The sequence below is a fragment of the Symphalangus syndactylus genome, chromosome 7 (assembly GCF_028878055.3).
Source record: "Symphalangus syndactylus isolate Jambi chromosome 7, NHGRI_mSymSyn1-v2.1_pri, whole genome shotgun sequence".
Taxonomy (NCBI): domain Eukaryota; kingdom Metazoa; phylum Chordata; class Mammalia; order Primates; family Hylobatidae; genus Symphalangus; species Symphalangus syndactylus.
This window is the reverse complement of record NC_072429.2, coordinates 148,263,693-148,335,781: the sequence shown is the minus strand read 5'-3', so window position 1 is coordinate 148,335,781 and position 72,089 is coordinate 148,263,693.

The following is a 72,089-nucleotide window of genomic DNA, read 5'->3' as shown; positions in this document are numbered from 1 at the left end:
AGCATGTCCAATTGCAGTTTCTACAGAAAGAGTGTTTCAGAACGGCTCAATCAAAAGTAAGGTTCAACTCTGTTAGTTGAATGCACAGAACAGAAAGAATTTTCACAGAATGCTACTGTGTAGTTTATTTTTGAATATATTCCTTTTTCCACTATTACCCTCTTAGCGCTCCGAATGTCCACTTGCATTTTCTACAGAAAGAGTGTTCAGAACTGCGCAATCAAAAGTATGGTTTAACTCTGTTAGCATAATGAACATATCAGAAATAAGTTTCACACAATGCTTCTGTGTAGTTTTTATTTGAAGATATTATTTTTCCCAATAGAGGCCTCTTAGCGCTCAGAATGTCCAATTGCAGTTTCTACAGAAAGAGTGTTTCAGAAAGGCTCAATCAAAAGTAAGGTTCAACTCTGTTAGTTGAAAGCACAGAACAGAAAGAAGTTTCATACAATGCTTCTGTGTAGTTTATATTTGAACATATTCTTTTTTCCACTATTACCCACTTAGCGCTACGAATGTCCAGTTGCATTTTCTACAGACAGAGTGTTTCAAAACTGCTCAATCAAAAGTATGGTTTAACTCTGTTAGCTGAATGCTCAGATCAGAAAGAAGTTTCACAGAATGCTTCTGTGTAGTTTATATTTGAATATATTCCTTTTTCCACTACTACTCTCTTAGCGCTCCAAATGTCCAGTTGCATTTTCTACAGAAAGAGTGTTCAGATCTGCTCAATCAAAAGTATGGTTTAACTCTGTTAGCTGAATGCACAGATCAGAAAGAAGTTTCACCGAATGATTCTGTGTAGTTTATATTTGGAGACATTCCTTTTCCCACTATTACCCTCTTAGCGCTCCGAATCTCCACTTGCATTTTCTACAGAAAGAGTGTTTCAGAACGGCCCAATCAAAACTAAGGTTCAACTCTTTTAGTTGAATGCACAGAACAGAAAGAAGTTTCATACAATGCTTCTGTGTAGTTTACATTTGAACATATTCTTTTTTCCACTATTACCCACCTAGCGCTACGAATGTCCAGTTGCATTTTCTACAGACAGAGTGTTTCAAAACTGCTCAATCAAAAGTATGGTTTAACTCTGTTAGTTGAATGCTCAGATCAGAAAGAAGTTTCACAGAATGCTTCTGTGTAGTTTATATTTGAATATATTCCTTTTTCCACTACTACGCTCTTAGCGCTCCAAATGTCCAGTTGCATTTTCTACAGAAAGAGTGTTCAGATCTGCTCAATAAAAAGTATGGTTTAACTCTGTTAGCTGAATGCACAGATCAGGAATAAGTTTCACCGAATGATTCTGTGTAGTTTATATTTGAAGACATTCATTTTTCCACTGTTACCCTCTTAGCGCTCCGAATCTCCACTTGCATTTTCTACAAAAAGAGTGTTTCATAACTGCTCAATCAAAAATATGTTTTATATCTGTTAACTGAATTTACAGATCAGAAATAAGTTTCACAGAATGCATCTGTGTAGTTTTTATTTGAAGATATTCTTTTTCCCAATGTAGGCCTCTTAGCGCTTAGCATGTCCAATTGCAGTTTCTACAGAAAGAGTGTTTCAGAACGGCTCAATCAAAAGTAAGGTTCAACTCTGTTAGTTGAATGCACAGAACAGAAAGAATTTTCACAGAATGCTACTGTGTAGTTTATTTTTGAATATATTCCTTTTTCCACTATTACCCTCTTAGCGCTCCGAATGTCCACTTGCATTTTCTACAGAAAGAGTGTTCAGAACTGCGCAATCAAAAGTATGGTTTAACTCTGTTAGCATAATGAACATATCAGAAATAAGTTTCACAAAATGCTTCTGTGTAGTTTTTATTTGAAGATATTATTTTTCCCAATAGAGGCCTCTTAGCGCTCAGAATGTCCAATTGCAGTTTCTACAGAAAGAGTGTTTCAGAAAGGCTCAATTAAAAGTAAGGTTCAACTCTGTTAGTTGAAAGCACAGAACAGAAAGAAGTTTCATACAATGTTTCTGTGTAGTTTATATTTGAACATATTCTTTTTTCCACTATTACCCACTTAGCGCTACGAATGTCCAGTTGCATTTTCTACAGACAGAGTGTTTCAAAACTGCTCAATCAAAAGTATGGTTTAACTCTGTTAGCTGAATGCTCAGATCAGAAAGAAGTTTCACAGAATGCTTCTGTGTAGTTTATATTTGAATATATTCCTTTTTCCACTACTACTCTCTTAGCGCTCCAAATGTCCAGTTGCATTTTCTACAGAAAGAGTGTTCAGATCTGCTCAATCAAAAGTATGGTTTAACTCTGTTAGCTGAATGCACAGATCAGAAAGAAGTTTCACAGAATGATTCTGTGTAGTTTATATTTGGAGACATTCCTTTTTCCACTATTACCCTCTTAGCGCTCCGAATCTCCACTTGCATTTTCTACAGAAAGAGTGTTTCAGAACGGCTCAATCAAAACTAAGGTTCAACACTTTTAGTTGAACAAACAGAACAGAAAGAAGTTTCACACAATTCTTCTGTGTAGTTTTTATTTGTAGACATTCTTTTTCCCCATATAGGCCTCTTAGCGCTCAGAATGTCCAATTGCAGTTTCTACAGAAAGAGTGTTTCAGAACGGCTCAATCAAAAGTAAGGTTCAACTCTGTTAGTTGAATGCACAGAACACAAAGAAATTTCATTCAATGCTTCTGTGTAGTTTATATTTGAAGACATTCCTTTTTCCACTATTACTCTCTTAGCGCTCCGAATCTCCACTTGCATTTTCTACAAAAAGAGTGTTTCATAACTGCTCAATCAAAAATATGTTTTATCTCTGTTAACTGAATTTACAGATCAGAAATAAGTTTCACAGAATGCTACTGTGTAGTTTATATTTGAATATATTCCTTTTTCCACTATTACCCTCTTAGCGCTCCGAATGTCCACTTGCATTTTCTAGAGAAAGAGTGTTCAGAACTGGGCAATCAAAAGTATGGTTTATCTCTGTTAGCTTAATGAACATATCAGAAATAAGTTTCACACAATGCTTCTGTGTAGTTTTTATTTGAAGATATTATGTTTCCCAATAGAGGCCTCTTAGCGCTCAGAATGTCCAATTGCAGTTTCTACAGAAAGAGTGTTTCAGAAAGGCTCAATCAAAAGTAATTGAATATATTCCTTTTTCCACTACTACTCTCTTAGCGCTCCAAATGTCCAGTTGCATTTTCTACAGAAAGAGTGTTCAGATCTGCTCAATCAAAAGTATGGCTTAACTCTGTTAGCTGAATGCACAGATCAGAAAGAAGTTTCACAGATGATTCTGTGTAGTTTATATTTGGAGACATTCCTTTTTCCACTATTACCCTCTTAGCGCTCCGAATCTCCACTTGCATTTTCTACAGAAAGAGTGTTTCAGAACGGCTCAATCAAAACTAAGGTTCAACTCTTTTAGTTGAACAAACAGAACAGAAAGAAGTTTCACACAATTCATGTGTGTAGTTTTTATTTGTAGACATTCTTTTTCCCAATATAGGCCTCTTAGCGCTCAGAATGTCCAATTGCCGTTTCTACCAAAAGAGTGTTTCAGAACGGCTCAATCAAAAGTAAGGTTCAACTCTGTTAGTTGAATGCACAGAACAGAAAGAAGTTTCATACAATGCTTCTGTGTAGTTTATATTTGAACATATTCTTTTTTCCACTATTACCCACTTAGCACTACGAATGTCCAGTTGCATTTTCTACAGACAGAGTGTTTCAAAACTGCTCAATGAAAAGTATGGTTTAACTCTGTTAGCTGAATGCTCAGATCAGAAAGAAGTTTCACAGAAGGCTTCTGTGTAGTTTATATTTGAAATTATTCCTTTTTTTAATACTACGCTCTTAGCGCTCCAATTGTCCAGTTGCATTTTCTACAGAAAGACTGTTCAGATCTGCTCAATCAAAAGTATGGTTTAACTCTGTTAGCTGAATGCACAGATCAGAAAGAAGTTTCACCGAATGATTCTGTGTAGTTTATATTTGAAGACATTCCTTTTTCCACTATTACCCTCTTAGCGCTCCGAATCTCCACTTGCATTTTCTACAAAAAGAGTGTTTCATAACTGCTCAATCAAAAATATGTTTTATCTCTGTTAACTGAATTTACACATCAGAAATAATTTTCACAGAATGCATCTGTGTAGTTTTTATTTGAAGATATTCTTTTTCCCAATGTAGGCCTCTTAGCGCTTAGCATGTCCAATTGCAGTTTCTACAGAAAGAGTGTTTCAGAACGGCTCAATCAAAAGTAAGGTTCAACTCTGTTAGTTGAATGCACAGAACAGAAAGAATTTTCACAGAATGCTACTGTGTAGTTTATATTTGAATATATTCCTTTTTCCACTATTACCCTCTTAGCGCTCCGAATGTCCACTTGCATTTTCTACAGAAAGAGTGTTCAGAACTGCGCAATCAAAAGTATGGTTTAACTCTGTTAGCTTAATGAACATATCAGAAATAAGTTTCACACAATGCTTCTGTGTAGTTTTTATTTGAAGATATTATTTTTCCCAATAGAGGCCTCTTAGCGCTCAGAATGTCCAATTGCAGTTTCTACAGAAAGAGTGTTTCAGAAAGGCTCAATCAAAAGTAAGGTTCAACTCTGTTAGTTGAATGCACAGAACAGAAAGAAGTTTCATACAATGCTTCTGTGTAGTTTATATTTGAACATATTCTTTTTTCCACTATTAGCCACTTAGCGCTACGAATGTCCAGTTGCATTTTCTACAGACAGAGTGTTTCAAAACTGCTCAATCATAAGTATGGTTTAAATCTGTTAGCTGAATGCTCAGATCAGAAAGAAGTTTTACAGAAAGCTTCTGTGTAGTTTATATTTGAATATATTCCTTTTTCCACTACTACTCTCTTAGCGCTCCAAATGTCCAGTTGCATTTTCTACAGAAAGAGTGTTCAGATCTGCTCAATCAAAAGTATGGTTTAACTCTGTTAGCTGTATGCTCAGATCAGAAAGAAGTTTCACAGAATGCTTCTGTTTAGTTTATATTTGAATATATTCCTTTTTCCACTACTACGCTCTTAGCGCTCCAAATGTCCAGTTGCATTTTCTACAGAAAGAGTGTTTCAGAACGGCTCAATCAAAACTAACGTTCAACTCTTTTAGTTGAACAAACAGAACAGAAAGAAGTTTCACACAATTCTTCTGTGTAGTTTTTATTTGTAGACATTCTTTTTCCCAATATAGGCCTCTTAGCGCTCAGAATGTCCAATTGCAGTTTCTACAGAAAGAGTGTTTCAGAACGGCTCAATCAAAAGTAAGGTTCAACTCTGTTAGTTGAATGCACAGAACAGAAAGAAGTTTCATAAAATGCTTCTGTGTAGTTTATATTTGAACATATTCTTTTTTCCACTATTACCCACTTAGCGCTACGAATGTCCAGTTGCATTTTCTACAGACAGAGTGTTTCAAAACTGCTCAATCAAAAGTATGGTTTAACTCTGTTAGCTGAATGCTCAGATCAGAAAGAAGTTTCACAGAATGCTTCTGTGTAGTTTATATTTGAATATATTCCTTTTTCCACTACTACGCTCTTAGCGCTCCAAATGTCCAGTTGCATTTTCTACGGAAAGAGTGTTCAGATCTGCTCAATCAAAAGTATAGTATAACTCTGTTAGCTGAATGCACAGATCAGGAATAACTTTCACCGAATGATTCTGTGTAGTTTATATTTGAAGACATTCCTTTTTCCACTATTACCCTCTTAGCGCTCCGAATCTCCACTTGCATTTTCTACAAAAAGAGTGTTTCATAACTGCTCAATCAAAAATATGTTTTATCTCTGTTAACTGAATTTACAGATCAGAAATAAGTTTCACAGAATGCATCTGTGTAGTTTTTATTTGAAGATATTCTTTTTCCCAATGTAGGCCTCTTAGCGCTTAGCATGTCCAATTGCAGTTTCTACAGAAAGAGTGTTTCAGAACGGCTCAATCAAAAGTAAGGTTCAACTCTGTTAGTTGAATGCACAGAACAGAAAGTATTTTCACAGAATGCTACTGTGTAGTTTATATTTGAATATGTTCCTTTTTCCACTATTACCCTCTTAGCGCTCCGAATGTCCACTTGCATTTTCTACAGAAAGAGTGTTCAGAACTGCGCAATCAAAAGTATGGTTTAACTCTGTTAGCTTAATGAACATATCAGAAATAAGTTTCACACAATGCTTCTGTGTAGTTTTTATTTGAAGATATTCTTTTTCCCAATATAGGCCTCTTAACGCTCAGAATGTCCAATTGCAGTTTCTACAGAAAGAGTGTTTCAGAACGGCTCAATCAAAAGTAAGGTTCAACTCTGTTAGTTGAATGCACAGAACAGAAAGAATTTTCACAGAATGCTACTGTGTAGTTTATATTTGAATATATTCCTTTTTCCACTATTACCCTCTTAGCGCTCCGAATGTCCACTTGCATTTTCTACAGAAAGAGTGTTAAGAACTGCGCAACCAAAAGTATGGTTTAACTCTGTTAGCTTAATGAACATATCAGAAATAAGTTTCACACAATGCTTCTGTGTAGTTTTTATTTGAAGATATTATTTTTCCCAATAGAGGCCTCTTAGCGCTCAGAATGTCCAATTGCAGTTTCTACAGAAAGAGTGTTTCAGAAAGGCTCAATCAAAAGTAAGGTTCAACTCTGTTAGTTGAATGCACAGAACAGAAAGAAGTTTCATACAATGCTTCTGTGTAGTTTATATCTGAACATACTCTTTTTTCCACTATTACCCACTTAGCGCTACGAATGTCCAATTGCATTTTCTACAGACAGAGTGTTTCAAAACTGCTCAATCAAAAGTATGGTTTAACACTGTTAGCTGAATGCTCAGATCAGAAAGAAGTTTCACAGAATGCTTCTGTGTAGTTTATATATGAATATATTCCTTTTTCCACTACTACTCTCTTAGCGCTCCAAATGTCCAGTTGCATTTTCTACAGAAAGAGTGTTCAGATCTGCTCAATCAAAAGTATGGTTTAACTCTGTTAGCTGAATGCACAGATCAGAAAGAAGTTTCACAGAATGATTCTGTGTAGTTTATATTTGGAGACATTCCTTTTTCCACTATTACCCTATTAGCGCTCCGAATCTCCACTTGCATTTTCTACAGAAAGAGTGTTTCAGAACGGCTCAATCAAAACTAAGGTTCAACTCTTTTACTTGAACAAACAGAACAGAAAGAAGTTTCACACAATTCTTCTGTGTAGTTTTTATTTGTAGACATTCTTTTTCCCAATATAGGCCTCTTAGCGCTCAGAATGTCCAATTGCAGTTTCTACAGAAAGAGTGTTTCAGAACGGCTCAATCAAAAGTAAGGTTCAACTCTGTTAGTTGAATGCACAGAACAGAAAGAAGTTTCATACAATGCTTCTGTGTAGTTTATATTTGAACATATTCTTTTTTGCACTATTACCCACTTAGCGCTACGAATGTCCAGTTGCATTTTCTACAGACAGAGTGTTTCAAAACTGCTCAATCAAAAGTATGGTTTAACTCTGTTAGCTGAATGCTCAGATCAGAAAGAAGTTTCACAGAAGGCTTCTGTGTAGTTTATATTTGAATATATTCCTTTTTCAACTACTACGCTCTTAGCGCTCCAAATGTCCAGTTGCATTTTCTACAGAAAGAGTGTTCAGATCTGCTCAGTCAAAAGTATGGTTTAACACTGTTAGCTGAATGCACAGATCAGAAAGAAGTTTCACCGAATGATTCTGTGTAGTTTATATTTGAAGACATTCCTTTTTCCACTATTACCCTCTTAGCGCTCCGAATCTCCACTTGCATTTTCTACAAAAAGAGTGTTTCATAACTGCTCAATCAAAAATATGTTTTATCTCTGTTAACTGAATTTACAGATCAGAAATAATTTTCACAGAATGCATCTGTGTAGTTTTTATTTGAAGATATTCTTTTTCCCAATGTAGGCCTCTTAGCGCTTAGCATGTCCAATTGCAGTTTCTTCAGAAAGAGTGTTTCAGAACGGCTCAATCAAAAGTAAGGTTCAACTCTGTTAGTTGAATGCACAGAACAGAAAGAATTTTCACAGAATGCTACTGTGTAGTTTATATTTGAATATATTCCTTTTTCCACTATTACCCTCTTAGCGCTCCGAATGTCCACTTGCATTTTCTACAGAAAGAGTGTTCAGAACTGCGCAATCAAAACTATGGTTTAACTCTGTTAGCTTAATGAACATATCAGAAATAAGTTTCACACAATGCTTCTGTGTAGTTTTTATTTGAAGATATTATTTTTCCCAATAGAGGCCTCTTAGCGCTCAGAATGTCCAATTGCAGTTTCTACAGAAAGAGTGTTTCAGAAAGGCTCAATCAAAAGTGAGGTTCAACTCTGTTAGTTGAATGCACAGAACAGAAAGAAGTTTCATACAATGCTTCTGTGTAGTTTATATTTGAACATATTCTTTTTTCCACTATTACCCAATTAGCGCTACGAATGTCCAGTTGCATTTTCTACAGACAGAGTGTTTCAAAACTGCTCAATCAAAAGTATGGTTTAACTCTGTTAGCTGAATGCTCAGATCAGAAAGAAGTTTCACAGAATGCTTCTGTGTAGTTTATATTTGAATATATTCCTTTTTCCACTACTACGCTCTTAGCGCTCCAAATGTCCAGTTGCATTTTCTACAGAAAGAGTGTTCAGATCTGCTCAATCAAAAGTATGGTTTAACTCTGTTAGCTGAATGCACAGATCAGAAAGAAGTTTCACAGATGATTCTGTGTAGTTTATATTTGGAGACATTCCTTTTTCCACTATTACCCTCTTAGCGCTCCGAATCTCCACTTGCATTTTCTACAGAAAGAGTGTTTCAGAACGGCTCAATCAAAACTAAGGTTCAACTCTTTTAGTTGAACAAACAGAACAGAAAGAAGTTTCACACAATTCATGTGTGTAGTTTTTATTTGTAGACATTCTTTTTCCCAATATAGGCCTCTTAGCGCTCAGAATGTCCAATTGCCGTTTCTACCAAAAGAGTGTTTCAGAACGGCTCAATCAAAAGTAAGGTTCAACTCTGTTAGTTGAATGCACAGAACAGAAAGAAGTTTCATACAATGCTTCTGTGTAGTTTATATTTGAACATATTCTTTTTTCCACTATTACCCACTTAGCAATACGAATGTCCAGTTGCATTTTCTACAGACAGAGTGTTTCAAAACTGCTCAATGAAAAGTATGGTTTAACTCTGTTAGCTGAATGCTCAGATCAGAAAGAAGTTTCACAGAAGGCTTCTGTGTAGTTTATATTTGAAATTATTCCTTTTTCCAATACTAAGCTCTTAGCGCTCCAAATGTCCAGTTGCATTTTCTACAGAAAGACTGTTCAGATCTGCTCAATCAAAAGTATGGTTTAACTCTGTTAGCTGAATGCACAGATCAGAAAGAAGTTTCACCGAATGATTCTGTGTAGTTTATATTTGAAGACATTCCTTTTTCCACTATTACCTTCTTAGCGCTCCGAATCTCCACTTGCATTTTCTACAAAAAGAGTGTTTCATAACTGCTCAATCAAAAATATGTTTTATCTCTGTTAACTGAATTTACACATCAGAAATAATTTTCACAGAATGCATCTGTGTAGTTTTTATTTGAAGATATTCTTTTTCCCAATGTAGGCTTCTTAGCGCTTAGCATGTCCAATTGCAGTTTCTACAGAAAGAGTGTTTCAGAACGGCTCAATCAAAAGTAAGGTTCAAATCTGTTAGTTGAATGCACAGCACAGAAAGAATTTTCACAGAATGCTACTGTGTAGTTTATATTTGAATATATTCCTTTTTCCACTATTACCCTCTTAGCGCTCCGAATGTCCACTTGCATTTTCTACAGAAAGAGTGTTCAGAACTGCGCAATCAAAAGTATGGTTTAACTCTGTTAGCTTAATGAACATATCAGAAATAAGTTTCACACAATGCTTCTGTGTAGTTTTTATTTGAAGATATTATTTTTCCCAATAGAGGCCTCTTAGCACTCAGAATGTCCAATTGCAGTTTCTACAGAAAGAGTGTTTCAGAAAGGCTCAATCAAAAGTAAGGTTCAACTCTGTTAGTTGAATGCACAGAACAGAAAGAAGTTTCATACAATGCTTCTGTGTAGTTTATATTTGAACATATTCTTTTTTCCACTATTAGCCACTTAGCGCTACGAATGTCCAGTTGCATTTTCTACAGACAGAGTGTTTCAAAACTGCTCAATCATAAGTATGGTTTAAATCTGTTAGCTGAATGCTCAGATCAGAAAGAAGTTTCACAGAATGCTTCTGTGTAGTTTATATTTGAATATATTCCTTTTTCCACTACTACTCTCTTAGCGCTCCAAATGTCCAGTTGCATTTTCTACAGAAAGAGTGTTCAGATCTGCTCAATCAAAAGTATGGTTTAACTCTGTTAGCTGTATGCTCAGATCAGAAAGAAGTTTCACAGAATGCTTCTGTTTAGTTTATATTTGAATATATTCCTTTTTCCACTACTACGCTCTTAGCGCTCCAAATGTCCAGTTGCATTTTCTACAGAAAGAGTGTTTCAGAACGGCTCAATCAAAACTAACGTTCAACTCTTTTAGTTGAACAAACAGAACAGAAAGAAGTTTCACACAATTCTTCTGTGTAGTTTTTATTTGTAGACATTCTTTTTCCCAATATAGGCCTCTTAGCGCTCAGAATGTCCAATTGCAGTTTCTACAGAAAGAGTGTTTCAGAACGGCTCAATCAAAAGTAAGGTTCAACTCTGTTAGTTGAATGCACAGAACAGAAAGAAGTTTCATAAAATGCTTCTGTGTAGTTTATATTTGAACATATTCTTTTTTCCACTATTACCCACTTAGCGCTACGAATGTCCAGTTGCATTTTCTACAGACAGAGTGTTTCAAAACTGCTCAATCAAAAGTATGGTTTAACTCTGTTAGCTGAATGCTCAGATCAGAAAGAAGTCTCACAGAATGCTTCTGTGTAGTTTATATTTCAATATATTCCTTTTTCCACTACTACGCTCTTAGCGCTCCAAATGTCCAGTTGCATTTTCTACGGAAAGAGTGTTCAGATCTGCTCAATCAAAAGTATAGTATAACTCTGTTAGCTGAATGCACAGATCAGGAATAAGTTTCACCGAATGATTCTGTGTAGTTTATATTTGAAGACATTCCTTTTTCCACTATTACCCTCTTAGCGCTCCGAATCTCCACTTGCATTTTCTACAAAAAGAGTGTTTCATAACTGCTCAATCAAAAATATGTTTTATCTCTGTTAACTGAATTTACAGATCAGAAATAAGTTTCACAGAATGCATCTGTGTAGTTTTTATTTGAAGATATTCTTTTTCCCAATGTAGGCCTCTTAGCGATTAGCATGTCCAATTGCAGTTTCTACAGAAAGAGTGTTTCAGAACGGCTCAATCAAAAGTAAGGTTCAACTCTGTTAGTTGAATGCACAGAACAGAAAGTATTTTCACAGAATGCTACTGTGTAGTTTATATTTGAATATGTTCCTTTTTCCACTATTACCCTCTTAGCGCTCCGAATGTCCACTTGCATTTTCTACAGAAAGAGTGTTCAGAACTGCGCAATCAAAAGTATGGTTTAACTCTGTTAGCTTAATGAACATATCAGAAATAAGTTTCACACAATGCTTCTGTGTAGTTTTTATTTGAAGATATTATTTTTCCCAATATAGGCCTCTTAGCGCTCAGAATGTCCAATTGCAGTTTCTACAGAAAGAGTGTTTCAGAAATGCTCAATCAATAGTAAGGTTCAACTCTGTTAGTTGAATGCACAGAACAGAAAGTAGTTTCATACAATGCTTCTGTGTAGTTTATATTTGAACATATTCTTTTTTCCACTATTACCCACTTAGCGCTACGAATGTCCAGTTGCATTTTCTACAGACAGAGTGTTTCAAAACTGCTCAATCAAAAGTATGGTTTAACTCTGTTAGCTGAATGCTCAGATCAGAAAGAAGTTTCACAGAATGCTTCTGTGTAGTTTATATTTGAATATATTCCTTTTTCCACTACTACTCTCTTAGCGCTCCAAATGTCCAGTTGCATTTTCTACAGAAAGAGTGTTCAGATCTGCTGAATCAAAAGTATGGTTTAACTCTGTTAGCTGAATGCACAGATCAGAAAGAAGTTTCACAGAATTATTCTGTGTAGTTTATATTTGGAGACATTCCTTTTTCCACTATTACCCTCTTAGCGCTCCGAATCTCCACTTGCATTTTCTACAGAAAGAGTGTTTCAGAACGGCTCAATCAAAACTTAGGTTCAACTCTTTTAGTTGAACAAACAGAACAGAAAGAAGTTTCACACAATTCTTCTGTGTAGTTTTTATTTGTAGACATTCTTTTTCCCAATATAGGCCTCTTAGCGCTCAGAATGTCCAATTGCAGTTTCTACAGAAAGAGTGTTTCAGAACGGCTCAATCAAAAGTAAGGTTCAACTCTGTTAGTTGAATGCACAGAACAGAAAGAAGTTTCATACAATGCTTCTGTGTAGTTTATATTGGAACATATTCTTTTTTCCACTATTACCCACTTAGCGCTACGAATGTCCAGTTGCATTTTCTACAGACAGAGTGTTTCAAAACTGCTCAATCAAAAGTATGGTTTAACTCTGTTAGCTGAATGCTCAGATCAGAAAGAAGTTTCACAGAAGGCTTCTGTGTAGTTTATATTTGAATATATTCCTTTTTCAACTACTACGCTCTTACCGCTCCAAATGTCCAGTTGCATTTTCTACAGAAAGAGTGTTCAGATCTGCTCAGTCAAAAGTATGGTTTAACTCTGTTAGCTGAATGCACAGATCAGAAAGAAGTTTCACCGAATGATTCTGTGTAGTTTATATTTGAAGACATTCCTTTTTCCACTATTACCCTCTTAGCGCTCCGAATCTCCACTTGCATTTTCTACAAAAAGAGTGTTTCATAACTGCTCAATCAAAAATATGTTTTATCTCTGTTAACTGAATTTACAGATCAGAAATAATTTTCACAGAATGCATCTGTGTAGTTTTTATTTGAAGATATTCTTTTTCCCAATGTAGGCCTCTTAGCGCTTAGCATGTCCAATTGCAGTTTCTTCAGAAAGAGTGTTTCAGAACGGCTCAATCAAAAGTAAGGTTCAACTTTGTTAGTTGAATGCACAGAACAGAAAGAATTTTCACAGAATGCTACTGTGTAGTTTATATTTGAATATATTCCTTTTTCCTCTATTAACCTCTTACCTCTCCGAATGTCCACTTGCATTTTCTACAGAAAGAGTGTTCAGAACTGCGCAATCAAAACATTGGTTTAACTCTGTTAGCTTAATGAACATATCAGAAATAAGTTTCACACAATGCTTCTGTGTAGTTTTTATTTGAAGATATTATTTTTCCCAATAGAGGCCTCTTAGCGCTCAGAATGTCCAATTGCAGTTTCTACAGAAAGAGTGTTTCAGAAAGGCTCAATCAAAAGTAAGGTTCAACTCTGTTAGTTGAATGCACAGAACAGAAAGAAGTTTCATACAATGCTTCTGTGTAGTTTATATTTGAACATATTCTTTTTTCCACTATTACCCACTTAGCGCTACGAATGTCCAGTTGCATTTTCTACAGACAGAGTGTTTCAAAACTGCTCAATCAAAAGTATGGTTTAACTCTGTTAGCTGAATGCTCAGATCAGAAAGAAGTTTCACAGAATGCTTCTGTGTAGTTTATATTTGAACATATTCTTTTTTCCACTATTACCCACTTAGTGCTACGAATGTCCAGTTGCATTTTCTACAGACAGAGTGTTTCAAAACTGCTCAATCAAAAGTATGGTTTAACTCTGTTAGCTGAATGCTCAGATCAGAAAGAAGTTTCACAGAATGCTTCTGTGTAGTTTATATTTGAATATATTCCTTTTTCCACTGCTACCCTCTTAGCGCTCCGAATCTCCACTTGCATTTTCTACAGAAAGAGTGTTTCAGAACGGCTCAATCAAAACTAACGTTCAACTCTTTTAGTTGAACAAACAGAACAGAAAGAAGTTTCACACAATTCTTCTGTGTAGTTTTTATTTGTAGACATTCTTTTTCCCAATATAGGCCTCTTAGCGCTCAGAATGTCCAATTGCAGTTTCTACAGAAAGAGTGTTTCAGAACGGCTCAATCAAAAGTAAGGTTCAACTCTGTTAGTTGAATGCACAGAACAGAAAGAAGTTTCATAAAATGTTTCTGTGTAGTTTATATTTGAACATATTCTTTTTTCCACTATTACCCACTTAGCGCTACGAATGTCCAGTTGCATTTTCTACAGACAGAGTGTTTCAAAACTGCTCAATCAAAAGTATGGTTTAACTCTGTTAGCTGAATGCTCAGATCAGAAGGAAGTTTCACAGAATGCTTCTGTGTAGTTTATATTTGAATATATTCCTTTTTCCACTACTACGCTCTTAGCGCTCCAAATGTCCAGTTGCATTTTCTACGGAAAGAGTGTTCAGATCTGCTCAATCAAAAGTATAGTATAACTCTGTTAGCTGAATGCACAGATCAGGAATAAGTTTCACCGAATGATTCTGTGTAGTTTATATTTGAAGACATTCCTTTTTCCACTATTACCCTCTTAGCGCTCCGAATCTCCACTTGCATTTTCTACAAAAAGAGTGTTTCATAACTGCTCAATCAAAAATATGTTTTATCTCTGTTAACTGAATTTACAGATCAGAAATAAGTTTCACAGAATGCATCTGTGTAGTTTTTATTTGAAGATATTCTTTTTCCCAATGTAGGCCTCTTAGCGCTTAGCATGTCCAATTGCAGTTTCTACAGAAAGAGTGTTTCAGAACGGCTCAATCAAAAGTAAGGTTCAACTCTGTTAGTTGAATGCACAGAACAGAAAGTATTTTCACAGAATGCTACTGTGTAGTTTATATTTGAATATGTTCCTTTTTCCACTATTACCCTCTTAGCGCTCCGAATGTCCACTTGCATTTTCTACAGAAAGAGTGTTCAGAACTGCGCAATCAAAAGTATGGTTTAACTCTGTTAGCTTAATGAACATATCAGAAATAAGTTTCACACAATGCTTCTGTGTAGTTTTTATTTGAAGATATTATTTTTCCCAATATAGGCCTCTTAGCGCTCAGAATGTCCAATTGCAGTTTCTACAGAAAGAGTGTTTCAGAAATGCTCAATCAATAGTAAGGTTCAACTCTGTTAGTTGAATGCACAGAACAGAAAGTAGTTTCATACAATGCTTCTGTGTAGTTTATATTTGAACATATTCTTTTTTCCACTATTACCCACTTAGCGCTACGAATGTCCAGTTGCATTTTCTACAGACAGAGTGTTTCAAAACTGCTCAATCAAAAGTATGGTTTAACTCTGTTAGCTGAATGCTCAGATCAGAAAGAAGTTTCACAGAATGCTTCTGTGTAGTTTATATTTGAATATATTCCTTTTTCCACTACTACTCTCTTAGCGCTCCAAATGTCCAGTTGCATTTTCTACAGAAAGAGTGTTCAGATCTGCTGAATCAAAAGTATGGTTTAACTCTGTTAGCTGAATGCACAGATCAGAAAGAAGTTTCACAGAATTATTCTGTGTAGTTTATATTTGGAGACATTCCTTTTTCCACTATTACCCTCTTAGCGCTCCGAATCTCCACTTGCATTTTCTACAGAAAGAGTGTTTCAGAACGGCTCAATCAAAACTTAGGTTCAACTCTTTTAGTTGAACAAACAGAACAGAAAGAAGTTTCACACAATTCTTCTGTGTAGTTTTTATTTGTAGACATTCTTTTTCCCAATATAGGCCTCTTAGCGCTCAGAATGTCCAATTGCAGTTTCTACAGAAAGAGTGTTTCAGAACGGCTCAATCAAAAGTAAGGTTCAACTCTGTTAGTTGAATGCACAGAACAGAAAGAAGTTTCATACAATGCTTCTGTGTAGTTTATATTGGAACATATTCTCTTTTCCACTATTACCCACTTAGCGCTACGAATGTCCAGTTGCATTTTCTACAGACAGAGTGTTTCAAAACTGCTCAATCAAAAGTATGGTTTAACTCTGTTAGCTGAATGCTCAGATCAGAAAGAAGTTTCACAGAGTGCTTCTGTGTAGTTTATATTTGAATATATTCCTTTTTCCACTAATACGCTTTTAGCGCTCCAAATGTCCAGTTGCATTTTCAACAGAAAGAGTGTTCAGATCTGCTCAATCAAAAATATGGTTTAACTCTGTTAGCTGAATGCGCAGATCAGAAAGAAGTTTCACCGAATGATTCTGTGTAGTTTATATTTGAAGACATTCCTTTTTCCACTATTACCCTCTTAGCGCTCCGAATCTCCACTTGCATTTTCTACAAAAAGAGTGTTTCATAACTGCTCAATCAAAAATATGTTTTATCTCTGTTAACTGAATTTACAGATCAGAAATAAGTTGCACAGAATGCATCTGTGTAGTTTTTATTTGAAGATAATCTTTTTCCCAATGTAGGCCTCTTAGCGCTTAGCATGTCCAATTGCAGTTTCTACAGAAAGAGTGTTTCAGAACGGCTCAATCAAAACTAAGGTTCAAATCTTTTAGTTGAACAAACAGAACAGAAAGAAGTTTCACACAATTCTTCTGTGTAGTTTTTATTTGTAGACATTCTTTTTCCCAATATAGGCCTCTTAGCTCTCAGAATGTCCAATTGCAGTTTCTACAGAAAGAGTGTTTCAGAACGGCTCAATCAAAAGTAAGGTTCAACTCTGTTAGTTGAATGCACAGAACAGAAAGAAGTTTCATGCAATGCTTCTGTGTAGTTTATATTTGAACATATTCTTTTTTCCACTATTACCCACTTAGCGCTACGAATGTCCAGTTGCATTTTCTACAGACAGAGTGTTTCAAAACTGCTCAATCAAAAGTATGGTTTAACTCTGTTAGCTGAATGCTCAGATCAGAAAGAAGTTTCACAGAATGCTTCTGTGTAGTTTATATTTGAATATATTCCTTTTTCCACTACTACGCTCTTAGCGCTCCAAATGTCCAGTTGAATTTTCTACAGAAAGAGTGTTCAGATCTGCTCAATCAAAAGTATGGTTTAACTCTGTTAGCTGAATGCACAGATCAGAAAGAAGTTTCACCGAATGATTCTGTGTAGTTTATATTTGAAGACATTCCTTTTTCCACTATTACCCTCTTAGCGCTCCGAATCTCCACTTGCATTTTCTACAGAAAGAGTGTTTCAGAACGGCTCAATCAAAACTAAGGTTCAACTCTTTTAGTTGAACAAACAGAACAGAAAGAAGTTTCACACAATTCTTCTGTGTAGTTTTTATTTGTAGACATTCTTTTTCCCAATATAGGCCTCTTAACGCTCAGAATGTCCAATTGCAGTTTCTACAGAAAGAGTGTTTCAGAACGGCTCAATCAAAAGTAAGGTTCAACTCTGTTAGTTGAATGCACAGAACAGAAAGAATTTTCACAGAATGCTACTGTGTAGTTTATATTTGAATATATTCCTTTTTCCACTATTACCCTCTTAGCGCTCCGAATGTCCACTTGCATTTTCTACAGAAAGAGTGTTCAGAACTGCGCAATCAAAAGTATGGTTTAACTCTGTTAGCTTAATGAACATATCAGAAATAAGTTTCACACAATGCTTCTGTGTAGTTTTTATTTGAAGATATTATTTTTCCCAATATAGGCCTCTTAGCGCTCAGAATGTCCAATTGCAGTTTCTACAGAAAGAGTGTTTCAGAAAGGCTCAATCAAAAGTAAGGTTCAACTCTGTTAGTTGAATGCACAGAACAGAAAGAAGTTTCATACAATGCTTCTGTGTAGTTTATATTTGAACATATTCTTTTTTCCACTATTACCCACTTAGCGCTACGAATGTCCAGTTGCATTTTCTACAGACAGAGTGTTTCAAAACTGCTCAATCAAAAGTATGGTTTAACTCTGTTAGCTGAATGCTCAGATCAGAAAGAAGTTTCACAGAATGCTTCTGTGTAGTTTATATTTGAATATATTCCTTTTTCCACTACTACTCTCTTAGCGCTCCAAATGTCCAGTTGCATTTTCTACAGAAAGAGTGTTCAGATCTGCTCAATCAAAAGTATGGTTTAACTCTGTTAGCTGAATGCACAGATCAGAAAGAAGTTTCACAGAATGATTCTGTGTAGTTTATATTTGGAGACATTCCTTTTTCCACTATTACCTTCTTAGCGCTCCAAATCTCCACTTGCATTTTCTACAGAAAGATTGTTTCAGCACGGCTCAATCAAAACTAAGGTTCAACTCTTTTAGTTGAACAAACAGAACAGAAAGAAGTTTCACACAATTCTTCTGTGTAGTTTTTATTTGTAGACATTCTTTTTCCCCATATAGGCCTCTTAGCGCTCAAAATGTCCAATTGCAGTTTCTACAGAAAGAGTGTTTCAGAACGGCTCAATCAAAAGTATGGTTCAACTCTGTTTGTTGAATGCATAGAACAGAAAGAAGTTTCATACAATGCTTCTGTGTAGTTTATATTTGAACATATTCTTTATTCCACTATTACCCACTTAGCGCTACGAATGTCCAGTTGCATTTTCTACAGACAGAGTGTTTCAAAACTGCTCAATCAAAAGTATGGTTTAACTCTGTTAGCTGAATGCTCAGATCAGAAAGAAGTTTCACAGAATGCTTCTGTTTAGTTTATATTTGAATATATTCCTTTTTCCACTACTACGCTCTTAGCGCTCCAAATGTCCAGTTGCATTTTCTACAGAAAGAGTGTTCAGATCTGCTCAATCAAAAGTATGGTTTAACTCTGTTAGCTGAATGCACAGATCGGAAAGAAGTTTCACCGAATGATTCTGTGTAGTTTATATTTGAAGACATTCCTTTTTCCACTATTACCCTCTTAGCGCTCCGAATCTCCACTTGCATTTTCTACAGAAAGAGTGTTTCAGAACGGCTCAATCAAAACTAAGGTTCAACTCTTTTAGTTGAACAAACAGAACAGAAAGAATTTTCACACAATTCTTCTGTGTAGTTTTTATTTTTAGACATTCTTTTTCCCAATATAGGCCTCTTAACGCTCAGAATGTCCAATTGCAGTTTCTACAGAAAGAGTGTTTCAGAACGGCTCAATCAAAAGTAAGGTTCAACTCTGTTAGTTGAATGCACAGAACAGAAAGAATTTTCACAGAATGCTACTGTGTAGTTTATATTTGAATATATTCCTTTTTACACTATTACCCTCTTAGCGCTCCGAATGTCCACTTGCATTTTCTACAGAAAGAGTGTTCAGAACTGCGCAATCAAAAGTATGGTTTAACTCTGTTAGCTTAATGAACATATCAGAAATAAGTTTCACAAAATGCTTCTGTGTAGTTTTTATTTGAAGATATTATTTTTCCCAATATAGGCCTCTTAGCGCTCAGAATGTCCAATTGCAGTTTCTACAGAAAGAGTGTTTCAGAAAGGCTCAATCAAAAGTAAGGTTCAACTCTGTTAGTTGAATGCACAGAACACAAAGAAGTTTCATACAATGCTTCTGTGTAGTTTATATTTGAACATATTCTTTTTTCCACTATTACCCACTTAGCGCTACGAATGTCCAGTTGCATTTTCTACAGACAGAGTGTTTCAAAACTGCTCAATCAAAAGTATGGTTTAACTCTGTTAGCTGAATGCTCAGATCAGAAAGAAGTTTCACAGAATGCTTCTGTGTAGTTTATATTTGAATATATTCCTTTTTCCACTACTACTCTCTTAGCGCTCCAAATGTCCAGTTGCATTTTCTACAGAAAGAGTGTTCAGATCTGCTCAATCAAAAGTATGGTTTAACTCTGTTAGCTGAATGCACAGATCAGAAAGAAGTTTCACAGAATGATTCTGTGTAGTTTATATTTGGAGACATTCCTTTTTCCACTATTACCTTCTTAGCGCTCCGAATCTCCACTTGCATTTTCTACAGAAAGATTGTTTCAGCCCGGCTCAATCAAAACTAAGGTTCAACTCTTTTAGTTGAACAAACAGAACAGAAAGAAGTTTCACACAATTCTTCTGTGTAGTTTCTATTTGTAGACATTCTTTTTCCGCATATAGGCCTCTTAGCGCTCAGAATGTCCAATTGCAGTTTCTACAGAAAGAGTGTTTCAGAACGGCTCAATCAAAAGTAAGGTTCAACTCTGTTTGTTGAATGCACAGAACAGAAAGAAGTTTCATACAATGCTTCTGTGTAGTTTATATTTGAACATATTCTTTATTCCACTATTACCCACTTAGCGCTACGAATGTCCAGTTGCATTTTCTACAGACAGAGTGTTTCAAAACTGCTCAATCAAAAGTATGGTTTAACTCTGTTAGCTGAATGCTCAGATCAGAAAGAAGTTTCACAGAATGCTTCTGTGTAGTTTATATTTGAATATATTCCTTTTTCCACTACTACGCTCTTAGCGCTCCAAATGTCCAGTTGCATTTTCTACAGAAAGAGTGTTCAGATCTGCTCAATCAAAAGTATGGTTTAACCCTGTTAGCTGAATGCACAGATCAGAAAGAAGTTTCACCGAATGATTCTGTGTAGTTTATATTTGAAGACATTCCTTTTTCCACTATTACCCTCTTAGCGCTCCGTATCTCCACTTGCATTTTCTACAGAAAGAGTGTTTCAGAACGGCTCAATCAAAACTAAGGTTCAACTCTTTTAGTTGAACAAACAGAACAGAAAGAATTTTCACACAATTCTTCTGTGTAGTTTTTATTTGTAGACATTCTTTTTCCCAATATAGGCCTCTTAACGCTCAGAATGTCCAATTGCAGTTTCTACAGAAAGAGTGTTTCAGAACGGCTCAATCAAAAGTAAGGTTCAACTCTGTTAGTTGAATGCACAGAACAGAAAGAATTTTCACAGAATGCTACTGTGTAGTTTATATTTGAATATATTCCTTTTTCCACAATTACCCTCTTAGCGCTCCGAATGTCCACTTGCATTTTCTACAGAAAGAGTGTTCAGAACTGCGCAATCAAAAGTATGGTTTAACTCTGTTAGCTTAATGAACATATCAGAAATAAGTTTCACACAATGCTTCTGTGTAGTTTTTATTTGAAGATATTATTTTACCCAATAGAGGCCTCTTAGCGCTCAGAATGTCCAATTGCAGTTTCTACAGAAAGAGTGTTTCAGAAAGGCTCAATCAAAAGTAAGGTTCAACTCTGTTAGTTGAATGCACAGAACAGAAAGAAGTTTCATACAATGCTTCTGTGTAGTTTATATTTGAACATATTCTTTTTTCCACTATTACCCACTTAGCGCTACGAATGTCCAGTTGCATTTTCTACAGACAGAGTGTTTCAAAACTGCTCAATCAAAAGTATGGTTTAACTCTGTTAGCTGAATGCTCAGATCAGAAAGAAGTTTCACAGAATGCTTCTGTGTAGTTTATATTTGAATATATTCCTTTTTCCACTACTACTCTCTTAGCGCTCCAAATGTCCAGTTGCATTTTCTACAGAAAGAGTGTTCAGATCTGCTCAATCAAAAGTATGGTTTAACTCTGTTAGCTGAATGCACAGATCAGAAAGAAGTTTCACAGAATTATTCTGTGTAGTTTATATTTGGAGACATTCCTTTTTCCACTATTACCCTCTTAGCGCTCCGAATCTCCACTTGCATTTTCTACAAAAAGAGTGTTTCAGAACGGCTCAATCAAAACTAAGGTTCAACTCTTTTAGTTGAACAAACAGAACAGAAAGAAGTTTCACACAATTCTTCTGTGTAGTTTTTATTTGTAGACATTCTTTTTCCCAATATAGGCCTCTTAGCTCTCAGAATGTCCAATTGCAGTTTCTACAGAAAGACTGTTTCAGAACGGCTCAATCAAAAGTAAGGTTCAACTCTGTTAGTTGAATGCACAGAACAGAAAGAAGTTTCATACAATGCTTCTGTGTAGTTTATATTTGAACATATTCTTTTTTCCACTATTACCCACTTAGCGCTACGAATGTCCAGTTGCATTTTCTACAGACAGACTGTTTCAAAATTGCTCAATCAAAAGTATGGTTTAACTCTGTTAGCTGAATGCTCAGATCAGAAAGAAGTTTCACAGAATGCTTCTGTGTAGTTTATATTTGAATATAATCCTTTTTCCACTAATACGCTCTTAGCGCTCCAAATGTCCAGTTGCATTTTCAACAGAAAGAGTGTTCAGATCTGCTCAATCAAAAGTATGGTTTAACTCTGTTAGCTGAATGCACAGATCAGAAAGAAGTTTCACCGAATGATTCTGTGTAGTTTATGTTTGAAGACATTCCTTTTTCCACTATTACCCTCTTAGCGCTCCGAATCTCCACTTGCATTTTCTACAAAAAGAGTGTTTCATAACTGCTCAATGAAAAATATGTTTTATCTCTGTTAACTGAATTTACAGATCAGAAATAAGTTGCACAGAATGCATCTGTGTAGTTTTTATTTGAAGATATTCTTTTTCCCAATATAGGCCTCTTAGCGCTCAGAATGTCCAATTGCAGTTTCTACAGAAAGAGTGTTTCAGAACGGCTCAATCAAAAGTAAGGTTCAACTCTGTTAGTTGAATGCACAGAACAGTAAGAATTTTCACAGAATGCTACTGTGTGGTTTATATTTGAATATATCCCTTTTTCCACTATTACCCTCTTAGCGCTCCGAATGTCCACTTGCATTTTCTACAGAAAGAGTGTTCAGAACTGCGCAATCAAAAGTATGGTTTAACTCTGTTAGCTTAATGAACATATCAGAAATAAGTTTCACACAATGCTTCTGTGTAGTTTTTATTTGAAGATATTATTTTTCCCAATATAGGCCTCTTAGCGCTCAGAATGTCCAATTGCAGATTCTACAGAACGAGTGTTTCAGGAAGGCTCAATCAAAAGTAAGGTTCAACTCTGTTAGTTGAATGCACAGAACAGAAAGAAGTTTCATACAATGCTTCTGTGTAGTTTATATTTGAACATATTCTTTTTTCCACTATTACCCACTTAGCGCTACGAATGTCCAGTTGCATTTCCTACAGACAGAGTGTTTCAAAACTGCTCAATCAAAAGTATGGTTTAACTCTGTTAGCTGAATGCTCAGATCAGAAAGAAGTTTCACAGAATGCTTCTGTGTAGTTTATATTTGAATATATTCCTTTTTCCACTACTACTCTCTTAGCGCTCCAAATGTCCAGTTGCATTTTCTACAGAAAGATTGTTCAGATCTGCTCAATCAAAAGTAATGTTTAACTCTGTTAGCTGAATGCACAGATCAGAAAGAAGTTTCACAGAATGATTCTGTGTAGTTTATATTTGGAGACATTCCTTTTTCCACTATTACCCTCTTAGCGCTCCGAATCTCCACTTGCATTTTCTACATAAAGAGTGTTTCAGAACGGCTCAATCAAAACTAAGGTTCAACTCTTTTAGTTGAACAAACAGAACAGAAAGAAGTTTCACACAATTCTTCTGTGTAGTTTTTATTTGTAGACATTCTTTTTCCCAATATAGGCCTCTTAGCTCTCAGAATGTCCAATTGCAGTTTCTACAGAAAGAGTGTTTCAGAACGGCTCAATCAAAAGTAAGGTTCAACTCTGTTAGTTGAATGCACAGAACAGAAAGAAGTTTCATACAATGCTTCTGTGTAGTTTATATTTGAACATATTCTTTTTTCCACTATTACCCACTTAGCGCTACGAATGTCCAGTTGCATTTTCTACAGACAGAGTGTTTCAAAACTGCTCAATCAAAAGTATGGTTTAACTCTGTTAGCTGAATGCTCAGATCAGAAAGAAGTTTCACAGAATGCTTCTGTGTAGTTTATATTTGAATATATTCCTTTTTCCACTACTACGCTCTTAGCGCTCCAAAAGTCCAGTTGAATTTTCTACAGAAAGAGTGTTCAGATCTGCTCAATCAAAAGTATGGTTTAACTCTGTTAGCTGAATGCACAGATCAGAAAGAAGTTTCACCGAATGATTCTGTGTAGTTTATATTTGAAGACATTCCTTTTTCCACTATTACCCTCTTAGCGCTCCGAATCTCCACTTGCATTTTCTACAGAAAGAGTGTTTCAGAACGGCTCAATCAAAACTAAGGTTCAACTCTTTTAGTTGAACAAACAGAACAGAAAGATGTTTCACACAATTCTTCTGTGTAGTTTTTATTTGTAGACATTCTTTTTCCCAATATAGGCCTCTTAACGCTCAGAATGTCCAATTGCAGTTTCAACAGAAAGAGTGTTTCAGAACGGCTCAATCATAAGTAAGGTTCAACTCTGTTAGTTGAATGCACAGAACAGAAAGAATTTTCACAGAATGCTACTGTGTAGTTTATATTTGAATATATTCCTTTTTCCACTATTACCCTCTTAGCGCTCGGAATGTCCACTTGAATTTTCTACAGGAAGAGTGTTCAGAACTGCGCAATCAAAAGTATGGTTTAACTCTGTTAGCTTAATGAACATATCAGAAATAAGTTTCACACAATGCTTCTGTGTAGTTTTTATTTGAAGATATTATTTTTCCCAATAGAGGCCTCTTAGCGCTCAGAATGTCCAATTGCAGTTTCTACAGAAAGAGTGTTTCAGAAAGGCTCAATCAAAAGTAAGGTTCAACTCTGTTAGTTGAATGCACAGAACAGAAAGAAGTTTCATACAATGCTTCTGTGTAGTTTATATTTGAACATATTCTTTTTCCACTATTACCCACTTAGCGCTACGAATGTCCAGTTGCATTTTCTACAGACAGAGTGTTTCAAAACTGCTCAATCAAAAGTATGGTTTAACTCTGTTAGCTGAATGCTCAGATCAGAAAGAAGTTTCACAGAATGCTTCTGTGTAGTTTATATTTGAATATATTCCTTTTTCCACTACTACTCTCTTAGCGCTCCAAATGTCCAGTTGCATTTTCTACAGAAAGAGTGTTCAGATCTGCTCAATCAAAAGTATGGTTTAACTCTGTTAGCTGAATGCACAGATCAGAAAGAAGTTTCACAGAATGATTCTGTGTAGTTTATATTTGGAGACATTCCTTTTTCCACTATTACCCTCTTAGCGCTCCGAATCTCCACTTGCATTTTCTACAGAAAGAGTGTTTCAGAACGGCTCAATCAAAACTAAGGTTCAACTCTTTTAGTTGAACAAACAGAACAGAAAGAAGTTTCACACAATTCTTCTGTGTAGTTTTTATTTGTAGACATTCTTTTTCCCAATATAGGCCTCCTAGACCTCAGAATGTCCAATTGCAGTTTCTACAGAAAGAGTGTTTCAGAACGGCTCAATCAAAAGTAAGGTTCAACTCTGTTAGTTGAATGCACAGAACAGAAAGAAGTTTCATACAATGCTTCTGTGAGGTTTATATTTGAACATATTCTTTTTTCCACTATTACCCACTTAGCGCTACGAATGTCCAGTTGCATTTTCTACAGACAAAGTGTTTCAAAACTGCTCAATCAAAAGTATGGTTTAACTCTGTTAGCTGAATGCTCAGATCAGAAAGAAGTTTCACAGAATGCTTCTGTGTAGTTTATATTTGAATAGATTCCTTTTTCCACTACTACGCTCTTAGCGCTCCAAATGTCCAGTTGCATTTTCTACAGAAAGAGTGTTCAGATCTGCTCAATCAAAAGTATGGTTTAACTCTGTTTGCTGAATGCACAGATCAGAAAGAAGTTTCACCGAATGATTCTGTGTAGTTTATATTTGAAGACATTCCTTTTTCCACTATTACCCTCTTAGCGCTCCGAATCTCCACTTGCATTTTCTACAAAAAGAGTGTTTCAGAACGGCTCAATCAAAACTAAGGTTCAACTCTTTTAGTTGAACAAACAGAACAGAAAGAAGTTTCACACAATTCTTCTGTGTAGTTTTTATTTGTAGACATTCTTTTCCCAATATAGGCCTCTTAACGCTCAGAATGTCCAATTGCAGTTTCTACAGAAAGAGTGTTTCAGAACGGCTCAATCAAAAGTAAGGTTCAACTCTGTTAGTTGAATGCACAGAACAGAAAGAATTTTCACAGAATGCTACTGTGTAGTTTATATTTGAATATATTCCTTTTTCCACTATTACCCTCTTAGCGCTCCGAATGTCCACTTGCATTTTCTACAGAAAGAGTGTTCAGAACTGCGCAATCAAAAGTATGGTTTAACTCTGTTAGCTTAATGAACATATCAGAAATAAGTTTCACACAATGCTTCTGTGTAGTTTTTATTTGAAGATATTATTTTTCCCAATATAGGCCTCTTAGCGCTCAGAATGTCCAAATGCAATTTCTACAGAAAGAGTGTTTCAGAAAGGCTCAATCAAAAGTAAGGTTCAACTCTGTTAGTTGAATGCACAGAACAGAAAGAAGTTTCATACAATGCTTCTGTGTAGTTTATATTTGAACATATTCTTTTTTCCACTATTACCCACTTAGCGCTACGAATGTCCAGTTGCATTTTCTACAGACAGAGTGTTTCAAAACTGCTCAATCAAAAGTATGGTTTAACTCTGTTAGCTGAATGCTCAGATCAGAAAGAAGTTTCACAGAAGGCTTCTGTGTAGTTTATATTTGAATATATTCCTTTTTCCACTACTACTCTCTTAGCGCTCCAAATGTCCAGTTGCATTTTCTACAGAAAGAGTGTTCAGATCTGCTCAATCAAAAGTATGGTTTAACTCTGTTAGCTGAATGCACAGATCAGAAAGAAGTTTCACAGAATGATTCTGTGTAGTTTATATTTGGAGACATTCCTTTTTCCACTATTACCCTCTTAGCGCTCCGAATCTCCACTTGCATTTTCTACAGAAAGAGTGTTTCAGAACGGCTCAATCAAAACTAAGGTTCAACTCTTTTAGTTGAACAAACAGAACAGAAAGAAGTTTCACACAATTCTTCTGTGTAGTTTTTATTTTTAGACATACTTTTTCCCCATATAAGCCTCTTAGCGCTCAGAATGTCCAATTGCAGTTTCTACAGAAAGAGTGTTTCAGAACGGCTCAATCAAAAGTAAGGTTCAACTCTGTTAGTTGAATGCACAGAACAGAAAGAAGTTTCATACAATGCTTCTGTGTAGTTTATATTTGAACATATTCTTTTTTCCACTATTACCCACTTAGCGCTACGAATGTCCAGTTGCATTTTCTACAGACAGAGTGTTTCAAAACTGCTCAATCAAAAGTATGGTTTAACTCTGTTAGCTGAATGCTCAGATCAGAAAGAAGTTTCACAGAATGCTTCTGTGTAGTTTATATTTGCATATATTCCTTTTTCCACTACTACGCTCTTAGCGCTCCAAATGTCCAGTTGCATTTTCTACAGAAAGAGTGTTCAGATCTGCTCAATCAAAAGTATGGTTTAACTCTGTTAGCTGAATGCACAGATCAGAAAGAAGTTTCACCGAATGATTCTGTGTAGTTTATATTTGAAGACATTCCTTTTTCCACTATTACACTCTTAGCGCTCCGAATCTCCACTTGCATTTTCTACAGAAAGAGTGTTTCAGAACGGCTCAATCAAAACTAAGGTTCAACTCTTTTAGTTGAACAAACAGAACAGAAAGAAGTTTCACACAATTCTTCTGTGTAGTTTTTATTTGTAGACATTCTTTTTCCCAATGTAGGCCTCTTAACGCTCAGAATGTCCAATTGCAGTTTCTACAGAAAGAGTGTTTCAGAACGGCTCAATCAAAAGTAAGGTTCAACTCTGTTAGTTGAATGCACAGAACAGAAAGAATTTTCACAGAATGCTACTGTGTATTTTATATTTGAATATATTCCTTTTTCCACTATTACCCTCTTAGCGCTCCGAATGTCCACTTGCATTTTCTACAGAAAGAGTGTTCAGAACTGCACAATCAAAAGTATGGTTTAACTCTGTTAGCTTAATGAACATATCAGAAATAAGTTTCACACAATGCTTCTGTGTAGTTTTTATTTGAAGATATTATTTTTCCCAATATAGGCCTCTTAGCGCTCAGAATGTCCAATTGCAGTTTCTACAGAAAGAGTGTTTCAGAAAGGCTCAATCAAAAGTAAGGTTCAACTCTGTTAGTTGAATGCACAGAACACAAAGAAGTTTCATACAATGCTTCTGTGTAGTTTATATTTGAACATATTCTTTTTTCCACTATTACCCACATAGCGCTACGAATGTCCAGTTGCATTTTCTACAGACAGAGTGTTTCAAAACTGCTCAATCAAAAGTATGGTTTAACTCTGTTAGCTGAATGCTCAGATCAGAAAGAAGTTTCACAGAATGCTTCTGTGTAGTTTATATTTGAATATATTCCTTTTTCCACTACTACTCTCTTAGCGCTCCAAATGTCCAGTTGCATTTTCTACAGAAAGAGTGTTCAGATCTGCTCAATCAAAAGTATGGTTTAACTCTGTTAGCTGAATGCACAGATCAGAAAGAAGTTTCACAGAATGATTCTGTGTAGTTTATATTTGGAGACATTCCTTTTTCCACTATTACCCTCTTAGCGCTCCGAATCTCCACTTGCATTTTCTACAGAAAGAGTGTTTCAGAACGGCTCAATCAAAACTAAGTTTCAACTCTTTTAGTTGAACAAACAGAACAGAAAGAAGTTTCACACAATTCTTCTGTGTAGTTTTTATTTGTAGACATTCTTTTTCCCAATATAGGCCTCTTAGCTCTCAGAATGTCCAATTGCAGTTTCTACAGAAAGAGTGTTTCAGAACGGCTCAATCAAAAGTAAGGTTCAACTCTGTTAGTTGAATGCACAGAACAGAAAGAAGTTTCATACAATGCTTCTGTGTAGTTTATATTTGAACATATTCTTTTTTCCACTATTACCCACTTAGCGCTACGAATGTCCAGTTGCATTTTCTACAGACAGAGTGTTTCAAAACTGCTCAATCAAAAGTATGGTTTAACTCTGTTAGCTGAATGCTCAGATCAGAAAGAAGTTTCACAGAATGCTTCTGTGTAGTTTATATTTGAATATATTCCTTTTTCCACTACTACTCTCTTAGCGCTCCAAATGTCCAGTTGCATTTTCTACAGAAAGAGTGTTCAGATCTGCTCAATCAAAAGTATGGTTTAACTCTGTTAGCTGAATGCACAGATCAGAAAGAAGTTTCACAGAATGATTCTGTGTAGTTTATATTTGGAGACATTCCTTTTTCCACTATTACCCTCTTAGCGCTCCGAATCTCCACTTGCATTTTCTACAGAAAGATTGTTTCAGAACGGCTCAATCAAAACTAAGGTTCAACTCTTTTAGTTGAACAAACAGAACAGAAAGAAGTTTCACACAATTCTTCTGTGTAGTTTTTCTTTGTAGACATTCTTTTTCCCCATATATGCCTCTTAGCGCTCAGAATGTCCAATTGCAGTTTCTACAGAAAGAGTGTTTCAGAACGGCTCAATCAAAAGTAAGGTTCAACTCTGTTAGTTGAATGCACAGAACAGAAAGAATTTTCACAGAATGCTACTGTGTAGTTTATATTTGAATATATTCCTTTTTCCACTATTACCCTCTTAGCGCTCCGAATGTCCACTTGCATTTTCTACAGAAAGAGTGTTCAGAACTGCGCAATCAAAAGTATGGTTTAACTCTGTTAGCTTAATGAACATATCAGAAATAAGTTTCACACAATGCTTCTGTGTAGTTTTTATTTGAAGATATTATTTTTCCCAATATAGGCCTCTTAGCGCTCAGAATGTCCAATTGCAGTTTCTACAGAAAGAGTGTTTCAGAAAGGCTCAATCAAAAGTAAGGTTCAACTCTGTTAGTTGAATGCACAGAACAGAAAGAAGTTTCATACAATGCTTCTGTGTAGTTTATATTTGAACATATTCTTTTTTCCACTATTACCCACTTAGCGCTACGAATGTCCAGTTGCATTTTCTACAGACAGAGTGTTTCAAAACTGCTCAATCAAAAGTATGGTTTAACTCTGTTAGCTGAATGCTCAGATCAGAAAGAAGTTTCACAGAATGCTTCTGTGTAGTTTATATTTGCCTATATTCCTTTTTCCACTACTACTCTCTTAGCGCTCGAAATGTCCAGTTGCATTTTCTACAGAAAGAGTGTTCAGATCTGCTCAATCAAAAGTATGGTTTAACTCTGTTAGCTGAATGCACAGATCAGAAAGAAGTTTCACAGAATGATTCTGTGTAGTTTATATTTGGAGACATTCCTTTTTCCACTATTACCCTCTTAGCGCTCCGAATCTCCACTTGCATTTTCTACATAAAGAGTGTTTCAGAACGGCTCAATCAAAACTAAGGTTCAACTCTTTTAGTTGAACAAACAGAACAGAAAGAAGTTTCACACAATTCTTCTGTGTAGTTTTTATTTGTAGACATTCTTTTTCCCAATATAGGCCTCTTAGCTCTCAGAATGTCCAATTGCAGTTTCTACAGAAAGAGTGTTTCAGAACGGCTCAATCAAAAGTAAGGTTCAACTCTGTTAGTTGAATGCACAGAACAGAAAGAAGTTTCATACAATGCTTCTGTGTAGTTTATATTTGAACATATACTTTTTTCCACTATTACCCACTTAGCGCTAAGAATGTCCAGTTGCATTTTCTACAGACAGAGTGTTTCAAAACTGCTCAATCAAAAGTATGGTTTAACTCTGTTAGCTGAATGCTCAGATCAGAAAGAAGTTTCACAGAATGCTTCTGTGTAGTTAATATTTGAATAGATTCCTTTTTCCACTACTACGCTCTTAGCGCTCCAAATGTCCAGTTGCATTTTCTACAGAAAGAGTGTTCAGATCTGCTCAATCAAAAGTATGGTTTAACTCTGTTTGCTGAATGCACACATCAGAAAGTAGTTTCACCGAATGATTCTGTGTAGTTTATATTTGAAGACATTCCTTTTTCCACTATTACCCTCTTAGCGCTCCGAATCTCCACTTGCATTTTCTACAAAAAGAGTGTTTCAGAACGGCTCAATCAAAACTAAGGTTCAACTCTTTTAGTTGAACAAACAGAACAGAAAGAAGTTTCACACAATTCTTCTGTGTAGTTTTTATTTGTAGACATTCTTTTTCCCAATATAGGCCTCTTAACGCTCAGAATGTCCAATTGCAGTTTCTACAGAAAGAGTGTTTCAGAACGGCTCAATCAAAAGTAAGGTTCAACTCTGTTAGTTGAATGCACAGAACAGAAAGAATTTTCACAGAATGCTACTCTGTAGTTTATATTTGAATATATTCCTTTTTCCACTATTACCCTCTTAGCGCTCCGAATGTCCACTTGCATTTTCTACAGAAAGAGTGTTCAGAACTGCGCAATCAAAAGTATGGTTTAACTCTGTTAGCTTAATGAACATATCAGAAATAAGTTTCACACAATGCTTCTGTGTAGTTTTTATTTGAAGATATTATTTTTCCCAATATAGGCCTCTTAGCGCTGAGAATGTCCAATTGCAATTTCTACAGAAAGAGTGTTTCAGAAAGGCTCAATCAAAAGTAAGGTTCAACTCTGTTAGTTGAATGCACAGAACAGAAAGAAGTTTCATACAATGCTTCTGTGTAGTTTATATTTGAACATATTCTTTTTTCCACTATTACCCACTTTGCGCTACGAATGTCCAGTTGCATTTTCTACAGACAGTGTTTCAAAACTGCTCAATCAAAAGTATGGTTTAACTCTGTTAGCTGAATGCTCAGATCAGAAAGAAGTTTCACAGAATGCTTCTGTGTAGTTTATATTTGAATATATTCCTTTTTCCACTACTACTCTCTTAGCGCTCCAAATGTCCAGTTGCATTTTCTACAGAAAGAGTGTTCAGATCTGCTCAATCAGAAGTATGGTTTAACTCTGTTAGCGGAATGCACAGATCAGAAAGAAGTTTCACAGAATGATTCTGTGTAGTTTATATTTGGAGACATTCCTTTTTCCACTATTACCCTCTTAGCGCTCCGAATCTCCACTTGCATTTTCTACAGAAAGAGTGTTTCAGAACGGCTCAATCAAAACTAAGGTTCAACTATTTTAGTTGAACAAACAGAACAGAAAGAAGTTTCACACAATTCTTCTGTGTAGTTTTTATTTGTAGACATTCTTTTTCCCCATATAGGCCTCTTAGCGCTCAGAATGTCCAATTGCAGTTTCTACAGAAAGAGTGTTTCAGAACGGCTCAATCAAAAGTAAGGTTCAACTCTGTTAGTTGAATGCACAGAACAGAAAGAAGTTTCATACAATGCTTCTGTGTAGTTTATATTTGAACATATTCTTTTTTCCACTATTACCCACTTAGCGCTACGAATGTCCAGTTGCATTTTCTACAGACAGAGTGTTTCAAAACTGCTCAATCAAAAGTATGGTTTAACTCTGTTAGCTGAATGCTCAGATCAGAAAGAAGTTTCACAGAATGCTTCTGTGTAGTTTATATTTGCATATATTCCTTTTTCCACTACTACGCTCTTAGCGCTCCAAATGTCCAGTTGCATTTTCTACATAATGAGTGTTCAGATCTGCTCAATCAAAAGTATGGTTTAACTCTGTTAGCTGAATGCACAGATCAGAAAGAAGTTTCACCGAATGATTCTGTGTAGTTTATATTTGAAGACATTCCTTTTTCCACTATTACCCTCTTAGCGCTCGGAATCTCCACTTGCATTTTCTACAGAAAGAGTGTTTCAGAACGGCTCAATCAAAACTAAGGTTCAACTCTTTTAGTTGAACAAACAGAACAGAAAGAAGTTTCACACAATTCTTCTGTGTAGTTTTTATTTGTAGACATTCTTTTTCCCAATATAGGCCTCTTAACGCTCAGAATGTCCAATTGCAGTTTCTACAGAAAGAGTGTTTCAGAACGGCTCAATCAAAAGTAAGGTTCAACTCTGTTAGTTGAATGCACAGAACAGAAAGAATTTTCACAGAATGCTACTGTGTAGTTTATATTTGAATATATTCCTTTTTCCACTATTACCCTCTTAGCGCTCCGAATGTCCACTTGCATTTTCTACAGAAAGAGTGTTCAGAACTGCGCAATCAAAAGTATGGTTTAACTCTGTTAGCTTAATGAACATATCAGAAATAAGTTTCACACAATGCTTCTGTGTAGTTTTTATTTGAAGATATTATTTTTCCCAATATAGGCCTCTTAGCGCTCAGAATGTCCAATTGCAGTTTCTACAGAAAGAGTGTTTCAGAAAGGCTCAATCAAAAGTAAGGTTCAACTCTGTTAGTTGAATGCACAGAACAGAAAGAAGTTTCATACAATGCTTCTTTGTAGTTTATATTTGAACATATTCTTTTTTCCACTATTACCCACTTAGCGCTACAAATGTCCAGTTGCATTTTCTACAGACAGAGTGTTTCAAAACTGCTCAATCAAAAGTATGGTTTAACTCTGTTAGCTGAATGCTCAGATCAGAAAGAAGTTTCACAGAATGCTTCTGTGTAGTTTATATTTGAATATATTCCTTTTTCCACTACTAATCTCTTAGCGCTCCAAAGGTCCAGTTGCATTTTCTACAGAAAGAGTGTTCAGATCTGCTCAATCAAAAGTATGGTTTAACTCTGTTAGCTGAATGCACAGATCAGAAAGATGTTTCACAGAATGATTCTGTGTAGTTTATATTTGGAGACATTACTTTTTCCACTATTACCCTCTTAGCGCTCCGAATCTCCACTTGCATTTTCTACAGAAAGAGTGTTTCAGAACGGCTCAATCAAAACTAAGGTTCAACTCTTTTAGTTGAACAAACAGAACAGAAAGAAGTTTCACACAATTCTTCTGTGTAGTTTTTATTTGTAGACATTCTTTTTCCCCATTTAGGCCTCTTAGCGCTCAGAATGTCCAATTGCAGTTTCTACAGAAAGAGTGTCTCAGAACGGCTCAATCAAAAGTAAGGTTCAACTCTGTTAGTTGAATGCACAGAACAGAAAGAAATTTCATTCAATGCTTCTGTGTAGTTTATATTTGAAGACATTCCTTTTTCCACTATTACCCTCTTAGCGCTCCGAATCTCCACTTGCATTTTCTACAAAAAGAGTGTTTCATAACTGCTCAATCAAAAATATGTTTTATCTCTGTTAACTGAATTTACAGATCAGAAATAACTTTCACAGAATGCATCTGTGTAGTTTTTATTTGAAGATATTCTTTTTCCCAATGTAGGCCTCTTAGCTCTTAGCATGTCCAATTGCAGTTTCTACAGAAAGAGTGTCTCAGAAAGGCTCAATCAAAAGTAAGGTTCAACTCTGTTAGTTGAATGCACAGAACAGAAAGAATTTTCACAGAATGCTACTGTGTAGTTTATATTTGAATATATTCCTTTTTCCACTATTACCCTCTTAGCGCTCCGAATGTCCACTTGCATTTTCTACAGAAAGAGTGTTCAGAACTGCGCAATCAAAAGTATGGTTTAACTCTGTTAGCTTAATGAACATATCAGAAATAAGTTTCACACAATGCTTCTGTGTAATTTTTATTTGAAGATATTATTTTTCCCAATAGAGGCCTCTTAGCGCTCAGAATGTCCAATTGCAGTTTCTACAGAAAGAGTGTCTCAGAACGGCTCAATCAAAAGTAAGGTTCAACTCTGTTAGTTGAATGCACAGAACAGAAAGAAATTTCATTCAATGCTTCTGTGTAGTTTATATTTGAAGACATTCCTTTTTCCACTATTACCCTCTTAGCGCTCCGAATCTCCACTTGCATTTTCTACAAAAAGAGTGTTTCATAACTGCTCAATCAAAAATATGTTTTATCTCTGTTAACTCTATTTACAGATCAGAAATAACTTTCACAGAATGCATCTGTGTAGTTTTTATTTGAAGATATTCTTTTTCCCAATGTAGGCCTCTTAGCTCTTAGCATGTCCAATTGCAGTTTCTACAGAAAGAGTGTCTCAGAAAGGCTCAATCAAAAGTAAGGTTCAACTCTGTTAGTTGAATGCACAGAACAGAAAGAATTTTCACAGAATGCTACTGTGTAGTTTATATTTGAATATATTCCTTTTTCCACTATTACCCTCTTAGCGCTCCGAATGTCCACTTGCATTTTCTAGAGAAAGAGTGTTCAGAACTGCGCAATCAAAAGTATGGTTTAACTCTGTTAGCTTAATGAACATATCAGAAATAAGTTTCACACAATGCTTCTGTGTAGTTTTTATTTGAAGATATTATTTTTCCCAATAGAGGCCTCTTAGCGCTCAGAATGTCCAATTGCAGTTTCTACAGAAAGAGTGTTTCAGAAAGGCTCAATCAAAAGTAAGGTTCAACTCTGTTAGTTGAATGCACAGAACAGAAAGAAGTTTCATACAATGCTTCTGTGTAGTTTATATTTGAACATATTCTCTTTTCCACTATTACCGACTTAGCGCTACGAATGTCAAGTTGCATTTTCTACAGACAGAGTGTTTCAAAACTGCTCAATCAAAAGTATGGTTTAACTCTGTTAGCTGTATGCTCAGATCAGAAAGAAGTTTCACAGAATGCTTCTGTGTAGTTTATATTTGAATATATTCCTTTTTCCACTACTACGCTCTTAGCGCTCCAAATGTCCAGTTGCATTTTCAACAGAAAGAGTGTTCAGATCTGCTCAATCAAAAGTATGGTTTAACTCTGTTAGCTGCATGCACAGATCAGAAAGAAGTTTCACAGAATGATTCTGTGTAGTTTATATTTGGAGACATTCCTTTTTCCACTATTACCCTCTTAGCGCTCCGAATCTCCACTTGCATTTTCTACAGAAAGAGTGTTTCAGAACGGCTCAATCAAAACTAAGGTTCAATTCTTTTAGTTGAACAAACAGAACAGAAAAAAGTTTCACACAATTCTTCTGTGTAGTTTTTATTTGTAGACATTCTTTTTCCCAATATAGGCCTCTTAGCGCTCAGAATGTCCAATTGCAGTTTCTACAGAAAGAGTGTTTCAGAACGGCTCAATCAAAAGTAAGGTTCAACTCTGTTAGTTGAATGCACAGAACAGAAAGAAGTTTCATACAATGCTTCTGTGTAGTTCATATTTGAACATATTCTTTTTTCCACTATTACCCACTTAGCGCTACGAATGTCCAGTTGCATTTCCTACAGACAGAGTGTTTCAAAACTGCTCAATCAAAAGTATGGTTTAACTCTGTTAGCTGAATGCTCAGATCAGAAAGAAGTTTCACAGAATGCTTCTTTGTAGTTTATATTTGAATATATTCCTTTTTCCACTACTACGCTCTTAGCGCTCCAAATGTCCAGTTGCATTTTCTACAGAAAGAGTGTTCAGATCTGCTCAATCAAAAGTATGGTTTAATTCTGTTAGCTGAATGCACAGATCAGAAAGAAGTTTCACCGAATGATTCTGTGTAGTTTATATTTGAAGACATTAATTTTTCCACTATTACCCTCTTAGCGCTCCGAATCTCCACTTGCATTTTCTACAAAAAGAGTGTTTCATAACTGCTCAATCAAAAATATGTTTTATCTCTGTTAACTGAATTTAAGGATCAGAAATAAGTTTCACAGAATGCATCTGTGTAGTTTTTATTTGAACATATTCTTTTTCCCAATGTAGGCCTCTTAGCGCTTAGCATGTCCAATTGCAGTTTCTACAGAAAGAGTGTTTCAGAACGGCTCAATCAAAAGTAAGGTTCAACTCTGTTAGTTGAATGCACAGAACAGAAAGAATTTTCACAGAATGCTACTGTGTAGTTTATATTTGAATATATTCCTTTTTCCACTATTACTCTCTTAGCGCTCCGAATGTCCACTTGCATTTTCTACAGAAAGAGTGTTCAGAACTGCGCAATCCAAAGTATGGTTTAACTCTGTTAGCTTAATGAACATATCAGATATAAGTTTCACACAATGCTTCTGTGTAGTTTTTATTTGAAGATATTATTTTTCCCAATAGAGTCCTCTTAGCGCTCAGAATGTCCAATTGCAGTTTCTACGGAAAGAGTGTTTCAGAAAGGCTCAATCAAAAGTAAGGTTCAATTCTGTTAGTTGAATGCACAGAACAGAAAGAAATTTCATACAATGCTTCTGTGTAGTTTATATTTGAACATATTCTTTTTTCCACTATTACCCACTTAGCGCTACGAATGTCCAGTTGCATTTTCTACAGACAGAGTGTTTCAAAACTGCTCAATCAAAAGTATGGTTTAACTCTGTTAGCTGAATGCTCAGATCAGAAAGAAGTTTCAGAGAATGCTTCTGTGTAGTTTATATTTGAATATATTCCTTTTTCCACTACTACTCTCTTAGCGCTCCAAATGTCCAGTTGCATTTTCTACAGAAAGAGTGTTCAGATCTGCTCAATCAAAATTATGGTTTAACTGTGTTAGCTGAATGCACAGATCGGAAAGAAGTTTCACAGAATGATTCTGTGTAGTTTATATTTGTAGACATTCCTTTTTCCACTATTACCCTTTTAGCGCTCCGAATCTCCACTTGCATTTTCTACAGAAAGAGTGTTTCAGAACGGCTCAATCAAAACTAAGGTTCAACTCTTTTAGTTGAACAAACAGAACAGAAAGAAGTTTCACACAATTCTTCTGTGTAGTTTTTATTTGTAGACATTCTTTTTCCCAATATAGTCCTCTTAGCGCTCAGAATGTCCAATTGCAGTTTCTACAGAAAGAGTGTTTCCGAACGGCTCAATCAAAAGTAAGGTTCAACTCTGTTAGCTTAATGAACATATCAGAAATAAGTTTCACACAATGCTTCTGTGTAGTTTTTATTTGAAGATATTATTTTTCCCAATAGAGGCCTCTTAGCGCTCAGAATGTCCAATTGCAGTTTCTACAGAAAGAGTGTTTCAGAAAGGCACAATCAAAAGTAAGGTTCAACTCTGTTAGTTGAATGCACAGAACAGAAAGAAGTTTCATACAATGCTTCTGTGTAGTTTATATTTGAACATATTCTTTTTTCCACTATTACCCACTTAGCGCTACGAATGTCCAGTTGCGTTTTCTACAGACAGAGTGTTTCAAAACTGCTCAATCAAAAGTATGGTTTAACTCTGTTAGCTGAATGCTCAGATCAGAAAGAAGTTTCACAGAATGCTTCTGTGTAGTTTATATTTGAATATATTCCTTTTTCCACTACTACTCTCTTAGCGCTCCAAATGTCCAGTTGCATTTTCTACAGAAAGAGTGTTCAGATCTGCTCAATCAAAAGTATGGTTTAACTCTGTTAGCTGAATGCACAGATCAGAAACAAGTTTCACAGAATGATTCTGTGTAGTTTATATTTGGAGACATTCCTTTTTCCACTATTACCCTCTTAGCGCTCCGAATCTCCACTTGCATTTTCTACAGAAAGAGTGTTTCAGAACGGCTAAATCAAAACTAAGGTTCAACTCTTTTAGTTGAACAAACAGAACAGAAAGAAGTTTCACACAATTCTTCTGTGTAGTTTTTATTTGTAGACATTCTTTTTCCCAATATAGGCCTCTTAGCTCTCAGAATGTCCAATTGCAGTTTCTACAAAAAGAGTGTTTCAGAACGGCTCAATCAAAAGTAAGGTTCAACTCTGTTAGTTGAATGCACAGAACAGAAAGAAGTTTCATACAATGCTTCTGTGTAGTTTATATTTGAACATATTCTTTTTTCCACTATTACCCACTTAGCGCTACGAATGTCCAGTTGCATTTTCTACAGACAGAGTGTTTCAAAACTGCTCAATCAAAAGTATGGTTTAACTCTGTTAGCTGAATGCTCAGATCAGAAAGAAGTTTCACAGAATGCTTCTGTGTAGTTTATATTTGAATATATTCCTTTTTCCACTACTACTCTCTTAGCGCTCCAAATGTCCAGTTGCATTTTCTACAGAAAGAGTGTTCAGATCTGCTCAATCAAAAGTATGGTTTAACTCTGTTAGCTGAATGCACAGATCAGAAAGAAGTTTCACAGAATGATTCTGTGTAGTTTATATTTGGAGACATTCCTTTTTCCACTATTACCCTCTTAGCGCTCCGAATCTCCACTTGCATTTTCTACAGAAAGATTGTTTCAGAACGGCTCAATCAAAACTAAGGTTCAACTCTTTTAGTTGAACAAACAGAACAGAAAGAAGTTTCACACAATTCTTCTGTGTAGTTTTTCTTTGTAGACATTCTTTTTCCCCATATAGGCCTCTTAGCGCTCAGAATGTCCAATTGCAGTTTCTACAGAAAGAGTGTTTCAGAACGGCTCAATCAAAAGTAAGGTTCAACTCTGTTAGTTGAATGCACAGAACAGAAAGAATTTTAACAGAATGCTACTGTGTAGTTTATATTTGAATATATTCCTTTTTCCACTATTACCCTCTTAGCGCTCCGAATGTCCACTTGCATTTTCTACAGAAAGAGTGTTCAGAACTGCGCAATCAAAAGTATGGTTTAACTCTGTTAGCTTAATGAACATATCAGAAATAAGTTTCACACAATGCTTCTGTGTAGTTTTTATTTGAAGATATTATTTTTCCCAATATAGGCCTCTTAGCGCTCAGAATGTCCAATTGCAGTTTCTACAGAAAGAGTGTTTCAGAAAGGCTCAATCAAAAGTAAGGTTCAACTCTGTTAGTTGAATGCACAGAACAGAAAGAAGTTTCATACAATGCTTCTGTGTAGTTTATATTTGAACATATTCTTTTTTCCACTATTACCCACTTAGCGCTACGAATGTCCAGTTGCATTTTCTACAGACAGAGTGTTTCAAAACTGCTCAATCAAAAGTATGGTTTAACTCTGTTAGCTGAATGCTCAGATCAGAAAGAAGTTTCACAGAATGCTTCTGTGTAGTTTATATTTGAATATATTCCTTTTTCCACTACTACTCTCTTAGCGCTCCAAATGTCCAGTTGCATTTTCTACAGAAAGAGTGTTCAGATCTGCTCAATCAAAAGTATGGTTTAACTCTGTTAGCTGAATGCACAGATCAGAAAGAAGTTTCACAGAATGATTCTGTGTAGTTTATATTTGGAGACATTCCTTTTTCCACTATTACCCTCTTAGCGCTCCGAATCTCCACTTGCATTTTCTACAGAAAGAGTGTTTCAGAACGGCTCAATCAAAACTAAGGTTCAACTCTTTTAGTTGAACAAACAGAACAGAAAGAAGTTTCACACAATTCTTCTGTGTAGTTTTTATTTGTAGACATTCTTTTTCCCCATATAGGCCTCTTAGCGCTCAGAATGTCCAATTGCAGTTTCTACAGAAAGAGTGTTTCAGAACGGCGCAATCAAAAGTAAGGTTCAATTCTGTTAGTTGAATGCACAGAACAGAAAGAAGTTTCATACAATGCTTCTGTGTAGTTTATATTTGAACATATTCTTTTTTCCACTATTACCCACTTAGCGCTACGAATGTCCAGTTGCATTTTCTACAGACAGAGTGTTTCAAAACTGCTCAATCAAAAGTATGGTTTAACTCTGTTAGCTGAATGCTCAGATCAGAAAGAAGTTTCACAGAATGCTTCTGTGTAGTTTATATTTGCCTATATTCCTTTTTCCACTACTACTCTCTTAGCGCTCGAAATGTCCAGTTGCATTTTCTACAGAAAGAGTGTTCAGATATGCTCAATCAAAAGTATGGTTTAACTCTGTTAGCTGAATGCACAGATCAGAAAGAAGTTTCACAGAATGATTCTGTGTAGTTTATATTTGGAGACATTCCTTTTTCCACTATTACCCTCTTAGCGCTCCGAATCTCCACTTGCATTTTCTACATAAAGAGTGTTTCAGAACGGCTCAATCAAAACTAAGGTTCAACTCTTTTAGTTGAACAAACAGAACAGAAAGTAGTTTCACACAATTCTTCTGTGTAGTTTTTATTTGTAGACATTCTTTTTCCCAATATAGGCCTCTTAGCTCTCAGAATGTCCAATTGCAGTTTCTACAGAAAGAGTGTTTCAGAACGGCTCAATCAAAAGTAAGGTTCAACTCTGTTAGTTGAATGCACAGAACAGAAAGAAGTTTCATACAATGCTTCTGTGTAGTTTATATTTGAACATATACTTTTTTCCACTATTACCCACTTAGCTCTAAGAATGTCCAGTTGCATTTTCTACAGACAGAGTGTTTCAAAACTGCTCAATCAAAAGTATGGTTTAACTCTGTTAGCTGAATGCTCAGATCAGAAAGAAGTTTCACAGAATGCTTCTGTGTAGTTAATATTTGAATAGATTCCTTTTTCCACTACTACGCTCTTAGCGCTCCAAATGTCCAGTTGCATTTTCTACAGAAAGAGTGTTCAGATCTGCTCAATCAAAAGTATGGTTTAACTCTGTTTGCTGAATGCACACATCAGAAAGAAGTTTCACCGAATGATTCTGTGTAGTTTATATTTGAAGACATTCCTTTTTCCACTATTACCCTCTTAGCGCTCCGAATCTCCACTTGCATTTTCTACAAAAAGAGTGTTTCAGAACGGCTCAATCAAAACTAAGGTTCAACTCTTTTAGTTGAACAAACAGAACAGAAAGAAGTTTCACACAATTCTTCTGTGTAGTTTTTATTTGTAGACATTCTTTTTCCCAATATAGGCCTCTTAACGCTCAGAATGTCCAATTGCAGTTTCTACAGAAAGAGTGTTTCAGAACGGCTCAATCAAAAGTAAGGTTCAACTCTGTTAGTTGAATGCACAGAACAGAAAGAATTTTCACAGAATGCTACTCTGTAGTTTATATTTGAATATATTCCTTTTTCCACTATTACCCTCTTAGCGCTCCGAATGTCCACTTGCATTTTCTACAGAAAGAGTGTTCAGAACTGCGCAATCAAAAGTATGGTTTAACTCTGTTAGCTTAATGAACATATCAGAAATAAGTTTCACACAATGCTTCTGTGTAGTTTTTATTTGAAGATATTATTTTTCCCAATATAGGCCTCTTAGCGCTGAGAATGTCCAATTGCAATTTCTACAGAAAGAGTGTTTCAGAAAGGCTCAATCAAAAGTAAGGTTCAACTCTGTTAGTTGAATGCACAGAACAGAAAGAAGTTTCATACAATGCTTCTGTGTAGTTTATATTTGAACATATTCTTTTTTCCACTATTACCCACTTTGCGCTACGAATGTCCAGTTGCATTTTCTACAGACAGTGTTTCAAAACTGCTCAATCAAAAGTATGGTTTAACTCTGTTAGCTGAATGCTCAGATCAGAAAGAAGTTTCACAGAATGCTTCTGTGTAGTTTATATTTGAATATATTCCTTTTTCCACTACTACTCTCTTAGCGCTCCAAATGTCCAGTTGCATTTTCTACAGAAAGAGTGTTCAGATCTGCTCAATCAGAAGTATGGTTTAACTCTGTTAGCGGAATGCACAGATCAGAAAGAAGTTTCACAGAATGATTCTGTGTAGTTTATATTTGGAGACATTCCTTTTTCCACTATTACCCTCTTAGCGCTCCGAATCTCCACTTGCATTTTCTACAGAAAGAGTGTTTCAGAACGGCTCAATCAAAACTAAGGTTCAACTATTTTAGTTGAACAAACAGAACAGAAAGAAGTTTCACACAATTCTTCTGTGTAGTTTTTATTTGTAGACATTCTTTTTCCCCATATAGGCCTCTTAGGGCTCAGAATGTCCAATTGCAGTTTCTACAGAAAGAGTGTTTCAGAACGGCTCAATCAAAAGTAAGGTTCAACTCTGTTAGTTGAATGCACAGAACAGAAAGAAGTTTCATACAATGCTTCTGTGTAGTTTATATTTGAACATATTCTTTTTTCCACTATTACCCACTTAGCGCTACGAATGTCCAGTTGCATTTTCTACAGACAGAGTGTTTCAAAACTGCTCAATCAAAAGTATGGTTTAACTCTGTTAGCTGAATGCTCAGATCAGAAAGAAGTTTCACAGAATGCTTCTGTGTAGTTTATATTTGCATATATTCCTTTTTCCACTACTACGCTCTTAGCGCTCCAAATGTCCAGTTGCATTTTCTACATAAAGAGTGTTCAGATCTGCTCAATCAAATGTATGGTTTAACTCTGTTAGCTGAATGCACAGATCAGAAAGAAGTTTCACCGAATGATTCTGTGTAGTTTATATTTGAAGACATTCCTTTTTCCACTATTACCCTCTTAGCGCTCCGAATCTCCACTTGCATTTTCTACAGAAAGAGTGTTTCAGAACGGCTCAATCAAAACTAAGGTTCAACTCTTTTAGTTGAACAAACAGAACAGAAAGAAGTTTCACACAATTCTTCTGTGTAGTTTTTATTTGTAGACATTCTTTTTCCCAATATAGGCCTCTTAACGCTCAGAATGTCCAATTGCAGTTTCTACAGAAAGAGTGTTTCAGAACGGCTCAATCAAAAGTAAGGTTCAACTCTGTTAGTTGAATGCACAGAACAGAAAAAATTTTCACAGAATGCTACTGTGTAGTTTATATTTGAATATATTCCTTTTTCCACTATTACCCTCTTAGCGCTCCGAATGTCCACTTGCATTTTCTACAGAAAGAGTGTTCAGAACTGCGCAATCAAAAGTATGGTTTAACTCTGTTAGCTTAATGAACATATCAGAAATAAGTTTCACACAATGCTTCTGTGTAGTTTTTATTTGAAGATATTATTTTTCCCAATATAGGCCTCTTAGCGCTCAGAATGTCCAATTGCAGTTTCTACAGAAAGAGTGTTTCAGAAAGGCTCAATCAAAAGTAAGGTTCAACTCTGTTAGTTGAATGCACAGAACAGAAAGAAGTTTCATACAATGCTTCTGTGTAGTTTATATTTGAAAATATTCTTTTTTCCACTATTACCCACTTAGCGCTACAAATGTCCAGTTGCATTTTCTACAGACAGAGTGTTTCAAAACTGCTCAATCAAAAGTATGGTTTAACTCTGTTAGCTGAATGCTCAGATCAGAAAGAAGTTTCACAGAATGCTTCTGTGTAGTTTATATTTGAATATATTCCTTTTTCCACTACTACTCTCTTAGCGCTCCAAAGGTCCAGTTGCATTTTCTACAGAAAGAGTGTTCAGATCTGCTCAATCAAAAGTATGGTTTAACTCTGTTAGCTGAATGCACAGATCAGAAAGAAGTTTCACAGAATGATTCTGTGTAGTTTATATTTGGAGACATTACTTTTTCCACTATTACCCTCTTAGCGCTCCGAATCTCCACTTGCATTTTCTACAGAAAGAGTGTTTCAGAACGGCTCAATCAAAACTAAGGTTCAACTCTTTTAGTTGAACAAACAGAACAGAAAGAAGTTTCACACAATTCTTCTGTGTAGTTTTTATTTGTAGACATTCTTTTTCCCCATATAGGCCTCTTAGCGCTCAGAATGTCCAATTGCAGTTTCTACAGAAAGAGTGTCTCAGAACGGCTCAATCAAAAGTAAGGTTCAACTCTGTTAGTTGAATGCACAGAACAGAAAGAAATTTCATTCAATGCTTCTGTGTAGTTTATATTTGAAGACATTCCTTTTTCCACTATTACCCTCTTAGCGCTCCGAATCTCCACTTGCATTTTCTACAAAAAGAGTGTTTCATAACTGCTCAATCAAAAATATGTTTTATCTCTGTTAACTGAATTTACAGATCAGAAATAACTTTCACAGAATGCATCTGTGTAGTTTTTATTTGAAGATATTCTTTTTCCCAATGTAGGCCTCTTAGCTCTTAGCATGTCCAATTGCAGTTTCTACAGAAAGAGTGTCTCAGAAAGGCTCAATCAAAAGTAAGGTTCAACTCTGTTAGTTGAATGCACAGAACAGAAAGAATTTTCACAGAATGCTACTGTGTAGTTTATATTTGAATATATTCCTTTTTCCACTATTACCCTCTTAGCGCTCCGAATGTCCACTTGCATTTTCTAGAGAAAGAGTGTTCAGAACTGCGCAATCAAATGTATGGTTTAACTCTGTTAGCTTAATGAACATATCAGAAATAAGTTTCACACAATGCTTCTGTGTAGTTTTTATTTGAAGATATTATTTTTCCCAATAGAGGCCTCTTAGCGCTCAGAATGTCCAATTGCAGTTTCTACAGAAAGAGTGTTTCAGAAAGGCTCAATCAAAAGTAAGGTTCAACTCTGTTAGTTGAATGCACAGAACAGAAAGAAGTTTCATACAATGCTTCTGTGTAGTTTATATTTGAACATATTCTCTTTTCCACTATTACCGACTTAGCGCTACGAATGTCCAGTTGCATTTTCTACAGACAGAGTGTTTCAAAACTGCTCAATCAAAAGTATGGTTTAACTCTGTTAGCTGTATGCTCAGATCAGAAAGAAGTTTCACAGAATGCTTCTGTGTAGTTTATATTTGAATATATTCCTTTTTCCACTACTACGCTCTTAGCGCTCCAAATGTCCAGTTGCATTTTCAACAGAAAGAGTGTTCAGATCTGCTCAATCAAAAGTATGGTTTAACTCTGTTAGCTGCATGCACAGATCAGAAAGAAGTTTCACAGAATGATTCTGTGTAGTTTATATTTGGAGACATTCCTTTTTCCACTATTACCCTCTTAGCGCTCCGAATCTCCACTTGCATTTTCTACAGAAAGAGTGTTTCAGAACGGCTCAATCAAAACTAAGGTTCAATTCTTTTAGTTGAACAAACAGAACAGAAAAAAGTTTCACACAATTCTTCTGTGTAGTTTTTATTTGTAGACATTCTTTTTCCCAATATAGGCCTCTTAGCGCTCAGAATGTCCAATTGCAGTTTCTACAGAAAGAGTGTTTCAGAACGGCTCAATCAAAAGTAAGGTTCAACTCTGTTAGTTGAATGCACAGAACAGAAAGAAGTTTCATACAATGCTTCTGTGTAGTTCATATTTGAACATATTCTTTTTTCCACTATTACCCACTTAGCGCTACGAATGTCCAGTTGCATTTCCTACAGACAGAGTGTTTCAAAACTGCTCAATCAAAAGTATGGTTTAACTCTGTTAGCTGAATGCTCAGATCAGAAAGAAGTTTCACAGAATGCTTCTGTGTAGTTTATATTTGAATATATTCCTTTTTCCACTACTACGCTCTTAGCGCTCCAAATGTCCAGTTGCATTTTCTACAGAAAGAGTGTTCAGATCTGCTCAATCAAAAGTATGGTTTAACTCTGTTAGCTGAATGCACAGATCAGAAAGAAGTTTCACCGAATGATTCTGTGTAGTTTATATTTGAAGACATTAATTTTTCCACTATTACCCTCTTAGCGCTCCGAATCTCCACTTGCATTTTCTACAAAAAGAGTGTTTCATAACTGCTCAATCAAAAATATGTTTTATCTCTGTTAACTGAATTTAAGGATCAGAAATAAGTTTCACAGAATGCATCTGTGTAGTTTTTATTTGAACATATTCTTTTTCCCAATGTAGGCCTCTTAGCGCTTAGCATGTCCAATTGCAGTTTCTACAGAAAGAGTGTTTCAGAACGGCTCAATCAAAAGTAAGGTTCAACTCTGTTAGTTGAATGCACAGAACAGAAAGAATTTTCACAGAATGCTACTGTGTAGTTTATATTTGAATATATTCCTTTTTCCACTATTACCCTCTTAGCGCTCCGAATGTCCACTTGCATTTTCTACAGAAAGAGTGTTCAGAACTGCGCAATCCAAAGTATGGTTTAACTCTGTTAGCTTAATGAACATATCAGATATAAGTTTCACACAATGCTTCTGTGTAGTTTTTATTTGAAGATATTATTTTTCCCAATAGAGGCCTCTTAGCGCTCAGAATGTCCAATTGCAGTTTCTACAGAAAGAGTGTTTCAGAAAGGCTCAATCAAAAGTAAGGTTCAATTCTGTTAGTTGAATGCACAGAACAGAAAGAAATTTCATACAATGCTTCTGTGTAGTTTATATTTGAACATATTCTTTTTTCCACTATTACCCACTTAGCGCTACGAATGTCCAGTTGCATTTTCTACAGACAGAGTGTTTCAAAACTGCTCAATCAAAAGTATGGTTTAACTCTGTTAGCTGAATGCTCAGATCAGAAAGAAGTTTCACAGAATGCTTCTGTGTAGTTTATATTTGAATATATTCCTTTTTCCACTACTACTCTCTTAGCGCTCCAAATGTCCAGTTGCATTTTCTACAGAAAGAGTGTTCAGATCTGCTCAATCAAAATTATGGTTTAACTCTGTTAGCTGAATGCACAGATCGGAAAGAAGTTTCACAGAATGATTCTGTGTAGTTTATATTTGTAGACATTCCTTTTTCCACTATTACCCTTTTAGCGCTCCGAATCTCCACTTGCATTTTCTACAGAAAGAGTGTTTCAGAACGGCTCAATCAAAACTAAGGTTCAAATCTTTTAGTTGAACAAACAGAACAGAAAGAAGTTTCACACAATTCTTCTGTGTAGTTTTTATTTGTAGACATTCTTTTTCCCAATATAGTCCTCTTAGCGCTCAGAATGTCCAATTGCAGTTTCTACAGAAAGAGTGTTTCAGAACGGCTCAATCAAAAGTAAGGTTCAACTCTGTTAGCTTAATGAACATATCAGAAATAAGTTTCACACAATGCTTCTGTGTAGTTTTTATTTGAAGATATTATTTTTCCCAATAGAGGCCTCTTAGCGCTCAGAATGTCCAATTGCAGTTTCTACAGAAAGAGTGTTTCAGAAAGGCACAATCAAAAGTAAGGTTCAACTCTGTTAGTTGAATGCACAGAACAGAAAGAAGTTTCATACAATGCTTCTGTGTAGTTTATATTTGAACATATTCTTTTTTCCACTATTACCCACTTAGCGCTACGAATGTCCAGTTGCATTTTCTACAGACAGAGTGTTTCAAAACTGCTCAGTCAAAAGTATGGTTTAACTCTGTTAGCTGAATGCTCAGATCAGAAAGAAGTTTCACAGAATGCTTCTGTGTAGTTTATATTTGAATATATTCCTTTTTCCACTACTACTCTCTTAGCGCTCCAAATGTCCAGTTGCATTTTCTACAGAAAGAGTGTTCAGATCTGCTCAATCAAAAGTATGGTTTAACTCTGTTAGCTGAATGCACAGATCAGAAACAAGTTTCACAGAATGATTCTGTGTAGTTTATATTTGGAGACATTCCTTTTTCCACTATTACCCTCTTAGCGCTCCGAATCTCCACTTGCATTTTCTACAGAAAGAGTGTTTCAGAACGGCTAAATCAAAACTAAGGTTCAACTCTTTTAGTTGAACAAACAGAACAGAAAGAAGTTTCACACAATTCTTCTGTGTAGTTTTTATTTGTAGACATTCTTTTTCCCAATATAGGCCTCTTAGCTCTCAGAATGTCCAATTGCAGTTTCTACAAAAAGAGTGTTTCAGAACGGCTCAATCAAAAGTAAGGTTCAACTCTGTTAGTTGAATGCACAGAACAGAAAGAAGTTTCATACAATGCTTCTGTGTAGTTTATATTTGAACATATTCTTTTTTCCACTATTACCCACTTAGCGCTACGAATGTCCAGTTGCATTTTCTACAGACAGAGTGTTTCAAAACTGCTCAATCAAAAGTATGGTTTAACTCTGTTAGCTGAATGCTCAGATCAGAAAGAAGTTTCACAGAATGCTTCTGTGTAGTTTATATTTGAATAGATTCCTTTTTCCACTACTACGCTCTTAGCGCTCCAAATGTCCAGTTGCATTTTCTACAGAAAGAGTGTTCAGATCTGCTCAATCAAAAGTATGGTTTAACTCTGTTAGCTGAATGCACAGATCAGAAAGAAGTTTCACCGAATGATTCTGTGTAGTTTATATTTGAAGACATTCCTTTTTCCACTATTACCCTCTTAGCGCTCCGAATCTCCACTTGCATTTTGTACAAAAAGAGTGTTTCAGAACGGCTCAATCAAAACTAAGGTTCAACTCTTTTAGTTGAACAAACAGAACAGAAAGAAGTTTCACACAATTCTTCTGTGTAGTTTTTATTTGTAGACATTCTTTTTCCCAATATAGGCCTCTTAACGCTCAGAATGTCCAATTGCAGTTTCTACAGAAAGAGTGTTTCAGAACGGCTCAATCAAAAGTAAGGTTCAACTCTGTTAGTTGAATGCACAGAACAGAAAGAATTTTCACAGAATGCTATTGTGTAGTTTATATTTGAATATATTCTTTTTTCCACTATTGCCCTCTTAGCGCTCCGAATGTCCACTTGCATTTTCTACAGAAAGAGTGTTCAGAACTGCGCAATCAAAAGTATGGTTTAACTCTGTTAGCTTAATGAACATATCAGAAATAAGTTTCACACAATGCTACTGTGTAGTTTTTATTTGAAGATATTTTTTTTCCCAATATAGGCCTCTTAGTGCTCAGAATGTCCAATTGCAGTTTCTACAGAAAGAGTGTTTCAGAAAGGCTCAATCAAAAGTAAGGTTCAACTCTGTTAGTTGAATGCACAGAACAGAAAGAAGTTTCATACAATGCTTCTGTGTAGTTTATATTTGAACATATTCTTTTTTCCACTATTACCCACTTAGCGCTACGAATGTCCAGTTGCATTTTCTACAGACAGAGTGTTTCAAAACTGCTCAATCAAAAGTATGGTTTAACTCTGTTAGCTGAATGCTCAGATCAGAAAGAAGTTTCACAGAATGCTTCTGTGTAGTTTATATTTGAATATATTCCTTTTTCCACTACTACTCTCTTAGCGCTCCAAAGGTCCAGTTGCATTTTCTACAGAAAGAGTGTTCAGATCTGCTCAATCAAAAGTATGGTTTAACTCTGTTAGCTGAATGCACAGATCAGAAAGAAGTTTCACAGAATGATTCTGTGTAGTTTATATTTGGAGACATTCCTTTTTCCACTATTACCCTCTTAGCGCTCCGAATCTCCACTTGCATTTTCTACAGAAAGATTGTTTCAGAACGGCTCAATCAAAACTAAGGTTCAACTCTTTTAGTTGAACAAACAGAACAGAAAGAAGTTTCACACAATTCTTCTGTGTAGTTTTTCTTTGTAGACATTCTTTTTCCCCATATAGGCCTCTTAGCGCTCAGAATGTCCAATTGCAGTTTCTACAGAAAGAGTGTTTCAGAACGGCTCAATCAAAAGTAAGGTTCAACTCTGTTAGTTGAATGCACAGAACAGAAAGTAGTTTCATACAATGCTTCTGTGTAGTTTATATTTGAACATATTCTTTTTTCCACTATTATCCACTTAGCGCTACGAATGTCCAGTTGCATTTTCTACAGACAGAGTGTTTCAAAACTGCTCAATCAAAAGTATGGTTTAACTCTGTTAGCTGAATGCTCAGATCAGAAAGAAGTTTCAGAGAATGCTTCTGTGTAGTTTATATTTGAATATATTCCTTTTTCCACTACTACTCTCTTAGCGCTCCAAATGTCCAGTTGCATTTTCTACAGAAAGAGTGTTCAGATCTGCTCAATCAAAATTATGGTTTAACTCTGTTAGCTGAATGCACAGATCGGAAAGAAGTTTCACAGAATGATTCTGTGTAGTTTATATTTGTAGACATTCCTTTTTCCACTATTACCCTTTTAGCGCTCCGAATCTCCACTTGCATTTTCTACAGAAAGAGTGTTTCAGAACGGCTCAATCAAAACTAAGGTTCAACTCTTTTAGTTGAACAAACAGAACAGAAAGAAGTTTCACACAATTCTTCTGTGTAGTTTTTATTTGTAGACATTCTTTTTCCCAATATAGTCCTCTTAGCGCTCAGAATGTCCAATTGCAGTTTCTACAGAAAGAGTGTTTCAGAACGGCTCAATCAAAAGTAAGGTTCAACTCTGTTAGCTTAATGAACATATCAGAAATAAGTTTCACACAATGCTTCTGTGTAGTTTTTATTTGAAGATATTATTTTTCCCAATAGAGGCCTCTTAGCGCTCAGAATGTCCAATTGCAGTTTCTACAGAAAGAGTGTTTCAGAAAGGCACAATCAAAAGTAAGGTTCAACTCTGTTAGTTGAATGCACAGAACAGAAAGAAGTTTCATACAATGCTTCTGTGTAGTTTATATTTGAACATATTCTTTTTTCCACTATTACCCACTTAGCGCTACGAATGTCCAGTTGCATTTTCTACAGACAGAGTGTTTCAAAACTGCTCAATCAAAAGTATGGTTTAACTCTGTTAGCTGAATGCTCAGATCAGAAAGAAGTTTCACAGAATGCTTCTGTGTAGTTTATATTTGAATATATTCCTTTTTCCACTACTACTCTCTTAGCGCTCCAAATGTCCAGTTGCATTTTCTACAGAAAGAGTGTTCAGATCTGCTCAATCAAAAGTATGGTTTAACTCTGTTAGCTGAATGCACAGATCAGAAACAAGTTTCACAGAATGATTCTGTGTAGTTTATATTTGGAGACATTCCTTTTTCCACTATTACCCTCTTAGCGCTCCGAATCTCCACTTGCATTTTCTACAGAAAGAGTGTTTCAGAACGGCTAAATCAAAACTAAGGTTCAACTCTTTTAGTTGAACAAACAGAACAGAAAGAAGTTTCACACAATTCTTCTGTGTAGTTTTTATTTGTAGACATTCTTTTTCCCAATATAGGCCTCTTAGCTCTCAGAATGTCCAATTGCAGTTTCTACAAAAAGAGTGTTTCAGAACGGCTCAATCAAAAGTAAGGTTCAACTCTGTTAGTTGAATGCACAGAACAGAAAGAAGTTTCATACAATGCTTCTGTGTAGTTTATATTTGAACATATTCTTTTTTCCACTATTACCCACTTAGCGCTACGAATGTCCAGTTGCATTTTCTACAGACAGAGTGTTTCAAAACTGCTCAATCAAAAGTATGGTTTAACTCTGTTAGCTGAATGCTCAGATCAGAAAGAAGTTTCACAGAATGCTTCTGTGTAGTTTATATTTGAATAGATTCCTTTTTCCACTACTACGCTCTTAGCGCTCCAAATGTCCAGTTGCATTTTCTACAGAAAGAGTGTTCAGATCTGCTCAATCAAAAGTATGGTTTAACTCTGTTAGCTGAATGCACAGATCAGAAAGAAGTTTCACCGAATGATTCTGTGTAGTTTATATTTGAAGACATTCCTTTTTCCACTATTACCCTCTTAGCGCTCCGAATCTCCACTTGCATTTTGTACAAAAAGAGTGTTTCAGAACGGCTCAATCAAAACTAAGGTTCAACTCTTTTAGTTGAACAAACAGAACAGAAAGAAGTTTCACACAATTCTTCTGTGTAGTTTTTATTTGTAGACATTCTTTTTCCCAACATAGGCCTCTTAACGCTCAGAATGTCCAATTGCAGTTTCTACAGAAAGAGTGTTTCAGAACGGCTCAATCAAAAGTAAGGTTCAACTCTGTTAGTTGAATGCACAGAACAGAAAGAATTTTCACAGAATGCTACTGTGTAGTTTATATTTGAATATATTCTTTTTTCCACTATTACCCTCTTAGCGCTCCGAATGTCCACTTGCATTTTCTACAGAAAGAGTGTTCAGAACTGCGCAATCAAAAGTATGGTTTAACTCTGTTAGCTTAATGAACATATCAGAAATAAGTTTCACACAATGCTACTGTGTAGTTTTTATTTGAAGATATTTTTTTTCCCAATATAGGCCTCTTAGTGCTCAGAATGTCCAATTGCAGTTTCTACAGAAAGAGTGTTTCAGAAAGGCTCAATCAAAAGTAAGGTTCAACTCTGTTAGTTGAATGCACAGAACAGAAAGAAGTTTCATACAATGCTTCTGTGTAGTTTATATTTGAACATATTCTTTTTTCCACTATTACCCACTTAGCGCTACGAATGTCCAGTTGCATTTTCTACAGACAGAGTGTTTCAAAACTGCTCAATCAAAAGTATGGTTTAACTCTGTTAGCTGAATGCTCAGATCAGAAAGAAGTTTCACAGAATGCTTCTGTGTAGTTTATATTTGAATATATTCCTTTTTCCACTACTACTCTCTTAGCGCTCCAAATGTCCAGTTGCATTTTCTACAGAAAGAGTGTTCAGATCTGCTCAATCAAAAGTATGGTTTAACTCTGTTAGCTGAATGCACAGATCAGAAAGAAGTTTCACAGAATGATTCTGTGTAGTTTATATTTGGAGACATTCCTTTTTCCACTATTACCCTCTTAGCGCTCCGAATCTCCACTTGCATTTTCTACAGAAAGATTGTTTCAGAACGGCTCAATCAAAACTAAGGTTCAACTCTTTTAGTTGAACAAACAGAACAGAAAGAAGTTTCACACAATTCTTCTGTGTAGTTTTTCTTTGTAGACATTCTTTTTCCCCATATAGGCCTCTTAGCGCTCAGAATGTCCAATTGCAGTTTCTACAGAAAGAGTGTTTCAGAACGGCTCAATCAAAAGTAAGGTTCAACTCTGTTAGTTGAATGCACAGAACAGAAAGAATTTTAACAGAATGCTACTGTGTAGTTTATATTTGAATATATTCCTTTTTCCACTATTACCCTCTTAGCGCTCCGAATGTCCACTTGCATTTTCTACAGAAAGAGTGTTCAGAACTGCGCAATCAAAAGTATGGTTTAACTCTGTTAGCTTAATGAACATATCAGAAATAAGTTTCACACAATGCTTCTGTGTAGTTTTTATTTGAAGATATTATTTTTCCCAATATAGGCCTCTTAGCGCTCAGAATGTCCAATTGCAGTTTCTACAGAAAGAGTGTTTCAGAAAGGCTCAATCAAAAGTAAGGTTCAACTCTGTTAGTTGAATGCACAGAACACAAAGAAGTTTCATACAATGCTTCTGTGTAGTTTATATTTGAACATATTCTTTTTTCCACTATTACCCACTTAGCGCTACGAATGTCCAGTTGCATTTTCTACAGACAGAGTGTTTCAAAACTGTTCAATCAAAAGTATGGTTTAACTCTGTTAGCTGAATGCTCAGATCAGAAAGAAGTTTCACAGAATGCTTCTGTGTAGTTTATATTTGAATATATTCCTTTTTCCACTACTACTCTCTTAGCGCTCCAAATGTCCAGTTGCATTTTCTACAGAAAGAGTGTTCAGATCTGCTCAATCAAAAGTATGGTTTAACTCTGTTAGCTGAATGCACAGATCAGAAAGAAGTTTCACAGAATGATTCTGTGTAGTTTATATTTGGAGACATTCCTTTTTCCACTATTACCCTCTTAGCGCTCCGAATCTCCACTTGCATTTTCTACAGAAAGAGTGTTTCAGAACGGCTCAATCAAAACTAAGGTTCAACTCTTTTAGTTGAACAAACAGAACAGAAAGAAGTTTCACACAATTCTTCTGTGTAGTTTTTATTTGTAGACATTCTTTTTCCCCATATAGGCCTCTTAGCGCTCAGAATGTCCAATTGCAGTTTCTACAGAAAGAGTGTTTCAGAACGGCGCAATCAAAAGTAAGGTTCAATTCTGTTAGTTGAATGCACAGAACAGAAAGAAGTTTCATACAATGCTTCTGTGTAGTTTATATTTGAACATATTCTTTTTTCCACTATTACCCACTTAGCGCTACGAATGTCCAGTTGCATTTTCTACAGACAGAGTGTTTCAAAACTGCTCAATCAAAAGTATGGTTTAACTCTGTTAGCTGAATGCTCAGATCAGAAAGAAGTTTCACAGAATGCTTCTGTGTAGTTTATATTTGCCTATATTCCTTTTTCCACTACTACTCTCTTAGCGCTCGAAATGTCCAGTTGCATTTTCTACAGAAAGAGTGTTCAGATCTGCTCAATCAAAAGTATGGTTTAACTCTGTTAGCTGAATGCACAGATCAGAAAGAAGTTTCACAGAATGATTCTGTGTAGTTTATATTTGGAGACATTCCTTTTTCCACTATTACCCTCTTAGCGCTCCGAATCTCCACTTGCATTTTCTACATAAAGAGTGTTTCAGAACGGCTCAATCAAAACTAAGGTTCAACTCTTTTAGTTGAACAAACAGAACAGAAAGAAGTTTCACACAATTCTTCTGTGTAGTTTTTATTTGTAGACATTCTTTTTCCCAATATAGGCCTCTTAGCTCTCAGAATGTCCAATTGCAGTTTCTACAGAAAGACTGTTTCAGAACGGCTCAATCAAAAGTAAGGTTCAACTCTGTTAGTTGAATGCACAGAACAGAAAGAAGTTTCATACAATGCTTCTGTGTAGTTTATATTTGAACATATACTTTTTTCCACTATTACCCACTTAGCGCTAAGAATGTCCAGTTGCATTTTCTACAGACAGAGTGTTTCAAAACTGCTCAATCAAAAGTATGGTTTAACTCTGTTAGCTGAATGCTCAGATCAGAAAGAAGTTTCACAGAATGCTTCTGTGTAGTTAATATTTGAATAGATTCCTTTTTCCACTACTACGCTCTTAGCGCTCCAAATGTCCAGTTGCATTTTCTACAGAAAGAGTGTTCAGATCTGCTCAATCAAAAGTATGGTTTAACTCTGTTTGCTGAATGCACACATCAGAAAGAAGTTTCACCGAATGATTCTGTGTAGTTTATATTTGAAGACATTCCTTTTTCCACTATTACCCTCTTAGCGCTCCGAATCTCCACTTGCATTTTCTACAAAAAGAGTGTTTCAGAACGGCTCAATCAAAACTAAGGTTCAACTCTTTTAGTTGAACAAACAGAACAGAAAGAAGTTTCACACAATTCTTCTGTGTAGTTTTTATTTGTAGACATTCTTTTTCCCAATATAGGCCTCTTAACGCTCAGAATGTCCAATTGCAGTTTCTACAGAAAGAGTGTTTCAGAACGGCTCAATCAAAAGTAAGGTTCAACTCTGTTAGTTGAATGCACAGAACAGAAAGAATTTTCACAGAATGCTACTCTGTAGTTTATATTTGAATATATTCCTTTTTCCACTATTACCCTCTTAGCGCTCCGAATGTACACTTGCATTTTCTACAGAAAGAGTGTTCAGAACTGCGCAATCAAAAGTATGGTTTAACTCTGTTAGCTTAATGAACATATCAGAAATAAGTTTCACACAATGCTTCTGTGTAGTTTTTATTTGAAGATATTATTTTTCCCAATATAGGCCTCTTAGCGCTGAGAATGTCCAATTGCAATTTCTACAGAAAGAGTGTTTCAGAAAGGCTCAATCAAAAGTAAGGTTCAACTCTGTTAGTTGAATGCACAGAACAGAAAGAAGTTTCATACAATGCTTCTGTGTAGTTTATATTTGAACATATTCTTTTTTCCACTATTACCCACTTTGCGCTACGAATGTCCAGTTGCATTTTCTACAGACAGTGTTTCAAAACTGCTCAATCAAAAGTATGGTTTAACTCTGTTAGCTGAATGCTCAGATCAGAAAGAAGTTTCACAGAATGCTTCTGTGTAGTTTATATTTGAATATATTCCTTTTTCCACTACTACTCTCTTAGCGCTCCAAATGTCCAGTTGCATTTTCTACAGAAAGAGTGTTCAGATCTGCTCAATCAAAAGTATGGTTTAACTCTGTTAGCGGAATGCACAGATCAGAAAGAAGTTTCACAGAATGATTCTGTGTAGTTTATATATGGAGACATTCCTTTTTCCACTATTACCCTCTTAGCGCTCCGAATCTCCACTTGCATTTTCTACAGAAAGAGTGTTTCAGAACGGCTCAATCAAAACTAAGGTTCAACTATTTTAGTTGAACAAACAGAACAGAAAGAAGTTTCACACAATTCTTCTGTGTAGTTTTTATTTGTAGACATTCTTTTTCCCCATATAGGCCTCTTAGCGCTCAGAATGTCCAATTGCAGTTTCTACAGAAAGAGTGTTTCAGAACGGCTCAATCAAAAGTAAGGTTCAACTCTGTTAGTTGAATGCACAGAACAGAAAGAAGTTTCATACAATGCTTCTGTGTAGTTTATATTTGAACATATTCTTTTTTCCACTATTACCCACTTAGCGCTACGAATGTCCAGTTGCATTTTCTACAGACAGAGTGTTTCAAAACTGCTCAATCAAAAGTATGGTTTAACTCTGTTAGCTGAATGCTCAGATCAGAAAGAAGTTTCACAGAATGCTTCTGTGTAGTTTATATTTGCATATATTCCTTTTTCCACTACTACGCTCTTAGCGCTCCAAATGTCCAGTTGCATTTTCTACATAAAGAGTGTTCAGATCTGCTCAATCAAATGTATGGTTTAACTCTGTTAGCTGAATGCACAGATCAGAAAGAAGTTTCACCGAATGATTCTGTGTAGTTTATATTTGAAGACATTCCTTTTTCCACTATTACCCTCTTAGCGCTCCGAATCTCCACTTGCATTTTCTACAGAAAGAGTGTTTCAGAACGGCTCAATCAAAACTAAGGTTCAACTCTTTTAGTTGAACAAACAGAACAGAAAGAAGTTTCACACAATTCTTCTGTGTAGTTTTTATTTGTAGACATTCTTTTTCCCAATATAGGCCTCTTAACGCTCAGAATGTCCAATTGCAGTTTCTACAGAAAGAGTGTTTCAGAACGGCTCAATCAAAAGTAAGGTTCAACTCTGTTAGTTGAATGCACAGAACAGAAAGAATTTTCACAGAATGCTACTGTGTAGTTTATATTTGAATATATTCCTTTTTCCACTATTACCCTCTTAGCGCTCCGAATGTCCACTTGCATTTTCTACAGAAAGAGTGTTCAGAACTGCGCAATCAAAAGTATGGTTTAACTCTGTTAGCTTAATGAACATATCAGAAATAAGTTTCACACAATGCTTCTGTGTAGTTTTTATTTGAAGATATTATTTTTCCCAATATAGGCCTCTTAGCGCTCAGAATGTCCAATTGCAGTTTCTACAGAAAGAGTGTTTCAGAAAGGCTCAATCAAAAGTAAGGTTCAACTCTGTTAGTTGAATGCACAGAACAGAAAGAAGTTTCATACAATGCTTCTGTGTAGTTTATATTTGAAAATATTCTTTTTTCCACTATTACCCACTTAGCGCTACAAATGTCCAGTTGCATTTTCTACAGACAGAGTGTTTCAAAACTGCTCAATCAAAAGTATGGTTTAACTCTGTTAGCTGAATGCTCAGATCAGAAAGAAGTTTCACAGAATGCTTCTGTGTAGTTTATATTTGAATATATTCCTTTTTCCACTACTACTCTCTTAGCGCTCCAAAGGTCCAGTTGCATTTTCTACAGAAAGAGTGTTCAGATCTGCTCAATCAAAAGTATGGTTTAACTCTGTTAGCTGAATGCACAGATCAGAAAGAAGTTTCACAGAATGATTCTGTGTAGTTTATATTTGGAGACATTACTTTTTCCACTATTACCCTCTTAGCGCTCCGAATCTCCACTTGCATTTTCTACAGAAAGAGTGTTTCAGAACGGCTCAATCAAAACTAAGGTTCAACTCTTTTAGTTGAACAAACAGAACAGAAAGAAGTTTCACACAATTCTTCTGTGTAGTTTTTATTTGTAGACATTCTTTTTCCCCATATAGGCCTCTTAGCGCTCAGAATGTCCAATTGCAGTTTCTACAGAAAGAGTGTCTCAGAACGGCTCAATCAAAAGTAAGGTTCAACTCTGTTAGTTGAATGCACAGAACAGAAAGAAATTTCATTCAATGCTTCTGTGTAGTTTATATTTGAAGACATTCCTTTTTCCACTATTACCCTCTTAGCGCTCCGAATCTCCACTTGCATTTTCTACAAAAAGAGTGTTTCATAACTGCTCAATCAAAAATATGTTTTATCTCTGTTAACTGAATTTACAGATCAGAAATAACTTTCACAGAATGCATCTGTGTAGTTTTTATTTGAAGATATTCTTTTTCCCAATGTAGGCCTCTTAGCTCTTAGCATGTCCAATTGCAGTTTCTACAGAAAGAGTGTCTCAGAAAGGCTCAATCAAAAGTAAGGTTCAACTCTGTTAGTTGAATGCACAGAACAGAAAGAATTTTCACAGAATGCTACTGTGTAGTTTATATTTGAATATATTCCTTTTTCCACTATTACCCTCTTAGCGCTCCGAATGTCCACTTGCATTTTCTAGAGAAAGAGTGTTCAGAACTGCGCAATCAAAAGTATGGTTTAACTCTGTTAGCTTAATGAACATATCAGAAATAAGTTTCACACAATGCTTCTGTGTAGTTTTTATTTGAAGATATTATTTTTCCCAATAGAGGCCTCTTAGCGCTCAGAATGTCCAATTGCAGTTTCTACAGAAAGAGTGTTTCAGAAAGGCTCAATCAAAAGTAAGGTTCAACTCTGTTAGTTGAATGCACAGAACAGAAAGAAGTTTCATACAATGCTTCTGTGTAGTTTATATTTGAACATATTCTCTTTTCCACTATTACCGACTTAGCGCTACGAATGTCCAGTTGCATTTTCTACAGACAGAGTGTTTCAAAACTGCTCAATCAAAAGTATGGTTTAACTCTGTTAGCTGTATGCTCAGATCAGAAAGAAGTTTCACAGAATGCTTCTGTGTAGTTTATATTTGAATATATTCCTTTTTCCACTACTACGCTCTTAGCGCTCCAAATGTCCAGTTGCATTTTCAACAGAAAGAGTGTTCAGATCTGCTCAATCAAAAGTATGGTTTAACTCTGTTAGCTGCATGCACAGATCAGAAAGAAGTTTCACAGAATGATTCTGTGTAGTTTATATTTGGAGACATTCCTTTTTCCACTATTACCCTCTTAGCGCTCCGAATCTCCACTTGCATTTTCTACAGAAAGAGTGTTTCAGAACGGCTCAATCAAAACTAAGGTTCAATTCTTTTAGTTGAACAAACAGAACAGAAAAAAGTTTCACACAATTCTTCTGTGTAGTTTTTATTTGTAGACATTCTTTTTCCCAATATAGGCCTCTTAGCGCTCAGAATGTCCAATTGCAGTTTCTACAGAAAGAGTGTTTCAGAACGGCTCAATCAAAAGTAAGGTTCAACTCTGTTAGCTTAATGAACATATCAGAAATAAGTTTCACACAATGCTTCTGTGTAGTTTTTATTTGAAGATATTATTTTTCCCAATAGAGGCCTCTTAGCGCTCAGAATGTCCAATTGCAGTTTCTACAGAAAGAGTGTTTCAGAAAGGCACAATCAAAAGTAAGGTTCAACTCTGTTAGTTGAATGCACAGAACAGAAAGAAGTTTCATACAATGCTTCTGTGTAGTTTATATTTGAACATATTCTTTTTTCCACTATTACCCACTTAGCGCTACGAATGTCCAGTTGCATTTTCTACAGACAGAGTGTTTCAAAACTGCTCAATCAAAAGTATGGTTTAACTCTGTTAGCTGAATGCTCAGATCAGAAAGAAGTTTCACAGAATGCTTCTGTGTAGTTTATATTTGAATATATTCCTTTTTCCACTACTACTCTCTTAGCGCTCCAAATGTCCAGTTGCATTTTCTACAGAAAGAGTGTTCAGATCTGCTCAATCAAAAGTATGGTTTAACTCTGTTAGCTGAATGCACAGATCAGAAACAAGTTTCACAGAATGATTCTGTGTAGTTTATATTTGGAGACATTCCTTTTTCCACTATTACCCTCTTAGCGCTCCGAATCTCCACTTGCATTTTCTACAGAAAGAGTGTTTCAGAACGGCTAAATCAAAACTAAGGTTCAACTCTTTTAGTTGAACAAACAGAACAGAAAGAAGTTTCACACAATTCTTCTGTGTAGTTTTTATTTGTAGACATTCTTTTTCCCAATATAGGCCTCTTAGCTCTCAGAATGTCCAATTGCAGTTTCTACAAAAAGAGTGTTTCAGAACGGCTCAATCAAAAGTAAGGTTCAACTCTGTTAGTTGAATGCACAGAACAGAAAGAAGTTTCATACAATGCTTCTGTGTAGTTTATATTTGAACATATTCTTTTTTCCACTATTACCCACTTAGCGCTACGAATGTCCAGTTGCATTTTCTACAGACAGAGTGTTTCAAAACTGCTCAATCAAAAGTATGGTTTAACTCTGTTAGCTGAATGCTCAGATCAGAAAGAAGTTTCACAGAATGCTTCTGTGTAGTTTATATTTGCATATATTCCTTTTTCCACTACTACGCTCTTAGCGCTCCAAATGTCCAGTTGCATTTTCTACATAAAGAGTGTTCAGATCTGCTCAATCAAATGTATGGTTTAACTCTGTTAGCTGAATGCACAGATCAGAAAGAAGTTTCACCGAATGATTCTGTGTAGTTTATATTTGAAGACATTCCTTTTTCCACTATTACCCTCTTAGCGCTCCGAATCTCCACTTGCATTTTCTACAGAAAGAGTGTTTCAGAACGGCTCAATCAAAACTAAGGTTCAACTCTTTTAGTTGAACAAACAGAACAGAAAGAAGTTTCACACAATTCTTCTGTGTAGTTTTTATTTGTAGACATTCTTTTTCCCAATATAGGCCTCTTAACGCTCAGAATGTCCAATTGCAGTTTCTACAGAAAGAGTGTTTCAGAACGGCTCAATCAAAAGTAAGGTTCAACTCTGTTAGTTGAATGCACAGAACAGAAAGAATTTTCACAGAATGCTACTGTGTAGTTTATATTTGAATATATTCCTTTTTCCACTATTACCCTCTTAGCGCTCCGAATGTCCACTTGCATTTTCTACAGAAAGAGTGTTCAGAACTGCGCAATCAAAAGTATGGTTTAACTCTGTTAGCTTAATGAACATATCAGAAATAAGTTTCACACAATGCTTCTGTGTAGTTTTTATTTGAAGATATTATTTTTCCCAATATAGGCCTCTTAGCGCTCAGAATGTCCAATTGCAGTTTCTACAGAAAGAGTGTTTCAGAAAGGCTCAATCAAAAGTAAGGTTCAACTCTGTTAGTTGAATGCACAGAACAGAAAGAAGTTTCATACAATGCTTCTGTGTAGTTTATATTTGAAAATATTCTTTTTTCCACTATTACCCACTTAGCGCTACAAATGTCCAGTTGCATTTTCTACAGACAGAGTGTTTCAAAACTGCTCAATCAAAAGTATGGTTTAACTCTGTTAGCTGAATGCTCAGATCAGAAAGAAGTTTCACAGAATGCTTCTGTGTAGTTTATATTTGAATATATTCCTTTTTCCACTACTACTCTCTTAGCGCTCCAAAGGTCCAGTTGCATTTTCTACAGAAAGAGTGTTCAGATCTGCTCAATCAAAAGTATGGTTTAACTCTGTTAGCTGAATGCACAGATCAGAAAGAAGTTTCACAGAATGATTCTGTGTAGTTTATATTTGGAGACATTACTTTTTCCACTATTACCCTCTTAGCGCTCCGAATCTCCACTTGCATTTTCTACAGAAAGAGTGTTTCAGAACGGCTCAATCAAAACTAAGGTTCAACTCTTTTAGTTGAACAAACAGAACAGAAAGAAGTTTCACACAATTCTTCTGTGTAGTTTTTATTTGTAGACATTCTTTTTCCCCATATAGGCCTCTTAGCGCTCAGAATGTCCAATTGCAGTTTCTACAGAAAGAGTGTCTCAGAACGGCTCAATCAAAAGTAAGGTTCAACTCTGTTAGTTGAATGCACAGAACAGAAAGAAATTTCATTCAATGCTTCTGTGTAGTTTATATTTGAAGACATTCCTTTTTCCACTATTACCCTCTTAGCGCTCCGAATCTCCACTTGCATTTTCTACAAAAAGAGTGTTTCATAACTGCTCAATCAAAAATATGTTTTATCTCTGTTAACTGAATTTACAGATCAGAAATAACTTTCACAGAATGCATCTGTGTAGTTTTTATTTGAAGATATTCTTTTTCCCAATGTAGGCCTCTTAGCTCTTAGCATGTCCAATTGCAGTTTCTACAGAAAGAGTGTCTCAGAAAGGCTCAATCAAAAGTAAGGTTCAACTCTGTTAGTTGAATGCACAGAACAGAAAGAATTTTCACAGAATGCTACTGTGTAGTTTATATTTGAATATATTCCTTTTTCCACTATTACCCTCTTAGCGCTCCGAATGTCCACTTGCATTTTCTAGAGAAAGAGTGTTCAGAACTGCGCAATCAAAAGTATGGTTTAACTCTGTTAGCTTAATGAACATATCAGAAATAAGTTTCACACAATGCTTCTGTGTAGTTTTTATTTGAAGATATTATTTTTCCCAATAGAGGCCTCTTAGCGCTCAGAATGTCCAATTGCAGTTTCTACAGAAAGAGTGTTTCAGAAAGGCTCAATCAAAAGTAAGGTTCAACTCTGTTAGTTGAATGCACAGAACAGAAAGAAGTTTCATACAATGCTTCTGTGTAGTTTATATTTGAACATATTCTCTTTTCCACTATTACCGACTTAGCGCTACGAATGTCCAGTTGCATTTTCTACAGACAGAGTGTTTCAAAACTGCTCAATCAAAAGTATGGTTTAACTCTGTTAGCTGTATGCTCAGATCAGAAAGAAGTTTCACAGAATGCTTCTGTGTAGTTTATATTTGAATATATTCCTTTTTCCACTACTACGCTCTTAGCGCTCCAAATGTCCAGTTGCATTTTCAACAGAAAGAGTGTTCAGATCTGCTCAATCAAAAGTATGGTTTAACTCTGTTAGCTGCATGCACAGATCAGAAAGAAGTTTCACAGAATGATTCTGTGTAGTTTATATTTGGAGACATTCCTTTTTCCACTATTACCCTCTTAGCGCTCCGAATCTCCACTTGCATTTTCTACAGAAAGAGTGTTTCAGAACGGCTCAATCAAAACTAAGGTTCAATTCTTTTAGTTGAACAAACAGAACAGAAAAAAGTTTCACACAATTCTTCTGTGTAGTTTTTATTTGTAGACATTCTTTTTCCCAATATAGGCCTCTTAGCGCTCAGAATGTCCAATTGCAGTTTCTACAGAAAGAGTGTTTCAGAACGGCTCAATCAAAAGTAAGGTTCAACTCTGTTAGCTTAATGAACATATCAGAAATAAGTTTCACACAATGCTTCTGTGTAGTTTTTATTTGAAGATATTATTTTTCCCAATAGAGGCCTCTTAGCGCTCAGAATGTCCAATTGCAGTTTCTACAGAAAGAGTGTTTCAGAAAGGCACAATCAAAAGTAAGGTTCAACTCTGTTAGTTGAATGCACAGAACAGAAAGAAGTTTCATACAATGCTTCTGTGTAGTTTATATTTGAACATATTCTTTTTTCCACTATTACCCACTTAGCGCTACGAATGTCCAGTTGCATTTTCTACAGACAGAGTGTTTCAAAACTGCTCAATCAAAAGTATGGTTTAACTCTGTTAGCTGAATGCTCAGATCAGAAAGAAGTTTCACAGAATGCTTCTGTGTAGTTTATATTTGAATATATTCCTTTTTCCACTACTACTCTCTTAGCGCTCCAAATGTCCAGTTGCATTTTCTACAGAAAGAGTGTTCAGATCTGCTCAATCAAAAGTATGGTTTAACTCTGTTAGCTGAATGCACAGATCAGAAACAAGTTTCACAGAATGATTCTGTGTAGTTTATATTTGGAGACATTCCTTTTTCCACTATTACCCTCTTAGCGCTCCGAATCTCCACTTGCATTTTCTACAGAAAGAGTGTTTCAGAACGGCTAAATCAAAACTAAGGTTCAACTCTTTTAGTTGAACAAACAGAACAGAAAGAAGTTTCACACAATTCTTCTGTGTAGTTTTTATTTGTAGACATTCTTTTTCCCAATATAGGCCTCTTAGCTCTCAGAATGTCCAATTGCAGTTTCTACAAAAAGAGTGTTTCAGAACGGCTCAATCAAAAGTAAGGTTCAACTCTGTTAGTTGAATGCACAGAACAGAAAGAAGTTTCATACAATGCTTCTGTGTAGTTTATATTTGAACATATTCTTTTTTCCACTATTACCCACTTAGCGCTACGAATGTCCAGTTGCATTTTCTACAGACAGAGTGTTTCAAAACTGCTCAATCAAAAGTATGGTTTAACTCTGTTAGCTGAATGCTCAGATCAGAAAGAAGTTTCACAGAATGCTTCTGTGTAGTTTATATTTGAATAGATTCCTTTTTCCACTACTACGCTCTTAGCGCTCCAAATGTCCAGTTGCATTTTCTACAGAAAGAGTGTTCAGATCTGCTCAATCAAAAGTATGGTTTAACTCTGTTAGCTGAATGCACAGATCAGAAAGAAGTTTCACCGAATGATTCTGTGTAGTTTATATTTGAAGACATTCCTTTTTCCACTATTACCCTCTTAGCGCTCCGAATCTCCACTTGCATTTTGTACAAAAAGAGTGTTTCAGAACGGCTCAATCAAAACTAAGGTTCAACTCTTTTAGTTGAACAAACAGAACAGAAAGAAGTTTCACACAATTCTTCTGTGTAGTTTTTATTTGTAGACATTCTTTTTCCCAATATAGGCCTCTTAACGCTCAGAATGTCCAATTGCAGTTTCTACAGAAAGAGTGTTTCAGAACGGCTCAATCAAAAGTAAGGTTCAACTCTGTTAGTTGAATGCACAGAACAGAAAGAATTTTCACAGAATGCTACTGTGTAGTTTATATTTGAATATATTCTTTTTTCCACTATTGCCCTCTTAGCGCTCCGAATGTCCACTTGCATTTTCTACAGAAAGAGTGTTCAGAACTGCGCAATCAAAAGTATGGTTTAACTCTGTTAGCTTAATGAACATATCAGAAATAAGTTTCACACAATGCTACTGTGTAGTTTTTATTTGAAGATATTTTTTTTCCCAATATAGGCCTCTTAGTGCTCAGAATGTCCAATTGCAGTTTCTACAGAAAGAGTGTTTCAGAAAGGCTCAATCAAAAGTAAGGTTCAACTCTGTTAGTTGAATGCACAGAACAGAAAGAAGTTTCATACAATGCTTCTGTGTAGTTTATATTTGAACATATTCTTTTTTCCACTATTACCCACTTAGCGCTACGAATGTCCAGTTGCATTTTCTACAGACAGAGTGTTTCAAAACTGCTCAATCAAAAGTATGGTTTAACTCTGTTAGCTGAATGCTCAGATCAGAAAGAAGTTTCACAGAATGCTTCTGTGTAGTTTATATTTGAATATATTCCTTTTTCCACTACTACTCTCTTAGCGCTCCAAATGTCCAGTTGCATTTTCTACAGAAAGAGTGTTCAGATCTGCTCAATCAAAAGTATGGTTTAACTCTGTTAGCTGAATGCACAGATCAGAAAGAAGTTTCACAGAATGATTCTGTGTAGTTTATATTTGGAGACATTCCTTTTTCCGCTATTACCCTCTTAGCGCTCCGAATCTCCACTTGCATTTTCTACAGAAAGATTGTTTCAGAACGGCTCAATCAAAACTAAGGTTCAACTCTTTTAGTTGAACAAACAGAACAGAAAGAAGTTTCACACAATTCTTCTGTGTAGTTTTTCTTTGTAGACATTCTTTTTCCCCATATAGGCCTCTTAGCGCTCAGAATGTCCAATTGCAGTTTCTACAGAAAGAGTGTTTCAGAACGGCTCAATCAAAAGTAAGGTTCAACTCTGTTAGTTGAATGCACAGAACAGAAAGAAGTTTCATACAATGCTTCTGTGTAGTTTATATTTGAACATATTCTTTTTTCCACTATTATCCACTTAGCGCTACGAATGTCCAGTTGCATTTTCTACAGACAGAGTGTTTCAAAACTGCTCAATCAAAAGTATGGTTTAACTCTGTTAGCTGAATGCTCAGATCAGAAAGAAGTTTCACAGAATGCTTCTGTGTAGTTTATATTTGAATATATTACTTTTTCCACTACTACGCTCTTAGCGCTCCAAATGTCCAGTTGCATTTTCCACAGAAAGAGTGTTCAGATCTGCTCAATCAAAAGTATGGTTTAACTCTGTTAGCTGAATGCACAGATCAGAAAGAAGTTTCACCGAATGATTCTGTGTAGTTTATATTTGAAGACATTCCTTTTTCCACTATTACCCTCTTAGCGCTCCGAATCTCCACTTGCATTTTCTACAGAAAGAGTGTTTCAGAACGGCTCAATCAAAACTAAGGTTCAACTCTTTTAGTTGAACAAACAGAACAGAAAGAAGTTTCACACAATTCTTCTGTGTAGTTTTTATTTGTAGACATTCTTTTTCCCAATATAGGCCTCTTAACGCTCAGAATGTCCAATTGCAGTTTCTACAGAAAGAGTGTTTCAGAACGGCTCAATCAAAAGTAAGGTTCAACTCTGTTAGTTGAATGCACAGAACAGAAAGAATTTTCACAGAATGCTACTGTGTAGTTTATATTTGAATATATTCCTTTTTCCACTATTACCCTCTTAGCGCTCCAAATGTCCACTTGCATTTTCTACAGAAAGAGTGTTCAGAACTGCGCAATCAAAAGTATGGTTTAACTCTGTTAGCTTAATGAACATATCAGAAATAAGTTTCACACAATGCTTCTGTGTAGTTTTTATTTGAAGATATTATTTTTCCCAATATAGGCCTCTTAGCGCTCAGAATGTCCAATTGCACTTTCTACAGAAAGAGTGTTTCAGAAAGGCTCAATCAAAAGTAAGGTTCAACTCTGTTAGTTGAATGCACAGAACAGAAAGAAGTTTCATACAATGCTTCTGTGTAGTTTATATTTGAACATATTCTTTTTTCCACTATTACCCACTTAGCGCTACGAATGTCCAGTTGCATTTTCTACAGACAGAGTGTTTCAAAACTGCTCAATCAAAAGTATGGTTTAACTCTGTTAGCTGAATGCTCAGATCAGAAAGAAGTTTCACAGAATGCTTCTGTGTAGTTTATATTTGTATATATTCCTTTTTCCACTACTACTCTCTTAGCGCTCCAAATGTCCAGTTGCATTTTCTACAGAAAGAGTGTTCAGATCTGCTCAATCAAAAGTATGGTTTAACTCTGTTAGCTGAATGCACAGATCAGAAAGAAGTTTCACAGAATGATTCTGTGTAGTTTATATTTGGAGACATTCCTTTTTCCACTATTACCCTCTTAGCGCTCCGAATCTCCACTTGCATTTTCTACAGAAAGAGTGTTTCAGAACGGCTCAATCAAAACTAAGGTTCAACTCTTTTTGTTGAACAAACAGAACAGAAAGAAGTTTCACACAATTCTTCTGTGTAGTTTTTATTTGTAGACATTCTTTTTCCCCATATAGGCCTCTTAGCGCTCAGAATGTCCAATTGCAGTTTCTACAGAAAGAGTGTTTCAGAACGGCTCAATCAAAAGTAAGGTTCAACTCTGTTAGTTGAATGCACAGAACAGAAAGAAATTTCATTCAATGCTTCTGTGTAGTTTATATTTGAAGACATTCCTTTTTCCACTATTACCCTCTTAGCGCTCCGAATCTCCACTTGCATTTTCTACAAAAAGAGTGTTTCATAACTGCTCAATCAAAAATATGTTTTATCTCTGTTAACTGAATTTACAGATCAGAAATAAGTTTCACAGAATGCATCTGTGTAGTTTTTATTTGAAGATATTCTTTTTCCCAATGTAGGCCTCTTAGCGCTTAGCATGTCCAATTGCAGTTTCTACAGAAAGAGTGTTTCAGAACGGCTCAATCAAAAGTAAGGTTCAACTCTGTTAGTTGAATGCACAGAACAGAAAGAATTTTCACAGAATGCTACTGTGTAGTTTATATTTGAATATATTCCTTTTTCCACTATTACCCTCTTAGCGCTCCGAATGTCCACTTGCATTTTCTAGAGAAAGAGTGTTCAGAACTGCGCAATCAAAAGTATGGTTTAACTCTGTTAGTTTAATGAACATATCAGAAATAAGTTTCACACAATGCTTCTGTGTAGTTTTTATTTGAAGATATTATTTTTCCCAATAGAGGCCTCTTAGCGCTCAGAATGTCCAATTGCAGTTTCTACAGAAAGAGTGTTTCAGAAAGGCTCAATCAAAAGTAAGGTTCAACTCTGTTAGTTGAATGCACAGAACAGAAAGAAGTTTCATACAATGCTTCTGTGTAGTTTATATTTGAACATATTCTTTTTTCCACTATTACCCACTTAGTGCTACGAATGTCCAGTTGCATTTTCTACAGACAGAGTGTTTCAAAACTGCTCAATCAAAAGTATGGTTTAACTCTGTTAGCTGAATGCTCAGATCAGAAAGAAGTTTCACAGAATGCTTCTGTGTAGTTTATATTTGAATATATTCCTTTTTCCACTACTACTCTCTTAGCGCTCCAAATGTCCAGTTGCATTTTCTACAGAAAGAGTGTTCAGATCTGCTCAATCAAAAGTATGGTTTAACTCTGTTAGCTGAATGCACAGATCAGAAAGAAGTTTCACCGAATGATTCTGTGTAGTTTATATTTGAAGACATTCCTTTTTCCACTATTACCCTCTTAGCGCTCCGAATCTCCACTTGCATTTTCTACAGAAAGAGTGTTTCAGAACGGCTCAATCAAAACTAAGGTTCAACTCTTTTAGTTGAACAAACAGAACAGAAAGAAGTTTCACACAATTCTTCTGTGTAGTTTTTAATTGTAGACATTATTTTTCCCAATATAGGCCTCTTAACGCTCAGAATGTCCAATTGCAGTTTCTACAGAAAGAGTGTTTCAGAACGGCTCAATCAAAAGTAAGGTTCAAATCTGTTAGTTGAATGCACAGAACAGAAAGAATTTTCACAGAATGCTACTGTGTAGTTTATATTTGAATATATTCCTTTTTCCACTATTACCCTCTTAGTGCTCCGAATGTCCACTTGCATTTTCTACAGAAAGAGTGTTCAGAACTGCGCAATCAAAAGTATGGTTTAACTCTGTTAGCTTAATGAACATATCAGAAATAAGTTTCACACAATGCTTCTGTGTAGTTTTTATTTGAAGATATTATTTTTCCCAATATAGGCCTCTTAGCGCTCAGAATGTCCAATTGCAGTTTCTACAGAAAGAGTGTTTCAGAAAGGCTCAATCAAAAGTAAGGTTCAACTCTGTTAGTTGAATGCACAGAACAGAAAGAAGTTTCATACAATGCTTCTGTGTAGTTTATATTTGAAAATATTCTTTTTTCCACTATTACCCACTTAGCGCTACAAATGTCCAGTTGCATTTTCTACAGACAGAGTGTTTCAAAACTGCTCAATCAAAAGTATGGTTTAACTCTGTTAGCTGAATGCTCAGATCAGAAAGAAGTTTCACAGAATGCTTCTGTGTAGTTTATATTTGAATATATTCCTTTTTCCACTACTACTCTCTTAGCGCTCCAAAGGTCCAGTTGCATTTTCTACAGAAAGAGTGTTCAGATCTGCTCAATCAAAAGTATGGTTTAACTCTGTTAGCTGAATGCACAGATCAGAAAGAAGTTTCACAGAATGATTCTGTGTAGTTTATATTTGGAGACATTACTTTTTCCACTATTACCCTCTTAGCGCTCCGAATCTCCACTTGCATTTTCTACAGAAAGAGTGTTTCAGAACGGCTCAATCAAAACTAAGGTTCAACTCTTTTAGTTGAACAAACAGAACAGAAAGAAGTTTCACACAATTCTTCTGTGTAGTTTTTATTTGTAGACATTCTTTTTCCCCATATAGGCCTCTTAGCGCTCAGAATGTCCAATTGCAGTTTCTACAGAAAGAGTGTCTCAGAACGGCTCAATCAAAAGTAAGGTTCAACTCTGTTAGTTGAATGCACAGAACAGAAAGAAATTTCATTCAATGCTTCTGTGTAGTTTATATTTGAAGACATTCCTTTTTCCACTATTACCCTCTTAGCGCTCCGAATCTCCACTTGCATTTTCTACAAAAAGAGTGTTTCATAACTGCTCAATCAAAAATATGTTTTATCTCTGTTAACTGAATTTACAGATCAGAAATAACTTTCACAGAATGCATCTGTGTAGTTTTTATTTGAAGATATTCTTTTTCCCAATGTAGGCCTCTTAGCTCTTAGCATGTCCAATTGCAGTTTCTACAGAAAGAGTGTCTCAGAAAGGCTCAATCAAAAGTAAGGTTCAACTCTGTTAGTTGAATGCACAGAACAGAAAGAATTTTCACAGAATGCTACTGTGTAGTTTATATTTGAATATATTCCTTTTTCCACTATTACCCTCTTAGCGCTCCGAATGTCCACTTGCATTTTCTAGAGAAAGAGTGTTCAGAACTGCGCAATCAAAAGTATGGTTTAACTCTGTTAGCTTAATGAACATATCAGAAATAAGTTTCACACAATGCTTCTGTGTAGTTTTTATTTGAAGATATTATTTTTCCCAATAGAGGCCTCTTAGCGCTCAGAATGTCCAATTGCAGTTTCTACAGAAAGAGTGTTTCAGAAAGGCTCAATCAAAAGTAAGGTTCAACTCTGTTAGTTGAATGCACAGAACAGAAAGAAGTTTCATACAATGCTTCTGTGTAGTTTATATTTGAACATATTCTCTTTTCCACTATTACCGACTTAGCGCTACGAATGTCCAGTTGCATTTTCTACAGACAGAGTGTTTCAAAACTGCTCAATCAAAAGTATGGTTTAACTCTGTTAGCTGTATGCTCAGATCAGAAAGAAGTTTCACAGAATGCTTCTGTGTAGTTTATATTTGAATATATTCCTTTTTCCACTACTACGCTCTTAGCGCTCCAAATGTCCAGTTGCATTTTCAACAGAAAGAGTGTTCAGATCTGCTCAATCAAAAGTATGGTTTAACTCTGTTAGCTGCATGCACAGATCAGAAAGAAGTTTCACAGAATGATTCTGTGTAGTTTATATTTGGAGACATTCTTTTTTCCACTATTACCCTCTTAGCGCTCCGAATCTCCACTTGCATTTTCTACAGAAAGAGTGTTTCAGAACGGCTCAATCAAAACTAAGGTTCAATTCTTTTAGTTGAACAAACAGAACAGAAAAAAGTTTCACACAATTCTTCTGTGTAGTTTTTATTTGTAGACATTCTTTTTCCCAATATAGGCCTCTTAGCGCTCAGAATGTCCAATTGCAGTTTCTACAGAAAGAGTGTTTCAGAACGGCTCAATCAAAAGTAAGGTTCAACTCTGTTAGCTTAATGAACATATCAGAAATAAGTTTCACACAATGCTTCTGTGTAGTTTTTATTTGAAGATATTATTTTTCCCAATAGAGGCCTCTTAGCGCTCAGAATGTCCAATTGCACTTTCTACAGAAAGAGTGTTTCAGAAAGGCACAATCAAAAGTAAGGTTCAACTCTGTTAGTTGAATGCACAGAACAGAAAGAAGTTTCATACAATGCTTCTGTGTAGTTTATATTTGAACATATTCTTTTTTCCACTATTACCCACTTAGCGCTACGAATGTCCAGTTGCATTTTCTACAGACAGAGTGTTTCAAAACTGCTCAATCAAAAGTATGGTTTAACTCTGTTAGCTGAATGCTCAGATCAGAAAGAAGTTTCACAGAATGCTTCTGTGTAGTTTATATTTGAATATATTCCTTTTTCCACTACTACTCTCTTAGCGCTCCAAATGTCCAGTTGCATTTTCTACAGAAAGAGTGTTCAGATCTGCTCAATCAAAAGTATGGTTTAACTCTGTTAGCTGAATGCACAGATCAGAAACAAGTTTCACAGAATGATTCTGTGTAGTTTAT